This window comes from Lactuca serriola, chromosome 7 (assembly GCF_051521515.1).
Source record: "Lactuca serriola cultivar US96UC23 chromosome 7, Lser_US96UC23_V15, whole genome shotgun sequence".
NCBI lineage: Eukaryota > Viridiplantae > Streptophyta > Magnoliopsida > Asterales > Asteraceae > Lactuca > Lactuca serriola.
The window spans coordinates 48995866-49067954 of record NC_136414.1 but is presented as its reverse complement, the minus strand read 5'-3'; the positions used below and the strand labels follow the sequence as shown (position 1 = coordinate 49067954).

General features: G+C 38.1%; 2 protein-coding genes across 2 annotated transcripts; both read right to left on the bottom strand.

Moving 5' to 3' along the window:
• Positions 1-51404: 51404 nt before the first annotated feature.
• On the bottom strand, positions 51405-52504 carry LOC145062954 (uncharacterized). The gene is made up of 2 exons (XM_079010546.1): positions 51968-52504; positions 51405-51671 (listed from the first exon to the last, which is right to left on the bottom strand). The coding sequence occupies exons 1-2, from the start codon at positions 52440-52442 to the stop codon at positions 51637-51639; spliced, it is 510 nt and encodes a 169-aa protein (XP_078866672.1). The 5' UTR covers positions 52443-52504; the 3' UTR covers positions 51405-51636.
• A 15-nt stretch (positions 52505-52519) lies between these two features.
• Positions 52520-53087, bottom strand: LOC145063952 (uncharacterized). The gene is made up of 2 exons (XM_079011502.1): positions 52641-53087; positions 52520-52558 (listed from the first exon to the last, which is right to left on the bottom strand). Exons 1-2 carry the CDS (start codon positions 53085-53087, stop codon positions 52520-52522), a joined length of 486 nt encoding a protein of 161 aa, XP_078867628.1.
• Positions 53088-72089: the final 19002 nt, after the last annotated feature.

The window sequence follows — 72089 nt, the reverse complement described above, 5'->3', positions numbered from 1 at the left end:
TCTCCTACACAAACCATCCTCAAAAAGTTCTTGTCCTTGTCAAACTCCAGCACAATCCTGCACAACCCATACTTGACCATTTTACCCCTACACAAACCTTAGCTCATTCGTTGGTGCACCTGATACAACAAGAATGTCAAACTTTTGTTTCTTTACAAACTGATGCATATACTTGCATAAATGGAAAGATGTTGAACATGGGCTTCAAAAAATGCAGGAAGTGACATATGGCCTAGGAGAAGATAGATAATCATGAGAAGATATTAGGGATGGATCTGGGGTCAAAAAATTAAGATATAAAAATTGGAAGGATAGCAAACTCATATTGAATAAAAACATATACATATGAGATATTGGTTCCCAAAATTAGCACCCATTCGAATGGTCGTGATTTGTTCCTTGAATCTGACGACCTACCTGTTAGTGATTCGTCCCACGACACCTGTTAATTCTTCTAGTAAGTTCTATGATACTTCAGCAGCAATCTAATCAGGTAGTGATGCCTTTTCTGACCCAATCTTAGGTTTTTCTGCTTTGTGGTGCATAGTTGACATTCTGTTAATATGAAAAGAACTTGTCACCACCTATTCTAATAACTTTTACTACAAAGGTTTCCTAAATAACTAACACCTAAGACATCTCTCATCTATCTTATCCTTCTCCTACTAATAATTCGCTTTTTCATCCTTTGTTCCTAGGAGGTCAACATACAACTGTTGGATTTAGTGTCTAAGCCCATAACTATAATTGGCATGTACTTGACCCGAGAGTAACATGGTCCATTTGGGTTGCATGGCACCGAAAAAATCTGAATGATGGACTTTTGAGAAGAGGATATTTAAGATATATTAATATATTATAAGTTCTAATATATTAATATGAAATCGTATTATTTAACTAGTATTGATCAAGAATTAATTTGGAATTAATTTTGTGATCAAAAGAGACTAATTAAATATAAGGGGCTGATTTGGTAAATCATTCATTCTTATAAAGTGGGCTAACGATCCATAGTTCTTCATGTTGGGCTAAACCCATGTGGTGACCCATGGATGATCCATGGAGGTTTTAACACATGGAGCATGAGGGATATGGAAGGTCATTAGGGTTTACATGTGCAACCCTAGTTTGCCACACTATATAAGAGACTCTAAGGCTACCAAAATTGACGCCTAAGTGAAAAGAAAAGAAGGCTAGCCGATTTTGAGTGCAAGGATACTTCTCTCAAGTTCTTCCATTTGTTGGTGGTGTTGTGTGAAGCATTTGAGGCATCACACTTGGGGTGCTAGGCTCTTAAAGGCTTAAGGAACCAAGGTACAAGAAAAGGTTTGTTATTCTACTAGATTTTTGTATTAAATAAACTTCATGATATGCTAGTTAGGATGAAACCTTGGAAAAATGAAAGTTTGCATGTATAATAGAGAAAACATAGATCCAAAGTTTCTAGGGTTGCATGCACACATTAGTAGTGTTAGAATTCTCAAAACCCTTCAGTGGTATCAGAGCCTAGGCTTGTTTTCAATTATACTTGATGCTATTTATGTTTGAAGCTTGAAAAAATTGAATTTCTGATGTCTGGAAAGTGGACTCGCCGATTCCACTATGAGACTCACTGAGTCAGCCTTAAAAACCATCCAACTCGTCGAGTCAGTTCATGCACTCGACGAGTTGGTGCTCCTGGATGCAAATTTTCTAGTTTCAAAGTTTCAAGTTTTATATTAGTTTATATGATTCTTGAAAATTGTTGATGTGAATTATCCTTGCTTATGAGTTTTGCTAGATCATAGAAATTATTTGACACTTGCGTGTTAGTTTAATTGTTGATCTAAATGTCTTTTAATGGACTCCATAACTTGTCCTCAAGTTATGGAATTCCAAAAGTCTTTTCCTTAAAATTCATTAAAACTCATAAGTTATAGAAATGAAAGGTTTTGAATAGTTTCAAAACTTGCCCTCAAGTTTTGGAATTTGTAAAGTGTAACATACACGTTCAGTTATCGTGTTATGTAATTTTAAAAGTGAATAATATTATGAAATATTATATGAAATTTGAGTATTGAGTTCTAACAGATGGTTTTTACTATAAATGAAGTAAAACTATGTTTAGAATCAATCGGAAAATCTTGGAAGTGTTATGAGATTTCAATCAAAAGACAAATATCAAAATTTAACGAAAATATAAAATTTTCAATAAGTAAAATTTTATTATTGAAAGTTGTAAAGAATCTCGTTAGAAACATTTAGGCGAAAACCTCATCGAAATCCGAGTTATAACGAAGAAGTTATGACCAATCAAAGATCCGCGATAAAACCGGCAAGACGCCGAATGACGTAAAAAGTGAGTTTTTGTTAAACTACTTTTTAGCCTTGGTGATCTAAATGAAAGTTGTAGTAATTGTTAAACCGAGAATTTTCATAAAAAGAACATCAAAATCTGATTTCGAATGAGGAAGTTATGATTTTTCTAAGTTTTAAAATAACAGTAGACAGCTAAAAACTTGAAATAAAGATCGAGTAATTTTTAGCCGACGCAACCTTAACGAGAATCGAAGGTCTCGTAAATAGTAGTACAACGGTAAAAAGACCGACGAAAACGGACGTCGGGTAAAGAAGTTATGATTTTTTAACGGATTTTCCTGTCGCGGTCTGTTACAGATAATAATATTAAAAATGAGGTCAAAATTAGCCGACAGAGTCTAAACGAAAGTTGTAGAGCATAATTTCAGCTACGTGTGCATATAAAGAACGTAAAAAACGGAGCTCGTATGCGAGAGTTATGGATTTTTGAAGTTCGCGAAACAAAATCCGAGAAAATCCCAGGAACCGAGAAATTTCGCATGAATAGGAACTGGCCACGTGGCCTCGCTTCACTGTTGTCACGTGTCCGAATCGTGTCGCAACCCTCTCGCACCAAATTCGGGCCTAATCTGATCGCATTACCTGCCTTCTCCATGTCCGCCTACTAACCGAACCACCTGGCACCCTCGCATGCGAGCAACGTGCTCGCTTCTCCTTGCTTCGGATCCGAGGCTCGCACCTATATAAAGGGTGTGAGACCCCCCGGGTAATTTTGGAAATTTCACAGTTTTTACCCCTAAATCCAATTTTTAGCTATTTCAATTTCCCCCGAAGCCCCGGAATCACTCCCAACACCCAAAACACGTCCTGAAGTGCATGAAGAGCCCGAGAAATTTATCTTTTCGGTTTGAAGCTCAACCCTCACAGGGCCCAGTTTTCAAGAAAGCTCCCGGTTTTCATCGAAGAAAGCTAATTATAGTAACGAAGTGCTGCACAAATTACTATTTTAACCCCCGGTTAATTCACGGTGTGTTCAATATATAGGAACAATTGTATGTTATGTGTTATATGTGCTATGTGCTTTTCCGTTGTTATTATTTCTGCTATTTGTGATAGGAAAGCTATACCTTTGGCCATGTGATCAGTGAAAGGTCTTAGATTCACAGTGGTATTGGTATGTTGCCTCTGGCCATGTAGAGCATGTCTAATAAGAGAATGACTTCTATTCTATGGCATTGGCAGAAGGTTAGATAGGGTTGAAAGCCTGAAATCTACCAAAATGTTTAATCAGAAAGTGTATGTCTTCTGTGCCATTTGGGCCGAAGCTTTATTTATTTATATCAAGTATGGAAATTGTTATGTCTCATTGATTGTATATATTTGAATCAAATCATTGATTAATATGGAAAGCTTGTCACACGATTCACATATGCTTTTGGTGTTCCTTGTTCCTCTTTGCTTCTGCCATATTGAAGTATACATATGGCATAACGTTATATTGTATCTATTATTGAACTCAATAAGCGTCACCGCTTACCCTCTCAATGTTTAACAATTGCAGGAGATAAGCATCCAATATAGTCATATACTGTTAGAAGATTTTGAATAGTTAAAAGCTATTACTTTTGTATTTAGTACTCATGTATGTATAAATTATAGTATCCTAGGTAGTTGTGTAATATATAACACTTTGTAATAGTCGGTTTGTATCCTGTCGTTTGTAAACAAGTTATCAATGTAAAATATTATTTTGTGAATATGCATGTAGCATGTTTTGGAGTAACAATTGTCAAATATGAAAGTGTGGTTCTTTCAATCATGGTATCAGAGCAGTAGTTTAAGTGAACTAAATTCCACGAATTGGTATTTAGACTTAAACCGTCAAAAGTTCAATATATGAACGGATTCATTAGGAGTATATGGATGCAAACCATAGGAAAGAATTAAGGGGAGTATTAGATAATGATAAATCTTAATATTTTAAAAGTACTAAGCTAGCTACTTCAAAAATTTTAGAGCATTAGTTTAAGCGAACTAGAAATGGTAAGGATTTCTAGGCTTAAACTTAAATTACTAAGTAATGATGATACGATGTGTATCTAGTATATTTTAGGTTTAATACCTAAATGGACACAAGCACTAGAATATTTTGGAGATATGCCTTATATTATAATATGTGCTAATTGATAAATAAATATAGCATGCCTTAGGTTGCTTACCTATATTGCTATTATTTGAGAAAGTTTAAGGTCTATTACTGACCATGGTTTAGAAGAGGAAATTTTATGTATTTCAGATTCTAAGAGTTTCCGTATTAAAATTGACATGAAACTTTCAAAGTGATAAAGCGACTTACGATAGTTGACATCGATAAACAGTCAAAGGATATCGTAAAATAAAATCTATCAAGTGATATCGTAAATAGTGTATTAATACATGTAGAGTGGTATTGTACATTCAAACTATGTTTGATGAAATAATAACACCTTTGGAGGAATGTTGTGGGTTCAAAGTACATTCGGATGAGATGAATGTTTTGGTGTAATCCATGAAGTTGTTCCACCACTGACCAGATTAAACCAGTAATTGCTTATAGAGTTAGAAGAACTGAAGATGGTGATAAATACTTCAATGAAAAGTCATAACAATATGGATATTTTTGGAATCACTTTCCTTTATGCAACTCCTGAAAAGATACCTAGCATACATGCTAGAATGCATTTTTAACATTTCACATATCAACAGTCATAACAATATGGATATTTTTGGAATCACTTTCCTTTCTGAGCTCCGACTGACTGTACACATCACATTCTTTTCTGTTGATTGGATTGGATTGCGAATCGTCCATAGACATTGTGATGATGTTTGATCGATAACCTGTTTAAGATCATACTTGTAATTTATCGTTAGGGCAAGATCGACAATTAATGAGATATGCCAATTTGGAATGACGGCTCATTTAATATCAATCAATGCGGAAAAACCCTAATAACCTCTTCAACAGAAGAGATGTGTATGAATTACACAGCCTCCTGCTCTGATACCAATTGATGAGAATTAATCTCTTGATCGTTTAGATCTTTCACGGGTATATTAATAAAGAACAAACTATTCAATCAAACATGAAAAAGAACACAATATAGAATCAATATGAAGCTTATGATTCAAACGTAGTCACGCCTCAGCAGAGCTCGATAAAGAACTTCCACTGTAAAGGTGAGCTAGGGTTTACAATACTGTGATGAGAATAATAAAAGCGTTTTTAACTAAGGATGCATGCATGCACCTTAAATACTAAAACCCTAGAATAAAATAATGCACGGTTGGACAGGCCCAAACCGGCTACAAAACTGGGCTAAAAGGAACGAGCCCAAGACGCAACATCATAATCCCAACATTTTCTTTTGAATAAAGTTCTTTTTCTTTAAAAAGATTTGTTAAGATATTCAAATCATCGGTTTGAGTCTGGAACCACATGAATGTTCTTCTAATTCTCTCAAACCCGGGCTCTGATACCAACTTGTAACGTCCCACTTTTCAACCCAATTTTTTTTTCATTTTTATATATTAAAATATATCAGAGTATCATTACATTCGTGGAAAGTATGTTACGAATGTGTGTGTGTGTACAATCGAACCTTGCCATTTTCATGAATCATTGAAGTTGAAAAATATTTATATTCAACAGGGTAAGAACGAAGCTTAGAGAGATCCTCAAAATATCATATACCACAATATATATATATATATATATATATATATATATATATATATACACAATGCATACACAAAATGGTCTTCAGTATAAAGCTGGTCCGCCCTTGGTCTTCAGCATGAAGTCGGTCTTCCATTTTTTGCCTTCAACATATAGTTGGTCGCCACTTTGGCCTTTAGCATAATGCTAGTTCGCCCGAGTCTATTCTCCTTCAGAACAAAGTTGGGCCGCCCTCATCTCCCAACATAATATATCAACCTACATCCACTAGACAAATAGTTTAACACTGTAGGAAACTAACTAAACTAGTCTAATGACCTACTTGCATACTACAAGGCAACTATATCCTAACATATATAGGATACATACCGGAGCACATTATATAGTGAGAAAACTCACATAGACAATTACTCAAACGACTGACAGCTATCTGGGTGATCCTACTGGCGATCCAACTAGCGTGTAACGCGCTTAACAAGTATTAACCTATAATACTATAATTTATTAATCTTTATGGCGATATGGTATTGAAAAATAGATCTTTCACTAATCCCAATGAATACTAAGAGTTCTATCAAAGAAGGATCAACAAAATCGGACAGTTAAGAGGCAGGACCATTTCGGCATATGGCCTTTCAGAAATCTAACAACCAAGCCAACGTGACCATTCTAGACACCTCTCATATAAGTAGATCAATCATTATTATGACTGGAATTACTAATAAATCTTATTTGTACATTCATAACAACGGCTATGAATATAAATATAAGTTACACTTAAGGCGTAGTGAGTGCAGCTTGCCTTACAAAAGTTTCTAACAAATCGGGAATTGAATGGTCAGAACTTCAACCCAAAAGCTTCTAATTCCTGATCCCTCTGACGCTCCATAGTTTCATTAAACTAAAATTCTCCAGAACTCCGGAAATACTTTAAAAATTTGGATCTTTGAGAGAGATTGGTGTGAGAATGGATGGGGGAGGAAAGGAGTATCTATAGGTGAAATAAGGCAGAGTGGGTCGTGCCTACCTACCCTGAGCGCCGCGCCCAAGGGTAGGTGAGTGGGGTGGCCCCTACTCTGCCACGTGTCCGCATCTTGGCCCTCTTATTCCGGGTAAAATCATAGATCTTCTAAAAATTATATCTCTCTCATACGAACTCTGTTTTTTTACGCTCTTTATTGCCACGCGTAGCTATCGATGAGTACTACAACTTTCGTTTAGAATCTGTTGGCTAATTCGTGTCCAATCTTAAATTTAACAGTCTATGAAGATTACATTGCCAACGACCGTCTAAAATTCATAATTTCTTCATCCGGACTCCATTTTCGTCCGTCTTTATATCGACAAAATCATATTCATGAGATTTTCAACTCTCGTTTAGATTGTTTTTCCTAACAATTGACTGATCTTAATTTCGGTTTCTGTGTCACACACTGTTACGCTGAAGCTTCAAAAAATCATAATTTCCTCATACGAAGTTAGATTTGGATGTTCTCTATATGTACGCTCTCGGTTTTACAACTACTATGACTTTTCGTTTAGATCTCGAAGAAGCATAACTTCTTCATACGAAGTCGAATTCGGGCATTCTATATATCTACAAGAAATCTTATTGTCATTTGCTACATGTTTATGATAATTACATTGGGTAAAAAGTAATATATCTCTACTTCAAATTTTATAAATGGCGGTTTATATTGAATTTTACGGAAATATGAAAATGGGGTATTATACTCTCGATCATTTGTTTGTGAAATGTGAGATTACAACCAGAACTTCGAATGCCGTTTTAAATGGGTGGATATGATTCAGTCGAAGTGGAACTCAATTATAGATATTTTTCATTTGATAGATGAATTACGTTTACGTATGACTATGAATAAGAAACTTGATATGGAGGCTATCATGTTCACTATCAGTGGCGGAGCTAAATTGCAACTTAAAGGATACCGAAATTGCGAGATACGAATATAAAATTCCAAATGAAATTATGAATATTATGTCACGACTTCGAGATTCAACTTTTAAGTAGTGGTGGCTATTCTTTTTTCTAGAATTTTGAATTTCACAACTAACGAGTTGTCCAAAATACAATTAATTTATTAAATATAATATTGTAAAACGATATTTTAGTAATTATCCTAATCAAATAAAGTATGGGAAGCATTTCGACTTATCTTGGAAGTTGATGTTGAAAAGAGCAAGTTTCTAAAAGATGAAGAATATGCCGTTCTTGGAGACCACGTTCAAGGGACCCAAACTCCCTTCCAAAAAAAGACTTGTTGCTTGTTGAATGGATGTAAACAGGGACGTGAAAGATGGCAGATAGGACAATTTTGCTTGCAAACCAAGTTCAAGCGACCCATCATCAAGTCCAAAAAAAAGGCATGGTAGTTTTTACGTTCCAAACATGATACAATTAGATTAACTTAATTTGGTTAATGTAATTATTGTAAAAGTGAAATACTTGTTTAGAAAATGATAATTATTTATTTTACTTTTACAGCAAAGTAATTTTTTTAAAATAACAATATAATAATGTTTATTTCAAAACAAAATATATGGGAAGTGTAACATGTGGTCTAAATCACCGGAGTAGTGGCCTACCGGTCAAATATGTTTTATGTCCAAATTTGTGTTCATTAATGCCTCATGTTCGGATAAGTTTTGTTATTTTTGGCTTTTCATCAGGTTGTGAACAAGTAGCTAGGTAAAGTTACCTGAGGGCTTTTAATTAAATATGAGGGCTACCTGAGGGCTTTTATGGGGGAATCGACACAAACACACACCATTGTTGCTTCCACTCCCCCACCATCATCGTCTTCTCTAATTGGAATTGGGAGTGAAAAAAACCCTTCGATTTTCAAATGAAGAAAAGAAGTGGGAGGAAGACAACTTTCTGATGCCAATACCACCACCGTCAGCATCGTCTCCAACACCATCTTCAACACGCTCTCAACCATCACCACCAACCCCTCGGATGAAACCCTAGACGCCTCCATCAAAAAAAGAACTCTGACATTTTTGGCCTTGGAGATTTGAGCGATGATGATCTTCTGAGTGAGTGTCCCTATTTCTTTCTCCCTCACGCAAGTAAGAAATAAAGATGTGTTGTGTGTGTTGATTTCCCGGTGGCGGTGGACAGTGGTGGTGGCAGTGGTAAGTCTACAATGTAAAACAATATGATTCACTATTTAAATAAACCGATAGAAAAACAAAAAAAAAAAAAATCAAAAAATACTAATTGTGTGTCCGAGTCAGGTCGTGTAAGCAAAAAACTAATCATAATTTTTTACAATTGTACTCATCAAGGTCTTATATCTTGATATATTTTTCAAACCTATACCATTACTCATACTTTCAAAACACTATTTTTCAATATATGAGAAAGAAACGACCTTCAACGATTTTTTTCCTCTTTTTTCTTTTATTTATTAATGTATTCGACTATTTTTAATTGGATTATACATTGAATGGATTAGTTATTTAGATTATTGAAATATAAAATACGGACTTTAAAAATCTTAATTTGTATGTACATTTTTTTGTAAAAAGATTCAGGTAGTTCACTAAAAATAGTTAAGATAGGTCACAACTTTTATTTCTATACACATCTTATAATACTTTTTTAAAAGGTGGGTCAAGTGACCCACCTATGTGACATGTAAATTCACCTCTGGGTGGTGGTGGTAGTTTATAAGAGTTTGTTGTGATTTCAAGATGAAACTGATTTCAAAGCTGAAATATCAACCCCCCTGCCGCTACCTTTTCTCTTAATCGAGCATATTAGGGTTAGTTTCAAAAAAAATAATGGTGGAACAATGTGATAACAGTGGTGCTTTGTTAGGTTAATGGTGGTTCAGAAAAGGTGAAGGGGATGATGGTAGATCTAGATTGGATTTTTTTTATAGATGGGGTTTGTGTGTATGTCAATTTCTGTAGGTATATGTGTGTCATGTCAATTTCCTGGTGGTGGTGATTTGTGTCGATTTCTTGTGGTGGTGGCTAGCAATCACCCGTCCTCTACTCCTCTTTACATGAGGACCGCCCCTAAACAGGTGATGGATACATCACAGAATACCACAAAATTCTCAACTCTCTCTGGGTGGGTCAATACTGGGGGCTCACATAACCTTTTCCGAAGAGTCTCAAATGTCGACTGTTGCTCAGGGCCCCACCGGAAACCTACCCCCTTCCTCGTCATATGATTAAGAGGTACCACAATCTTGGAGAAGTCTTGAATGAATCTTCGACAGTACCCTGCCAAACCTAAGAACCTCCTGATCTTCGAGGGAGATTTCAGAACCTCCCACTGCATCACAGCCTTGATTTTGGTCGGATTGACCAAAATATCATCCTGATTAATGAGGTACCCAAGGAATTAGACCTCTCGTAACCAAAACTCACACTTCGATAACTTGGTATAAAGTCGTTCTTGCCTCAAAACCCCCATAAGATCTCGAAGATGCTCCTCATGTTATTCCCTGGTCTTGGAATACACCAAGCTATCATCAATAAACATAATAATCGATCGGTCGAACATCGACATGCATACCCGGTTCATCATATCCATAAAAACAGCAGGCACATTGGTGAGCCCAAATGGCATCACCATGAACGCGTAATGCCAACTGATCAAAGAGGTCATCAATCCGCAGAAGGGGATAACGGTTCTTCACCGTTAACTTGTTCAACTCCCGGTAATCAATGCAAATCCGGTGTGAACCATCCTTCTTCTTGACAAACAGTATCGACGCTCCTCATGGAGAACTGCTCGGTCTGATGAACTGCTTGCCTAGTAGCTCCTGCGGCTGAGATGACAACTCCGGCATCTCAGGAGGTGCCAAGAGGTACGATACCTTGGCAATCGGGGCCGCACCCGACACAAGGTCAATCCGAACTCAAGATGCTTCTCGGGAGGCACACCGGGTAACTCCCCCGGGAATACATCAGCAAACTCCCTAACCATTGGAACCTTTGAAACTGAAATCTGATCCCCAAATCGAGTGTCAACCACATAATCCAACTAACATGCACACTCATGCTGAATATACCGTCGAGCCCTGGCTGCCAGACAAAACCCTGAACCGACGTTGGTGCCCTCTCCATAAATAACCAGTTTTCCCCCACTTAGGGTCCGAACTACCACATGTTGGCCCTTATAATCAATCATGGCACCAAACCTGCTTAGGCAATCCATACCCCCTATCACACACATCCCCCATAGGAATATGGATAATATCAATCGGATAAGGCACCCTAAAGATCTCTAGCACACAACCCTGATATACTGCAGATGCAAAAACCCCATGTTCTTCGGCAGTAGAAACCCAAAACGGACACTCTAACTCCCCGATAGGCATATCAAACTCCCTACTCAATGATCTAGATACAAAGGACCGACTCGCACCCGAGTCAAACAACACAAGAGCAAGCAAAGAGTTCACTAGGAACGTACCTATCAGGGGCATATATATATATATATATATATATATATATATATATATATACACACACACACACACATATATATATATATATATATATATATATATATATATATAAGCATAACATAAAACATAATCAAAAAAATAATAAATAGAAACATATCTATCACAACATCTGGAGCTGTTTTGGCCTCCTTGGTAATGAGATGGAAAGCACAACCCCGAGCCCTTGGGGACTCCTTTATCCCCTGGCGCCCTTCGGTGATCCTCAAAGTAGTTGATGTCGGGGCCAGCACCGACTTGGCGGCGAGCAATGGACAACTGACCTTCACATGGTCAACCTGATCATAATGATAGCATATCTTGGAACTTGAAGCTGGGGTCAGTTGGCGGCAATCCCTCACATAGTGCCCCTCTTTTCCACATTTGTGGAACACACCTCCTGATCGACAGGCCCTTCATGAATGTAACGCCCCGTTCTAAAAGTAATTATTTATGGATTCTCGAGATCAAGAGTAAGCGCGTTTCGGTCTTTTAGGGGCAATGGGTTTCATTCGAGAAGGTTTCAAACCGGGGTGTGTTGCTAGAAGTGTAGAGCTTCTCGCCACCTTTACGTGGATATAAAGTTCGTTGGGAACGGACTTAGAATAAAGGAGTTATGACACTTTGAAGATATTGGCATTTATGGCCCTTAATGGGAAAAGTTGACGAGGAAGGCCATGCATGCAATTGGGACATGCGTGGGTACGCCCATCGTAGGCTGGGTTACGCCTAGCATAATAGACTAAATGATCATGGGTGCAAGGACGCGTACACCCAACGTACTAGAGGTATGCCCAACGTACGCTCAGAGTCAAAAAACCCTAATTTTAGGGCCAACCACTATATAAAGAACATAAGGGATCAACCCCAGCCTCCTTATCTACTCCCTTATCCTCAGAAAAACCCTAGATAGCCATTCCATCTCCATTGTTGGGTGTGTTTGGCGTTGTGGAGCTTAGTTAGGCAAACAAAAGCTTAGAAGAAGAAAGAAGAAGTTGGCAAAGAAGGAACCTTGGTGGCTGGAGCTTGTAGATCTGGGATAGCATCACCTTTTGCAACTATTTGGAGGTATAAAGTTCACAACTTTCCTTGTAGAAGCATAGATCTAGTTGTAGGGAGCTTTGGGATCTTTTTAGGACCAAAGATTGGACCTTTATGGTGTAACTTCGTCCCAAAGCTTGGGATTGCCACCCTTAGAGCTAAAAATGTCCCATGAGCAGTAAAGTCTCAATTTTGATGGTCCTATTAAGCCCATGCATGAGATCTAGTTCAGTTTATGGATGTAGAAGATCACTTTGGAAGTTTGAGTTGGTTTGAGCCATATAAAGTCACCAAGTCAATGACTTTATAGTTGAAGGCGTGAAATAAGACTTGCATCTGAGTTGGTAGCTTCTAAATCAAGGTATTCAGCTCTTAATGGAAAAAGGACTTAACAGAGGAATTACGCTGAGCGTACGTGCAGGTACGCCCAGCGTACTCACCATTTTGCCTGTACGCTTAGCGTACATGGGGGTACACCCCGCGTACTCTGTCTGTATGGATCATGAGTTTTTGGGCCATGGTTTGGGTATTTAGGCCTTAGTGGGCTATCAGAAATCATATTATATGGGCCAAGGAATATATTTTGGGCTGAGAGTGAGGCCCATTAAGGGATTGGGCCCAATATAGCAAATTGGACCATTAGTGGGTCACTAGTGGGCTTGAGAAGCTACCTAGTGCTGGGCCTTTCATTTTATGGTGTTGGGCCTTAGTCATGGGCCAGATTGGGTTAAGGGTAAAGTGGTCAATTTACCCTTAGAAGGATATTGTTTTGGGCTAAGTGTTATTGTGGCATTAATAGTTCGGGGAGCAAGAGGAGCAGCAGTACGGGGATTGTCAGATAGCAGCCAGAAGGGTACCAACAGTGTTTCAACAGTTCAAGGTGAGTTATCCTCACTATACCAAGGGTCTAAGGCATCAAGGCCGGCCCTTTGAATTGTTATCTGAGTAATTGTTGTTGTGATATGTTAGTTCGGCATTCTGCTAGAATGGATAATTATATGTTAGTATGGCTGTTTAGATCGGCATCCTGGTAGACTGGATGTGGCTATGCTTAGTGACCTGTAATTTTTCGGACTGTCTGTATGCTTGTAGGAGATTACCTGTGATATGTGCGCATGTTTGAGCAGTTGTAGAGGGTATTCCATCCCGGTAGGATGATAGGGCCCTAGTACGTAGTTTATGTGGACTATTATGTGATTATCGGGTAAGTGCACATGTTTGTTAGTATGTGGGCATTCCAACCTGATGGTTGTGGGCCAGTAGTATTCCATCCATGTAGGATGATTGGACTCATAGTATGTTGGCATTCCAACCCGATGGTTGTGGGCCAGGAGTATTCCATCCCGGTAGGATGATTGGACTCGTAGTAGGTGGGCATTCCAACCCGATGGTTGAGGGCCTGGGGTATTCCATCCCAAGGGATGATTGGACCCATAGTAGTGGTTGTTGTATGTGTAGGAGTATGGGCATTCCAACCCGATGGTTGTGGGCCGAGAGTATGCCATCCTGGTAGGATGATTGGACTCGTGGTGTGTTGGTATTCCAACCCGACGGTTGCGGGCCAGGGGTATTCCAACCTGATGGTTGACCGGACCCAATGTATGTTGTTTATTGTTGTATGTGTTTGGTTATGTGTGTATGGGTATTTTAGGGGAACTCTCTAAGATTTCAAGCTTACGGTTTCAATTTATTGTTTCAGGTACATCAGGTTATCGTGGCAAGGCAAATGCGTGATCGTACCGCTCCTCATGTTTTATGATTTTGTGATTTGGTTATGGGGATATTCTGATGTTTAAAATTGTTTTGAAAACAAGTTGTATTAACTTAATGGTTTTTGAATGGATTAAAATGTTTTAAATCGGCTTAAATTTTATAGATGTTACAAGTTGGTATCAGAGCCTTGGTTTGAGTGAATTGGAGGAACATTCGTGTGACTCCAGTTTCAAATTAAGGAAATATTTTTAAAATGGTTTTCAAATGGTTTTCAAAATAACTAAAGGAGGATGCAGAGGGTACGATCAGCCAGAGCCAGTAAGTTGACCCTAAAATACCATACAAGTTATTTGATTATGTGATATCTTAGATCAGCATGCTAGTACTAGGCTAGGGATCTTCAGGAATTGCATGATATAATTGCCTAATTATGTGAGGCCTGCTAGCCTAGGGTTTGCTTATGTGAGATACTCAGTATTCCTCCAAGAGCTAGGATTGAGCGCTTGCTATGTGTGTATATGCTTAGGGCGTTGTGGTGATACTTTAGACAAATATGGGTACATGTGGAAGGTAGTATGGGCCCAAACTACTGAAAGCACAGGACCCATACACATATCAAGGAAGTAACGACCCCCTGGGGTGTTGGTTAGAAGTTAGTTCCCGGGCTGTTATGAGGAGTATCTGAAGATCTTTTTGGTGTACTGCAGTATGGCGATTATGAGACGCTTCGGGGTAGGATCCGGTTCAGGATCGGGATCAGGAGAGGGTGATCAGGATGGATCTGTGCCACCCGAGGTCATTGGTCAGATGAGGACGGATGAGTTGGATGCTAGGATTCGTGATATACTGCATGATGAGGTTGCTGCTATGTTCTGAACTGAGTTGCCAGAGTTGTTTGGGTCGATCAAGACCGCCATCGTTGAGTACTTCGATGAGTGCTATGTAGCTCTTGCAGAGACAGCTGCCGCAGCAGCCGCAGAGGCTATAGCAGCGGCAGGAGGAGGAGCCGATCAGGCCAGTGCAGGCCCCATCACCAGCCACTTTGAGACTTACTGATGGGGGTCAGGGTCGAGCAGAGCCTCCAAAGGCACCAGGGCGTGCCTATCAGCTTGTGACCAAGGAGGTCGGGACAGTGCCAGAGGTGACAGCCGGTATGTCTTTTCTTTTATATCTTGATCATGTTATTATTATGAGATTGTTTGTTTCCTGCATGAGTTATCAGAGTATAGTAGATGCTTGTGAGAAGTTATTATTGAGAGATTATAAAGGGGTAGTTTCTGGTGATGCATTCAAGAGAAGGAAAGGTCATGATCCAGAGATTCGGAGTCATCAGCAGGAACATGGATCCCTCGAAGTCCGTTGACTCGGATCGGGACGATTGGGTGCGTACCATCTTTGTCGCCGGTAGACAATAGTTAGTGCTCTAAGTGGGGGAGAATTGGAAATTCTCAGATGGAGCGTTATTTTGAAGGATGTCGCCTGACGCAGTTTGGATGTCGGTTCGGGAGTGGTGTGATGAGGCAGTCCAGTTATGGTAAGAACCCTGCTTGTATTGTGTATCTTTGAGCGAGCAGTGGGGATATTGCTATTAGTGGGATTGTTCCTAAGTTTCGAGAATGATGAGGGGCATGCGGAAGACTCTTTATGGATTGAAAGTTATGCAATCAGTTTCTGAGTATATATACGTGTTATGGGATAGCGACGTGCTCCACAAGTGGATGATGTAGAGTGAGGTTCCAACATTTCGTCACCGACTGATGATGCGAATTCATGGTCTAGGTCTCCTTGGAAGAAGAGAAGGTGAGTAGCTCCAGATTGGAGATTTGGACAGAAGAGCTAGAGATAGCGGAATTGATAGACTCAGGAGCAGTCTAGACCGGTGCTGAGGACCGTGTGAGGATATTTCATTCGTAGGTTGTGGACCTAGAGATCACGATAGTAATGTTCCCTGTCGAGGTACGTTTGGAGTATACGTGATGACGGGATTTGGGTGAGTTGCACTCGGTTGAGTAGAATCAGAGTAGTTTAGTGGAAGCTGCAAGGTTGGATCCTTGGGCTTCAAGTATGATTATAGACTTGGGGTATGTGTGTAGTGGTATGCAAATCTAAGGTATTCCATCATGTGGATGACTGGACCCTATGATTGATTGGACCAGATGTGTTTGGTATTCCAACCCGAGGGTTGATTGGGCCAAACATGTGTGGGGATACGAGGGTATTCCATCCAGGGGATGAACGGACCCGTCGTAGGTATGCCTGGTATTCCAGCCCGTGGCTGATTGGGCCAGGTGTGAGTGTTGGTTTCTGTGAGGGTGTTGTTGTATGTATGTTTGGGTATGAGTTGAAAGAGAGCAAGTGTTGTCGGTAATAGAATATGACCGATGGTTTTGTTTTCGGGTCGGAAGCTCAGGTTCCCAAGGTTGAGTAGTCCTTTCGATAGCAATGGGAAGAGGGCATGTGATGGTTAGTTTGGGTGGCCTGTCAGGGAGACAAATCCAATCTAACATTCTAAGTAAAGGGCATTCTGGGGATGTAGGTATTTGATACTGCATGAGAATGAGTAAGTATCTCTTCGAGTTGGAGTTCCAGTGGGGTTAGCCTCCCGTGGGGATTGTCACGCTTTAGGGGCGTGAATGTGCCTTTCGGGATTTTGGGTAGCCAAATTTGGCAATTAGTAATTTCCAGGGCAAAATCAGATTTAATGCGGGAGAATTGTAACGTCCCATTCTAAAAGTAATTATTTATGGATTCCCAGGATCAAGAGTAAGGGCGTTTCGGTCTTTTATGGGCAATGGGTTTCATTCGAGAAGGTTTCGGACCGGGGTGTGTTGCTAGAAGCGTAGGGCTTCTCGCCACCTTTACATGGATGTAAATTTCGTCGGGAACGAACATAGAATAAAGGAGTTATGACACTTTGAAGATATTAACATTTATGGCCCTTAATGGGAAAAGTTGACGAGGAAGGCCATGCATGCAATTGGGACACGCGTGGGTACGCCCAACGTAATAGAGTAAATAATCGCGGGTGCAAGGACGGGTATGCCTAGCGTACTAGAGGTACGCCCAACGTACGCTCAGAGTCATTAAACCCTAATTTTAGGGCCAGACACTATATAAAGAACATAATGGATCAACCCCAGCCTCCTTATCGGCTCCCTTATCCTCAGAAAAACCCTAAATAGCCGTTCCATCTCCATTGTTGGGTGTATTTGGCCTTGTGGAGCTTAGTTTGGAAAAGAAAAGCTTAGAAGAAGAAAGAAGAGGTTGCCAAAGAAGGAACCTTGGTGGCTGGAGCTTGTAGATCTGGGATAGCATCACCTTTTTCAACTCTTTGGAGGTATAAAGTTCACAACTTTCCTTGTAGAAGCATAGATCTAGTTGTAGTGAGCTTTGGGATCTTTTTAGGACCAAAGATTGGATCTTTATGGTGTAACTTCGTCCGAAAGCTTGGGATTGCCACCCTTAGAGCTAAAAATGTCCCATGAGCAGTAAAGTCTCGATTTTGATGGTCCTATTAAGCCCATACATGAGATCTAGTTCCCTTTATGGATGTAGAAGATCACTTTGGAAGTTTGAGTTAGTTTGAGCCATATAAAGACACCAAGTCAGTGACTTTATGGTTGAAGGCGTGAAATAAGACTTGGATCTGAGTTGGTAGCTTCTGAATCAAGGTATTCAGCTCTTAATAGAAAAAGGACTTAACAGGGGAATTACGTTGAGTGTACGTGCAGGTACGCCCAGCGTACTCACCATTTTGCCTGTATGCTTAGCGTACATGGGGGTACGCCCCGCGTACTTTGTCTGTATGGATCATGAGTTTTTTGGCGGTGGTTTGGGGCATGTTTGGGTATTTGGGCCTTAATGGGCTATCAGAAATCATATTATATGGGCCAAGGAATATATTTTGGGCTGAGGGTGAGGCCCATTAAGGGATTGGGCCCAATGTAGCAAATTGGACCATTAGTGGGTCACTAGTGGGCTTGAGAAGCTTACCTAGTGTCGGGCCTTTCATTTTATTGTATTGGGCCTTAGTCATGGACCAGATTGGGTTAACGGTAAAATGGTCAATTTAACCTTATAAGGATATTGTTTTGGGCTAAGTGTTATTGTGGCATTGATAGTTCGGTGAGCTAGAGGAGCAGCAGTGTGGCGATTGTCAGATAGCAGCCAGAAGGGTACCAACAGTGTTTCAGCAGTTCAAGGTGAGTTATCCTCACTATACCAAGGGTCTAAGGCACCAAGGTCGGCCCTTTGAATTGTTTATTGAGTAATTGTTGTTGTTATATGTTAGTTCGGTATTCTGCTAGAATGGATGATTATATGTTAGTATGGCTGGTTAGATCGGCATCCTGGTAGACTGGATGTGGCTATGCTTAGTGACCTGTAGTTGGTCGGACTATCTGTATGCTAGTAGAAGATTACCTATGATATGTGCGCATGTTTGAGCAGTTGTAGAGGGTATTCCATCCCAGTAGGATGATAGGGCCCTAGTACGTAGTTTATGTGGACTATTATGTGATTATCGGGTAAGTGCACATGTTTGTTAGTATGTGGGCATTCCAACCTGATGGTTGTGGGCCAGGAGTATTCCATCCATGTAGGATGATTGGACTCATAGTATGTTGGCATTCCAACCCGATGGTTGTGGGCCAGGAGTATTCCATCCCGGTAGGATGATTGGACTCGTAGTAGGTGGGCATTCCAACCCGATGGTTGAGGGTCTGGGGTATTCCATCCCAAGGGATGATTGGACCCATAGTAGTGGTTGTTCTATGTGTAGAAGTATGGGCATTCCAACCCGATGGTTGTGGGCCGAGAGTATGCCATCCTGGTAGGATGATTGGACTCGTGGTATGTTGGTATTCCAACCCGACGGTTGAGGGCCAGGGGTATTCCAACCTGATGGTTGACTAGACCCAATGTACGTTGTTTATTATTATATGTGTTTTATTATGTGTGTATGGGTATTTTAGGGGAACGCACTAAGATTTCGAGCTTACGGTTTCAGTTTATTGTTTCAGGTACATCAGGTGATCGTGGCAAGGCAAAGGCGTGATCGTACCGCTCCTCATGTTTCATGATTTTGTGATTTGGTTATGGGGATACTCTGATGTTTAAAACTGTTTTGAAAACAAGTTGTATTAACTTAATGATTTTTGAATGGATTAAGATGTTTTAAATTGGCTCAAATTTTATGGATGTTACAATGAACCTTGTCGCACTTCCCACAAATTATGCCCCTCTGCCCTCCAGATCTAGTATCAGCGGCCCTGAACCGTTTAAGCACAGGCTGCGACTGTCTGGGGCCGGTCTCTACTCCCTCGATTGGAGCTCCATCTCAATCTCACGCCGCCTGGCGGCCTCCTGTAACTCCAGCAATGAATCATAACAATGCAGGGATACAAACTGCCTGATATCCGTCTTAAGCATGCTCATGTAACGCATCATCCGAGCTTGCTCAGAAGCAGTAAACTCAGGACAAAACATGGCCCTCTTTGTGAACATCTTGGTGACCTCCTTCAGCGACTCAGTCCCCTGTCTCAGATCAAAATACTCTTGGGCCAACCTCTCACACTCCACCAGCGGAACATACCTAGAACGAAACATCTCCAAGAACTGCTCCCAAGACACAACAACTCTGTGCTCAGAAGAATATGAGCTAGTAACAAGTCTCCGCTAATCATTCGCTCTGTCCTCAGAAGGTTCAGAGCGCACCTGACCTTCTAGTCAGCTGGGCAAGAGCAAGTGAAGAAATACCCCTCAATTTCACACAGCCACCTCATGGCTATGATCGGGTCCTGAACGCCATCAAATGTTGGGAGCTTAGTCTTGTCGAATTCCAGATACTGGAAAACTCTCCCAGCACCAACTGCAGCAGCGACAACGGCTGCAGCAGCAGCAACAACATCCTCAAACAATGCATCATAACTCTCATCAAAATAATCCACCATGGCGATCTTAATAGACTCGAACATCTCTAGCAACTATGCTCAAAAGTGAGTAACAACCTCCTCCTGGAGGATCTCCTTAATCCTGTCCTCGGACACAGCTGGCCCATCCTTGCTGCCAGCTCCCGATCCCGATCTGGATCCTGCCTCAACTCGTCACGTCATCACCATGCTGAAAATAAACCAGGGAGATATCAGATAACACATATATCATATCAGGGGAACCAACTCTGAACAAAGCCCTAGGGGTTGTGACTTCCCTGTTACGCGTACGGGTCATGTGCTTTCAGTAGTATGGGCCCATACTACCTTCCACACCTACCCATATTTGTCTCAGAGGACTATTACAACAACCCTAACAATACACACTAGCATACAAATACACTCAATTGTCACTCCCTAGAGGAAGGCTAAACATCACGAAACTAGCTGGCTAACCCTACACAACTCATCCATGAAACTTCCACCAACCCTGCAGCACTCGTGTATGCTAATCATACATAACATTGGACCCTATAGACAGCCGGATATATGATCCTACCCTAAGCCCTTCATCAAACAAGAACATGAAAGAAGGCCAAACCAAACATTCTCAGGCTATAGAACCTTAGTTATGTACAACCATGATGCATACACTAAGTAGCTACAATGATGTTGTCAATTTCATATAAGGAAGAACCCTAGGCTATCAGGCTTCATATAATCCAATATTTCTATCATGTAATTCCTGAAGATCCCTAACCTATCACTAGCATGTTGTTCTAACATATCCCAAAATCAAATAACATTGTGGTAATGTGGGGTCTACTTACTGGCTCCGGCTGATCGTGCACACCGCATCCTCTTTGATTATTTTGAAAACAATTTTAAAAATCAGTTTTTAAAATCTTTTCCTTAGTTTGAGACTGGATTCACATGAGTGTTCCTCCAATTCACTCAAACCAAAGCTTTGATACTAACTTGTAACACTCATAAAAATCATGATAAATTTAAACTTTTTAAAACCAACCAACTTTACAAATTGTTTACAAACATAGTTTTCAAAACATATTCAACATCAGAGTCTCCCAAAATCATAAGTAAAAACATGAGGATGTGTATGGTCACGCCTTTACCTTCCCGCGGTCATCCGAAGTACCTAAAACAGAACCCAAAACTGTAAGCCAACGCTTAGTGAGATCCCTAAAGTACCAACACATAACATAATCATAATACATATAACATATATATAGAGCCTTTAACCTTACTAGAATGCCCCGCCGACCTAAAGTTTATCTAGTACACTCATAGAACCTTCAGCATGACTGGTACACCTCATCAGGCCTTCAACCTATCTGGAATGTTCTCCGGGCCTTCTGCTCGACTGGTATGCCTCAACTGCCTGTAGTCTATCCAAGACGCCATGGGTCTCTTGGCTTTCAGTCTACACTGGTCGGCCTCAACCCAACCACACATAAACCATGTCGACATATACACAACAGATAAGAATACATATAACCAGTCAACACACAATCAGACATATCTTACAGATCACTAAGCATAGCATCATCCTATCTACTAGGATACAGATCTAACAGATCAATACAACATCTAACATACGATAAACCAGGATATCAATCCAATGGGCTGGCCTTGGTACCTTTGAACCAAAAGTACAATGAGGAAAACTCACCTCGCAAACTAAACAGAAGCTGATGAGGTCCCGAATCTGAATATCAACTCTCTAACCGGCACCTAATCCCACCAATGACCAATTGCATTAAAATCTGAAAATATCCAAAATACCCTCAAGGTCAAACTTGAACAAAGTCAAAGTCAACTGGTCAAACTCATTAAGTCAACTGAGTCAACCCAACTAAGTCAACTCATATGGGTTGACCCAGTACGAGTACGCGAGGCGTACTCCAGAGTTACACTGAGCGTACTCCAAATCCTCATAGTTGACCACCATCGGGGTGGTTGACCTCACACGCAGGGTGTAGAGCAAGTACGTGGGGGCATACTCTGTCATTCTTCAAAACTTAATAAGTGCTTAATAACTTAAGCACTTATGTCCATATTTCAGATCCAAGGCTCAAATACACTCTAGAGTCATAAAGTTTCAAACTTTATGACTTTACATGCCCAATAAGTGCTTAACTCAAGGTCTTAATCCATTAAGACCTTCTACAAGATGCATTGAGCAAATCTAATCATTGGGACTCCATTTTTATGACTTAGGACCCCTCCTAGGGTCTGAAAGGACAACTCAAATCGTCAAGAACATGCCATGCTCAAGATAAGACATTTGGGACCAAAAGGTATCACTAAAACACCCATTTCTAGATCTACATGATTGAATTATGAAGTTGCAAGCTTTAGACCTTTGAAAGGTTGCAAATGAAGAGTAAATCCTAGATCCAAAGTGCTTCACTCTCCAAACTTGATCTTGGCTTCCTTCCTTCTTCTTCTAAGCACACAAACACACACTTTTAGGCTAGAAATGGCTTCCCAAAGAGAACTAGGGCTTCAAACACGAATGAGAGGGTGAAGGCTGATGAGGTGAAGGGAATTGAGGCCATAAGGATGCTTAAATACCGCCAAACCCTAAAAATTAGGGTTTCCTCATTTAGTGAGTACACTCGGCGTACACTGATGTATGCCCAACATACTAGGGCGCCCCCTAGTACGCTCAATGTACACCACGTACGCATGGCGTACTCCGAAGGCTCCTTACACCAATGCCCTTTAACCCCCTTTGCATACAATTCTTCAACTTTGGGACCAAATGCAATATAAATGAATGAAAAGGGGTTTAATTTAGAAGTATCTCACATCGGGATGTTACACATAAATACATAAAAACACATATAAATACGTAATACATAAAAAATATGTAAAATACTTCAACATACATATAAATACGTAAAAAAATATGTTTATACATTTAACATACATAAAAATATTTAAACACATATATAAAAAACTTAAAAAATACATATATATATATATATATATATATATATATATATATATATATATATAAATACGTAATACATAAAAAATAACACATAAAAATACATAAAATAATATGTAAAATACTTAATATATATATATATATATATATATATATATATACATAAAAATATGTTTATACATTTAAAATACTTAAAAATACGTAAACATATACATATAAACACTTAAAAAATATACAAATACATAAAAATAGATATAAATACGTAAAAAAATATGTTTATACATTATATTCAAATTTTGACGAAATCAACACAAAAGTCCCATTATCTTGGAAAAATTAACGATTTGGTTCCATGACCTGTTAGACAAGTCAAAAAGGGCTAAAGTGAACAATTTAGTCGATTTCTTGGTCTTTTCGATTCACAAAGTTAAACAGTCATGATGTTTCTGTTCAAAAAAAAATTATAACTTTATAAAAAAATTCCAAAATATTGGGACTTGTCTCGAGATTTCCCATGTAAATAACTAAACTATATATATATATATATATATATATATATATATATATATATATATATATATATAGAGAGAGAGAGAGAGAGAGAGAGTTAGAATCATATATAACCTATAATTATTGTGTGAATGTGTGACCAAATGTGGTCCAATCATTTGATAAGGGATTTATAGCGTTGATTTAAAATCCATAACTTTAGGAATTAATCTTTATCAACCTACGTGCCATCACAATCATCGGCTGTAGCTTTCGTTTTCATCACCAGAAACGCAAAATCATACTCGAGGGGGGAAGAGTTTGTTCTTGTTTCTTCATCTTCATCATATCAATGTTCTCGTTTCTTCGTCTAAGAGATGGAATTAAAAAAAATAATGTTGTTATATTATAATAAAAGATCTAGTTTCTGGTATTTTTATGTTTATATGCAATTTACATTTTAGATAGCAGGTTCTTGATTTCATAAGCTTTTGATTTCAATGGTTAGTCTAAAATTATAGTTTTCTATTAATTGTTTGACATGATAATAAAATCTTTAAATTTATTTTGTAGTTGTTTGAAGCCAGAGTACCTATAATGCATTGATTAAAAGGAATGTGTCACACCCCAAAACGGAGAACGGCGGAAACGTTCTGGGGTGGATGACATCATGTCCAGTATCACAACATATGCAGTATAGTAATCAAAGTACAACAACCATTGCATTAATAATAATAATTTTACATAGGTTACATTTCATAGCAACATCAAGGTAAATACAGAGAATAACATAGATGTAGCTTGGTACTAGGCTGACTTCGCAAAAGCTCCCGGGATGTACCTGTCTACCGATGACCTGAGAATATAAGTTATTTCGAAAGTGAGTATCAACATTTTTATAATGCTGGTGAATTCATAAGTATTTAATGACATTAGTATAAATACACATTTTTATTCAAAATAACCTCATGAATGATGGTGGTTTAGAATCTACAGAGTATTAGAATTCTTTCCAGAAAATCCTATATTTTCTAAATAAAAGTAGTCTTCTACCAAGACCGAATTGTTTTGTGTTTAAACCAAGGAGTATCTCTATTAAAAGCAGTCTTCTACCAAGACCCGACCGTTTTATGTTTAAGGAGTAATTTCCCCAAAAGTACTATCATTATCAAAATATAGTTTTTACTTTAAAGGAGTTGTGAGAAAAGTCACAAGATAAGAAAAAGTAATAGGGGACAATAATATTTTACCTCAGCAATAAAACTGCTGGCTAAAAGTAAATAAAACCTAGACTCCAGGCGAGACGCCTTGCAAAGCTTAAAGGTGAATAAATCATAGACTTCAGGTGGGACGCGTTGCAAAGTCTAAAAGTAAGTAAAACATAGACTCCAGGAGGGTATCGAATGAACAATACGCCTGGCTCAGTCTAAAGGTATATAAGACATAGACTCCAGGAGGGTATTGAATGAACAATACGCTTGGCTCGGTCTAAAGGTGAATAAAACATAGACTCCAGGAGGGTATCGAATGAACAATACGCCTGGCTCAGTCTAAAGGAAAATAAAAGGGTTGAATGTGAACTCGTATGTAACCATGCTGGTTGACAATCGAATCCTTGATGACCCTCCAGGTCACGCGTAGAGTTAGTAACATTATGTCACCCATGGGCCTTACCGGCTCGGACTGTAGCTAGCAGTCAGGATGCGGGATTGTCTGTCCCGTATAGATCTATACACATGATGTCCGCTCTCCCTTCAGGAGACTCTGGTTACACGGCGATGGCGCTATGAAGCATCGTATCGGGAAATAGTGTGTCACATTCCATTTAAAGTATTATAATAATAGTATAGACTTCACGAATGAACTGACTCCTGAGTAATTCGTCGTACTAAAGAGAGAGAGAGAGAGAGAGAGAGAGAGAGAGTGAGAGTGAGAGTGAGAAAGAGTAAATAGAATATCCTAACTATTCCTATAATAGGTACTAGTGTTCTAGAAATATGAATAATGTAAGGATGCCTTTGCTACCCAAAGGAGATGAATTGGCTGAGGGAACTTTTATGACTATTTATGTATACATGTTGTATAACTAATGATTAAACGACCTTCGGACGGATAATCGATACCCTGAAGCCACATCCAAACAAGGAAAATGAATCAGAGCGAGTTAGCCTTCCTAAGTCCTTTAAACATTATTTATATAACTATACATATACCTGCATACATTTTATAGTATAAAAGCATAAAGGAAAATTCGGTAAAAACCTTTGGAAAACTTAAAAATAAGAATTTATGACTTGATGTCCTTTTATAAAACAAGCTTTGAAAACCTTTGGATAGTCGTTAATAATCTAAAAAGGGATATTCATACTTTAACGAGACTCGTAAGCATAATTTGAAAACCTTTAGCTGGATAAAGCAGTTTAACATGCAAAAATCTATTTTGCCATACAGTTATTAATCACATATGATTGATCTAATAACTGTATCGTTCAACTTGTATTCCCCCCTATAAAAGCATTTTAAAAATATTTAAAAGGTTGATTCAGGGGTATGAACTCACCTGACGTAGGTGATTCGGATGAACGGACGGTATAGGATGCTATGTGTCAATCGAGGACTTGAACACATACACGAATCCTATTTATCAAGTAATGATACGTTTAAGTATCCAATTAGTCATTTAATAATTAATTTTAAACAAGTAAGGATGTCCTAAAACATGAAAACACTTTGCTACAAGTGTTAGGTGTACCAAGGGTTGCATATAAAGAGTGTATGGCCTCACATTGGAGTTTACTCTTCAAATGATGGCCCTTAGGGGTGTTTACGGTTTCTGGACCATAACCCCCATGAGTTTACAGCCGTAAACTCATGGTAATGGTGCCATGGGTTGTTTAAAGGTCTTATCTCACACAAGGAATTATGCTAGACTCGAATCAAGGGCTAAGGAAGTGACTAGGGCTCAAAATGGACACTTTATGGAGTTTATGGTCCTTGGACCACTCCCTTAGGTGTTTACGGTCATAAACACATGGGTTTACGGCCGTAAACCCTTGTTTGTCCATTCCTTTCGTGTTTTGGTGGTTCTAACTCATGCATGCAAGGTTCTAGTCACTTATACAAGCATAGGAAGGTGTTAAGGGCACTTAAACACCCTTAGAAAGTGTTTACGTTTTTGAGAGATCCCCAAACCGTAAACTCATGTTTACCCCCTTCAATTCATGTTTTGGGGTTCTTAGATCATTCATGCAAGTCCTTAGGCCATTAGCTAAGCATTGGAACGGTTTTGGGGTATCAAAACCCCTTTCTAAGGTGTTTACGGTTTTGGGATGTTCCCAAACCGTAAACTCTTGTTCTTGGGGTTTTTGGATGATTAAATCACGAATTCGCAAGTATGATAAGCTAAACAACAAGCTAGGAAGGTTTACTTACTGTTGTGAAGCTTGAAAAGGGCGGTTCTTGATCAAAACCCGATTTGTCGAGAGAGAAAGTAGAGAGAGGAGGTTCCTAAAGTGTGAAAAGGTTGGGATAAAACCCACTCAACCCTTATATAGGGTTGAGTTTATGACCTGGGTGGGGGGTCTACCCAACACCAACCGCAAACGGGGTTTTTCGCGACTTCCGTTAAACACGACAAATTTTAAACTATACCTCCTTATTTTTGGTTCGCGTGACGTGTATTATTTAAAATATTCCGACGGGCTTAAATCCGGCCAAAAATATTTTGAAATAAATTTGGCTAATTTTTGGATTGCTTAATTGCGGAGACAAAACAATTGGAAATTTTGGGTTGTCACATCATCCCCCCATTAGAGGGAATTTCGTCCCGAAATTAGAGTTTAGGAAAGGAAGTAGGTATGAACAATCGAGCAGAGAGATGAGGGTACTTCCTATTCGGTTAGTCCTTGCGCTCTCAAGTGAACTCCAGTCTTCGCTTGGCGTTCCAGCGAACCTTCACTTAACGGGATGCGGATTTTGTTTCGTTCGCTTGATCGCTCGGTTCATGATTCCTACAGGTTCCTCTACGAATTTAGGGTTCCCAATGATTTCTATCACGACAAGTGGGATTTTACAAGTCACATCGGACAAACATCTTGTCCATGTTGGAGACGCGAATAGACCACTGTGGAATTTATGGAATTCCAAAAGTAGTCGTGGTCTGCCAAGGGTTGGACCAATTCTTATAACGAATCTCGGATGGTCCTAAGCTCTCGGAAAGATAGAGCTTTTCAGTACTTAGAACATAATGTACTTCTATGGTGAGATCATCACTGGCGCGATCGCCATTTTGAAGTTCCAAAAGTTCTCTCATACCGGGGGTGTAGTTCTCCGGGTTGGTTCTTAGAAGGCTCGGGTTAACTTCGGATTCGTGTCTCCTACTGATTGGCTTTCGGAGGTTTTCTGGATCATCGGATGTATTGGATATCTACTGGTATCTATTGGCTACAGGGCATCTATCTCAACCTAGTGTAAAAATGGACCTGCATTTCTGATTCTTGAGGTGTTTCTAACGGAAACTCTCAAAGTCGGTGAGATAGGGTTTTACCAGACGATTGTTTAGAGAGTTTTAGTTTTCATCATCGTCTAACAGATGCTTTTACAGTATGATTCCTAACTGGAAAGAATCATGCTCTTACTCGCTTCGCTATTCCATGGATATCAGTCTCTGACCAGGGCTAACTTAGCCCTTAGAGATTTTCTGAAGTGTTGGACTATCTCGGGAGGTGGTTCTACTATTTCTGTTGAGATAGTATTATTGGAACACCTAGTATTCCAGCGAATCTCTAAGACATGCCTCATTGTCTAAGGTGTCGGCTCCTTCTAGTTTGTGGGAAACACGTGTACTTGTTTAACCCATCAACTAACACCTAGACTGGTGTCTAGTTTACAATCTCTTTAAGATCTGGGTTATAAAGCTTAATGCAACATACCATTTTACTTTATTCAAGTATTCTGGGTTGCGGAGGTTATCTTGTGGTTCTTAGCATTCTAGTATTCACTTCGATGAATGCGGTCGATTCATCTATAGGGTGATGGTGACTTTCCTCGCATGAGGAGGGGATGAATTTCTAGGCACTACTCGTCTGTAACTGGATGGACAGAGTGCCTGAGTAGTGCGAGTATCCCTTGCAACTACTTTTCCGGTGTTTCAGAGTTTCCTCGATCTAAATTAAGTCTAGAGAGTATAGGGTTCCATCCCTCGGGACTTCTAATTTTCCTCATCCACCCCTCTCAGAGTTTAGCCTATCACAGCTTCCAGGTTTTCGGGATCTCTGCTGAGATGCTTAATTTATGGGATCAAGCGTAAATGGATGGTCGTAGTCAATGCTCGACTCTTACGACTTGAGTTACTTTTCCTAACTGAGGGTGTTAGCTATTATGTTGGCTTAACCGGGATGTCCACAAATTTTCAGATTTTGTGGGTTATTTTAGTGGCTCGACCCTCAGTGGTTCTCTTGACACCAACTCCTCTCTTACAGGGGAAGGGATGAAGGGTCGTGTCATAAGTTTCGTTGTAGAGCTCATAATCGATTTAATCACTAATACTCGGTGTATGTAAGTCGTATATAATCGAGATCGACGGGATGTTTAGTTGTGTGGCCCCACCCCAAACCCACAACCCAACGAGGAACAGGGAGTATGGAGGAAGCAAACATCTTAAATCTTTTTGATCTAAATTATATACCACTCTTATGCATATACTCAGTTAGTAGTAAGTTAATCCCATGAGTTCTTTCTCTTGATTCACGAACCTGGTTGTGCGGTGTTAATGGTCTTTCTGTGGGATCCGCTGAGTAGGTTTCGGGCAATTATTCTCTTCTAGGATACCTGTATCTATGGAGGGATTGGTTAACAGAGCACGGTACCCTTCTCCTGGATACTTCGGAAGGTTTTAGATAAGAGAGACGACTGGCGGATCGCATTAGGTTTTATCATTAGGTTCGGAAGAACCTTTATTTGACGAATTGGCTATGGTGAAAGTTCTCTTTACACAACACTAGGAATTTACACATGGTTGCACTAAGTAGAACCATCATTGATGGATGTGTTGAAGTTGACATATATCGACCTGATATGGAATGAAGATCGACAGGACCATGTGCTGAACAGGGCACATAGGTTCTCAGCGTCCTAGGTTTCATCCATGGTATCACTGCCACGGATACTTGGACCGATGGAATCGACACGAAACTCTAGGGGGTCCTGATGTTTCGGAATAAGTACTTTTCATGAATGGATTCCTCACGAGGCCTCTCTATAACCGTCTAGTATACACTAGTCATGTATAATTAAGACTAAAAGGACTGTTGACTGAGCGACTCCGCCCTAAATCCACAACCAAACAAGGAACAGGAGATGAGGCAGCATCAATCACTCGAGGTCTATCATTCTTAATTATAAATGGTCTTAACGTATATACTAAGCCATCATAGCTTTACCTGATGGGTTTTCAAGTGTTACAACAGCGCTGCGACTTTCGCCTTAACGAGTGAGTAATTACAATTAGAATTTACTTATTAAAGTTCTCATCTAGCTACATAGAATTTAGAGGCATACCAAAATTCTACCGGGTTTCTTGATGCTTCTCCCTAGGTATTAGGGTTAGACTCCTCCTGCGCCCTTGTCGTTTCTTTCAGATGGACAGTCCCTTTTGAAGTGTCCAATTTCACCACATAGGTGGCATACTGGACTGGTCCTCACATTGGTGGTTGATGTAATGAACTCAACCGGGGCTCTGCAGGTACGAGAGGTATGCCCCTTCCTGTTGCATCGGACACAAAGGAATTCTCGATAGGTACCATGATGATGGTAACTACACCTGCTGCAGCGGGGAAGGCTTCCTAGGTATGGCCTTCTAGGTGTCGGGATGGAAGGGTCTGCAGGGGTATTGGCTGCCTCAGCTCGTTGCCCTTCAGAAGGTCCTTGAGCCGAGGTACTTCCCTCTTCATTCTTGAACTTTCTTTTCGGTGGATATGGTTGAGGTTCTTGGGTGGCTGGGTGCGCAGGTGTTGGTTGCTGCTGTCCATTGCTAGGATCAAAAATCTCGATAGGGATCCTGCTAACATTGGCGTTGTTAGCATTCAGGTGAGCCATGACAGCTGCTACGGCTGCTGAGACTGCAGCTTGAAACGTAGCTTCATCGAATAGGAGAGTCGGTGTCTTGACAGTGGGTTGCTTACGTTTCTTTGGAGGCATGGTTTTTCCTACACAAAAAAGAAATACAAGCTAATGAGAGACGATGGTTAACTCTAGACGTATTTATCCTTACTATAATAGGCAGTAATTTTTCCCGCGCCTCGGATATTGGTTATCTGAGTGTCGACCTACATCCCTATGATGCAGTCTTGTTAACAAGGTAGGAGTAAGTGCATCGGAAAGCCATAAAATGAGAGTCGTTCCTACTAAGTTATCTTTATACTGGAGAGATTCACTCTCCGGCTTTGGAAAGATTTGAGGACAGTTCGGAACGAAGATCACGGAAGAAAAGGGCTCATGAAAACTTATGGCTAAACACTCTCAATCGAGGGTTTGAGATCCGATCTAATCGTATTACTTGCGACGGGAAAGGCGATCTACCTAACACATAGTGTGAGTAGTGTAATCACTAACTCACTAAATTGTATTATTTTATGGATTTATTAGCATGACGATAAGGAGGAAAAGACACTTCTCGGGTTTCATGTATTGGCTCCCTCTGTCTACCTCTTATCCCTGACTGGGACCGGCGTTGGTTTTCTTCGGGTAGTTACCTAGGGTTCTCTTCTCGTGTAGACATATTGAATTTCTACTCCGGCTTACTTCCGATTCCGACTCTGACTGGCATCACTACTTTACTTCTGATCCTGACCCTGAGTGGCATCACTACTTTACTTCTGATCCTGATCCTGAGTGGCATCACTACTTTACTTCTGATCCTGATCCTGAGTGGCATCACTACTTTACTTCTGATCCTGATCCTGAGTGGCATCACTACTTCGTGATGGATGACTGGAATCTCGGATATCCAGGCGAACTCCCCACAGATGTCCCTAAAAGGTATAGGCACATAGGGGCTTCCATAGTCTCGACCTTGTTCATTTATTTCCAAATTGGAAACCTTCTCAAGGAACCTCTTCTAGGTCTGAATCGACTCCTCTGCCGATCACTAAAGTGGATAAGGTTTTCTAAAGGGTTTCGTGCGAGAATGAAAATGTCTAAAGAATACTAAGACATTATTAAAACATTTCACTGGGTGATCCATATCGAGTCCTGCTACAATTCCACAGTGTATACAAATCATATATAACTTAGATCTGATAGGCCTTCGAATATAGGATACTACTCTATATCCACATCCAAACAAGGAAAAGGAAGTAGAGTGAAACCACACATTGTTAGCCTATGAGATCCTTACTATATATAACCTTGGAAGTATACACTTTGTAATCATAGGTATATCAATAAGGATCTTTTTAGTTTTCACGCAAGGTTATTTATGGTTCCTAAAATACCCCTATGGTATTTTAATTACTTGTTTGATTCTTAACTTATGAGCATGCTTCTGGGTTTATTGTTAGTCTTTTAGTATCCTCAAATACTCCTATAGTATTTTAAACTTTATGTTTGGCTCTAGCATTCCTATTTGGTAAGTTTCAGATTTGTTGCAACACCACCATCACTCCCAAGCACACGTTCATCGCATCTCGAATAAATATAGTTGATCAGGTTATATTTATTCCAGCTTACGATTACATAACTGCCCAGGTTTGACGGTAATGGTCAATATCCAAAGACTTTTATTCTTGTTCTTCTTGTGATACTTTGTTCGGGTGTTTAGATTCTGGATGTTCTTATACTTTTGTAAAATATGGTTATATTTTAAAGTATAATTCTTGGTTAGAGTGTTTTATCCCAATGTATTTATAGATTGTATATCTTTTATGATTAGATATACTGAGATCACTATAAACAATGCTCTGATACCAATCTGTCACACCCCAAAACCGAGAACGGCGGAAATGTTCTGGGGTGGATGACGTCATGTCCAATATCACAACATATGCAGTATAGTAATCAAAGTACAACAACCATTGCAATAATAGTAATAATTTTACATAGGTTACATTTCATAGCAACATCAAGGTAAATATAGAGAATAACATAGATGCACCTTGGTACTAGGCTGACTTCGCAAAAGCTCCCGGGATGTACCTGTCTACCGATGACCTGAGAATATAAGTTATTTCGAAAGCGAGTATCAACATTTTTATAATGCTGGTGAATTCATAAGTATTTAATGACATTAGTATAAATACACATTTTTATTCAAAATAACCTCATGAATGATGGTGGTTTAGAATCTATAGAGTATTAGAATTCTTTCCAGAAAATCCTATATTTTCTAAATAAAAGTAGTCTTCTACCAAGACCGAATTGTTTTGTGTTTAAACCAAGGAGTATCTCTATTAAAAGCATTCTTCTACCAAGACCCGACCGTTTTATGTTTAAGGAGTAATTTCCCCAAAAGTACTATCATTATCAAAATATAGTTTTTACTTTAAAGGAGTTGTGAGAAAAGTCACAAGATAAGAAAAAGTAATAGGGGACAATAATATTTTACCTCAGCAATAAAACTGCTGGCTAAAAGTAAATAAAACCTAGACTCCAGGCGAGACGCCTTGCAAAGCTTAAAGGTGAATAAATCATAGACTTCAGGTGGGACGCGTTGCAAAGTCTAAAAGTAAGTAAAACATAGACTCCAGGAGGGTATCGAATGAACAATACGCCTGGCTCAGTCTAAAGGTATATAAGACATAGACTCCAGGAGGGTATTGAATGAACAATACGCTTGGCTCGGTCTAAAGGTGAATAAAACATAGACTCCAGGAGGGTATCGAATGAACAATACGCCTGGCTCAGTCTAAAGGAAAATAAAAGGGTTGAATGTGAACTCGTATGTAACCATGCTGGTTGACGATCGAATCCTCGATGACCCTCCAGGTCACGCATAGAGTTAGTAACATTATGTCACCCATGGGCCTTACCGGCTCGGACTGTAGCTAGCAGTCAGGATGCGGGATTGTCTGTCCCGTATAGATCTATACACATGATGTCCGCTCTCCCTTCAGGAGACTCTGGTTACACGGCGATGGCGCTATGAAGCATCGCATCGGGAAATAGTGTGTCACATTCCATTTAAAGTATTATAATAATAGTATAGACTTCACGAATGAACTGACTCCTGAGTAATTCGTCATACTAGAGAGAGAGAGAGAGAGAGAGAGTGAGAGTGAGAAAGAGTAAATAGAATATCCTAACTATTCCTATAATAGGTACTAGTGTTCTAGAAATATGAATAATGTAAGGATGCCTTTGCTACCCAAAGGAGATGAATTGGCTGAGGGAACTTTTATGACTATTTATGTATACATGTTGTATAACTAATGATTAAACGACCTTCGGACGGATAATCGATACCCTGAAGCCACATCCAAACAAGGAAAATGAATCAGAGGAGTTAGCCTTCCTAAGTCCTTTAAACATTACTTATATAACTATACATATACCGGCATGCATTTTATAGTATAAAAGCATAAAGGAAAATTTGGTAAAAACCTTTGGAAAACTTAAAAATAAGAATTTATGACTTGATGTCCTTTTATAAAACAAGCTTTGAAAACCTTTGGATAGTCGTTAATAATCTAAAAAAGGATATTCATATTTTAACGAGACTCGTAAGCATAATTTGAAAACCTTTAGCTGGATAAAGCAGTTTAACATGCAAAAATCTATTTTGCCATACAGTTATTAATCACATATGATTGATCTAATAACTGTATAGTTCAACTTGTATTCCCCCTATAAAATCATTTTAAAAATATTTAAAAGGTTGATTCAGGGGTATGAACTCACCTGACGTGGGTGATTCGGATGAACGGACGGTATAGGATGCTATGTGTCAATCGAGGACTTGAACACATACACGGATCCTATTTATCAAGTAATGATACGTTTAAGTATCCAATTAGTCATTTAATAACTAATTTTAAACAAGTAAGGATGTCCTAAAACATGAAAACACTTTGCTACAAGTGTTAGGTGTACCAAGGGTTGCATATAAAGAGTGTATGGCCTCACATTGGAGTTTACTCTTCAAATGATGGCCCTTAGGGGTGTTTACGGTTTCTGGACCATAACCCCCATGAGTTTACAGCCGTAAACTCATGGTAATGGTGCCATGGGTTGTTTAAAGGTCTTATCTCACACAAGGAATTATGCTAGACTCGAATCAAGGGCTAAGGAAGTGACTAGGGCTCAAAATGGACACTTTATGGAGTTTATGGTCCTTGGACCACTCCCTTAGGTGTTTACGGTCATAAACACATGGGTTTACGGCCGTAAACCCTTGTTTGTCCATTCCTTTCGTGTTTTGGTGGTTCTAACTCATGCATGCAAGGTTCTAGTCACTTATACAAGCATAGGAAGGTGTTAAGGGCACTTAAACACCCTTAGAAAGTGTTTACGTTTTTGAGAGATCCCCAAACCGTAAACTCATGTTTACCCCCTTCAATTCATGTTTTGGGGTTCTTAGATCATTCATGCAAGTCCTTAGGCCATTAGCTAAGCATTGGAACGGTTTTGGGGTATCAAAACCCCTTTCTAAGGTGTTTACGGTTTTGGGATGTTCCCAAACCGTAAACTCTTGTTCTTGGGGTTTTTGGATGATTAAATCACGAATTCGCAAGTATGATAAGCTAAACAACAAGCTAGGAAGGTTTACTTACTGTTGTGAAGCTTGAAAAGGGCGATTCTTGATCAAAACCTGATTTGTCGAGAGAGAAAGTAGAGAGAGGAGGTTCTTAAAGTGTGAAAAGGTTGGGATAAAACCCACTCAACCCTTATATAGGGTTGAGTTTACGACCTGGGTGGGGGGTCCACCCAACACCAACCGCAAACGGGGTTTTTCGCGACTTCCGTTAAACACGACAAATTTTAAACTATACCTCATTATTTTTGGGTCGCATGACGTATATTATTTAAAATATTCCAACGGGCTTAAATCCGGTCAAAAATATTTTGAAATAAATTTGGCTAATTTTTGGATTGCTTAATTGCAGAGAGAAAACAATTAGACATTCCAGGTTGTCACAGAAGGGCTATTATTATATTCTTTTAGAATACATACTTTGATAATCTTTAAGAATGAATACTGCATTTTTGCGATAAATAATAAAGTGATGTGGTTACCGATGAATAATGAAAATTTTTATTTCTAAATATTCTTGGAGAATTTTTTTTAATTTTTGTTTCAAAGTAGCCATGATTCTTAAAGAATATATAACATTGATGAGATTCTTAAACATTGCAAGAATATGTGCATTGGACATAGATTTTCGTATTCTTTATAAACCAATGTATTATGTATGAAAAGAGTATTATTTAATAATGAAAAACTAAAACCTCGGTGTATTCTTAAAATTGAAAGGCTTCAACAAAAAAAGGACCGATTTTAAAAAATGTTGCAAGTATTAAAATAAAGACATGGAAAAACCATTGAAGGAAAGGCATCGGAAATAAATACAAAGGCATGGAAAAACCATAAAAAACAAAGACAATTTCTTCACGAATGATGACAGATTTTTTAAGAATATATTATATATTATAATTTTTTGTATTTTTTTCAAAAAGGATGACATATTCTTAAAGAATGTAGAGTTGAAGTTTTGTATATTCTTTAAAATGTTGTATATATTATTGTTTTATGTTACAAAAATAGTTTTTATTTTTTAATATATATTATTGATTGTATCTCAATATATATTTTTGAAGAATAATATTTTATTGTCTTATAAATAAGATTTATTATTTAAGAATGTTACTTCTCAAAAAAAAAATATATTTTTTAAGATGGAAAGAATAAAAACACCACTAAATAAAAACATATTCTTTAAGAATGAAAGAATCAAAAAATGTGTTCATATGATTCGAATAAATATGTATTCTCAAAAAATATGATTTAGTTTAAATATATTGAAACAAATATGATATTTGATTTGATTTTTATTAATTAATTTTAATTAGTTACCTAAAATATAGATAATTCTTATTTCTCTCTCTATTTATAAAATGTCATATTTGCTCTTATAATTAATAATTGTAGTTATATAATACATGCTACTTCATGTTAATAGCATGTATCCTTAGATTACTTCTCTTTATTATTCTGAATGTAATTGTCAGAATTTGGTCACACCTTCTTATAATACTTATGATCACATTTGATCCTGACTATATATATATATATATATATATATATATATATATATATATATATATATATATATATATTCCATTGAGATTATAAAAAAAGAGATTTTGAGATTCAACATCAACTACATATTTCTCAAATACCATTTTAAAAAAGTTATTTTATATTCATTAAAATAATTATGTCCTTATTTTTTTTCTAAGATATGATATATCGCACACACATTTTTTTTTTCTCTATCTCTCTACTCTCTTTCTCTCTCTCATATCTTGAAGTTGGATTATGAACCACCATCATGATTACTAGATCACTGTCGGAAGCACAATAACTCCATTGTCGTGACCACCAAATCGATACATCTTCTATCTCTCCAGATCTGCTTGTTTTCCATCTCGCTCCGCTTTCCACCGTTATAAACCACCTCCTACACGTTTTCACTTGCCGCCTCACTATTCGCCAGATTGTTACCTCTTCATTCTCCCTAAATCTACTTGTTCACCACCTCTCGCCATTGAAAAACACTTTCATTTGTTCATCTTTACGAACTATCACTAGATCTTGTTACAACGGCCACCGGCATCGGATCTCATTACACCGGCCACCGCCACCAGATCTCGTTTTAATGGCCATAACATCTCGTTTCACCGGATCTGAAGTAGAATCCATCAAATTTCGTCGCATCTTTCATTCTAACCTTTTACAGCTACATAAATCGAGAATGCGATCTACTCTTTGTTTCTTCCTTCTACCTTGCGATGACGGTTTGATGATGGTCTTCCGACAATGGAGCTCCGACGATGGTGGTAGCCGGCTGAAGATGACGATGAGGATGATCATCAGGTCGGTGAACCAGCCATTGGTGGATTTTGATGAGGTATATATAAAAAAATTTCATCTTCGGTAGCTAATTAGTGTCTGTATGTATGTATGTGTACTGTGTGTATACGATTATGAGCAGTAGGACTTTAATTTTTTTTTGTAATTTATTCATTAGTTTATTTGTATTTGCACTTTATGCACCTCGATTGGGAAGATGAATTAATTTCGGGAAAATGACTTATTAAGGTATTAACTTTTCGGTATGTTCACATCTGGTAACTATCTTTTTTTTTGTACACATTTAGGTAACAAACTTGTTGAAAGTGTTCACATATGACCATTATGACCTGCTATAGCAGGTTAAATCCTAAATGTGAATGCTTTTAACACGTTCGTTACCTAAATGTGTACAAAAAAATAGTTACACAAATATGAACAAAACGAAAAATAAAAGTAAATTACACGAATGGTCCCTGTGGTTTGGGGGAATTTGTGTTTTTGGTCCCTAACTTATTTTTTTTTTAACTCGGACGGTCCCTACTGTGTATTTTTGTTACGCGTTTGGTCGTTGTCTTACCTAAAAAGACTATTTTGCCCTTATTAATTAATTTTCTTATTTATGTATTTATTTTTTACATATTAAAAAAAATTAATAGACCCCACATATTTGTATCTCCTCGGATGATCCATACTGTTTATCTTTTAATTAATTTATTTTTTTTAACTCGGATGATCCCTACTGTTTAATTTTGTTACGAGTTTGGTCTCTGTCTTACCTAAAAAGACTATTGTGCACTTATTAATTTTGTTACGTCTTCATCATCCCTTCTTTTTTCGGTCCTTCAACTCCATCGAATCAACACCACAACCCACTAAAGATGAAGAGACAGTAAGTTATGGTGTTGGTTCGCCAGAGTTGAAGTACAAAAAAAAAAGGATGGTGAAGACGTCGATGTTACTAAAGATGGAAAGGAAATAGAAGTTGGGGAGAATGAGAGATGAGATGGTGACCGGTAAGACCCAAATTAAATTTCTCAAATGTGGTTTCAGGTTTACGGTGAGAAGATACAGATATGTGGGGTCTATTAATTTTTTTAAATATATAAAAAATAAATACATAAATAAGAAAATTAATTAAAAATAAATTAATAATGACACAATAGTATTTTTAGGTAAGACAAGGACCAAATGCGCAACAAAAATAAACAATATGGACCATCCAATGTGGTTTGAGGTTTATGGTGAGGAGATACAGATATGTGGGGTCTATTAGGTTTTTTTTAATTTATAAAAAATAAATACATAAATAAGAAAATTAATTAAAAAATAAATTAATAAGGGCAAAATAGTCTTTTTAGGTAAGACAACGACCAAACGCGTAACAAAAATACACAGTAGGGACCATCCGAGTTAAAAAAAATAAGTTAGGGACCAAAAACACAAATTACCCCAAACCACATGGACCATTCGTGTAATTTCCTTTTATTTTTCGTTTTATTCATATTTGGGTAACTATTTTTTTTGGACATATCTTGGTAACGAACTTGTTAAAAGCGTTCACATCTAGGATTAACCTGCTATAGCAGGTCATAATGGTCATATGTGAACACTTTCAACAAGTTTGTTACCTAAATGTGTACAAAAAAAAAGATAATTACCCAGATGTGAACATAATGAAAAGTTAATTACCTTAATAAGTCATTTTCCCATTAATATTTTATTGTTAACTTTATTCGTATATCCCAATAAATTAAAGTTCCCCTCCTAATCATGTTTGCAAATTCAAATATGGATTCTCATAGATAATGAAAACCTAACTTTAAAATATTATTGATTTAATGCCAACGTTTATAATTTTATAGCTTATAATATGAAAATATTGATTATTCAATTAATAATTTATAACATATGAATATATAATTTATATTTAGAGTACAAGACTAGTCACATTAGGAGGAGTGTGAAGATGTATAATGTGAAAACTTTTCTGATATCTCTATTTTCTTATACTCTGTAGGGAAATGGACTTAATAAGGTAATTAACTTTTCTCTTTGTTTACATATGGGTAACTATTTTTTTTTAACACATTTAGGTAACAAACGTTTTGGAAATATTCACATATGACCATTATGACCGGCTGTAGCAGGTTACATACGGTCATAACCGGTCATAATGGTCACATGTGAACACTTCCAAAACGTTTGTTGTCTAGATGTGTACAAAAAAAGATAGTTACTAAGATGTGTTCACATTACCCAAACTATAGGGACCATGCATGTAATTTACTTTTACCTTTTCGGTGTGTTCACATCTGAGTAACAATCTTTTTCTTGTACACATCTAGGTAACAAACTTTTTCGAAGTGTTCACATATGACTATTATGACCGGATGTAACATGCTACAGCCGGTCATAATGGTTATATGAGAACACTTCTAAAAAGTTTGTTACCTAGACGTGTACAAAAAAACATAGTTACCTAAATGTGAACAAACAAAAAAATTAATTACCTTATTAAGTCAATTTCCCTACTTTGTGAGTAGATTAAATAAATGGAAAAAATTATTTAATAAGAACGTGAAATTTTTTTCCACATAAATCATATGTGATTTAATAGATATAATCATATATTATTAAATATATGAGACCAATTATTAAATAAAAAATGCAAAAATGAATCATGTGCATATAAATTATATGTGATTAAATATATATAATTATATGTGATTAAATGCACGAGACGGGTTATTGAATAAAGAATGTGAAAATAAATATTGACAATATAAACAATATATGATTAAATACAGATAATCACATGATTATATGTATCTAATCACATATGATTTATGTGGTCAAGATTCATTTTCGCGTTCTCGATTCAATAATTGTTATTTCTCCACTTTAATCATATGTGATTAAATATATTTAATCACCCATGATTATATATATATATATATATATATATATATATATAAAACTTATGATTTATATGAAAAAAAGAATATTGTTTATATAATTCATATATGATTAAATACATATAATCATATGTGATTATATACACAAGAACAACTATTAAGTCAAGGACGTGAAAACAAATTTTGTTCACATAAATTATATGTGATCAAATACATATAATCATGTGTGATTAAATATACGAGACTAATTATTGAAATGAAACCACGAAAATAAATATTGTCCACATAAATCATATTTGATTAAATACATATAATCATATGTGATTATATGTATCCAATTATATACGATTTATGTGGACAATATTCATTATCCCGAACTCGATTCAATAATTGTTTTTTGTCAACTTTAATCATATATGATTAAATACACCTAATCATATGTGATTATATGTATCAAATCTTACATGATTTATATGGATGAAAAAGAATTTTTTCTATATAAATCATATGTTAATAAATACAAATAATCAAGTATGATTATATACAAGAGAACAACCATTAAATCGAAAACACGAAAACAAATCTTTGTGCATATTAATCATATGTTATTAAATACATATAATATATGAGAAAATTTTTTGAATGGAAAACATGAAAATGAATCTTGTATATATAAATCATATAAGATTATATACATAAAATCATGTGTGATTTTATGTATTTAATCACATGTGAGTTATGTGGTTAAATATATATAATCACACATGATTTATTTGATTATATACATTTAATCACATATGGTGTTGACGGTTGTAGGTAGTGGGTGGTGGAGGCAGGTAGTGGTAGCATGTGGTGGTGGCGGGTGGAGGAGGTGGGTAGTGGTGGCGGGTGGTGGTGATAGGTAGTGGAGGCGGTGGTGATGGTTGGTGGTGGTGGTCGGTGATGATTGGTAGTAGGGGTGGTGGTGATGGTGGCGGGTGGTAGGGTAGGGTTGGGTGGTGGTGGAAATGGTGGGGGTGGTAGTGGCGGGAGGTGGTGGGTGGTGGTTTTGGTGGGGGTGGTGGTGGTAACGGGTGGTGGAAATGAGTAGTAGTGCATGGAGGGTTATGGTGTTGGGTAGTAGTGACCGGTTGTAGTGGTGGGTGGTGAGTGATGGGCGTCGTGGGGGATAATTGGTTTGTGGTGGTGATAGGTGGTGGGTGGTGAATGGTCACGACGCATGTTTTTATGAGAGGAGAGTGATTGTGTGAGAGGAGGAATTGTTGGTTTTCTCAAAAAGAGAGCAGCAAGGGTTTTTAGAGGAAGTGACGGAAATGCTAGATATATGGGAAGGTTGGCTAGATTCGAGAGATATTTGCCGAGTTAGGGGGAAATCAGGTATACGTAGTGGATTAAAGGGGCTAGGTCAAACGATTGAAAGGGATCGGTCAAACAAATTAAGCAATATCATTTTCCTTTGACTTTTTCAAACTGTTGACCAAAAAAGATTCAATGCATAAATCGATTGTAAATAGCATAATCAGGATTGTACCTCTTAAAATTCAGTAGTCGACGCTATATATATATATATATATATATATATATATATATATATATATATATATATATATATATATAAATTTTTGGTAACCAGTACTCAGATAAATAGTTTATATTATAAACTTTTAAAAGAGAAATACGTTATATTTGAAAATAAACATATGATAAAAATTATATATTTTGTACAAAGAAATACGATAATAAATTTATTGAGTTCATCATACAATCTATAAAATAATGATATAATATGTTCATCCTTGCTGAGCACGCTCAGTATCTATTTAATAATTAGTCCGAAACACTTCAAAAGAATCATGCAATACGTCATCCGTTCCGCCGTTCTATATATATACATAAACTCATTGCCGGATTAATATAGAAACAAATTAATCTAGAAATAATTACATATTCTTTCTACTCTATCTTTAGGCTTGAGAGTTGAGATTTACATACACAAAGCTATGGCTAGCTTCTTCTCTACTGTTTTTTGCTGCATTTCCTCACCACGAGTTTCCGAGGAAGAAGCTCCGAAGAAAGGTGCAAAACAAGTAGTTTCAAAAGCACGTGGAGCTCCGATCCTAGTCTCTTACTTTCCTGTTGGCTCAAATCTCTCCCGCTTATGATGGTTGATTCTTCAAATTCACTTGTCTACTCACTTGATATGATTTTTCTGGACCAAGTTTGGCTAAAAACGGTGGTCGCGTTAGATTATATATTTATATGTTGTGATGCCGGGAATACAAGAGTGATGTGGTTTAGAAGTCAAAGAAAATGCAGATGCGAGCTTAATGGTTTAGAGCTTGTATAACCTTTCATATATTGTATTTCTCAGTCTAAGTCATACAACATCCTCTCTCTCTCTCTCTCTCTCTCTCTCTCTCTCTCTCTCTTGTATTTCTCATTCTAAGTCATACAACATCCTCTCTCTCTCTCTCTCTCTCTCTCTCTCTCTCTCTCTCTCTCTCTCTCTCTCTCTCTCTCTCTCACATAATCTTTACTCTAGACTAGACTGGTTTGGGTGCAAAAAATTTTCTCTTTACTCTAGACTGGTTCGGGGTGCAAAAATTTAAAGCATTAAAAACATCCATTTTTTTCATTCAACATATACTAGTAGTTGCATATAAATTTTTAGTGGTTACACCTTAATACAAAAAAACTTATTTGTTTTACAAATTTTTACACTTGTAGGTTGAAATTGAGTAGTCGGTTAGACCTCGGGAACTCCCCCTATCCGGTTATGCTACTGCCAAAATCAAAGAGTATATCATTAGTGTAACATTATAGTTGAACATAATAATAGACTAATAGTTCATTCATGTGTACTTGTAAATCATAGAAGCTGAAGCAAACACACCAAACAATAACATAAAATATCGAGTGATGTGATTTTTAGAAGTGGTTTTACTTTATACCAATTTGAAAATGCATTTATAGTAAATTTGATGTTTATGGTGCAAATATGATTATAGATATCAAATAACTTTTGTTTGTATCCATCTTCGTATTCATTAAATCAACTCAATTGTCAAAATCAAACAATAATATTAATAGTATAATTAATGGATTTCATGTGTCATTATTTTATTTGCATGTATTTAGCTGACATGTTGATTATTGGTACAGACCAAAACCAAAATCAAGTAAACAAAACTTAGAAGTTTTTGTAATAAACATTTCCACATAAGACATGGTGAGAGAGATGCAATCCTTGGTACACCTATTCAATGGGTAAAGAAAGGAACTATTATTGCACAATCACGATGTATTAATAAAATTCTCACTAAATTATGTTATATTGATTACACTCTCATGAGCACTCCCATTATTCATTGTGTGAAATAGAAACCCAATACGTATAAGGTCAAAACAAAACTAGAATGTTCTCCATCTATTAGTTGCTTCATGTGTGTCATGAAAAGGAACATGACATATATTGCTTATGTCATGGAGAGGTTGGGTAGGTAAACAAGCCATCCTAATACTTAATACTGGTAAGTAATTTAAAAAGTATTTAAGTATATAAAAAGGACCATGAAATATGGTTAGAGTTATCTTAGGTTTCATTTCATGTTTTAGAAGTTTATATTTAGATGAAAGTTGCATATCCACTATAGAATATCATTCTTCGATAAATGGTTGGAATTTCTTTCTTGGAGGTTCTACCATTTTTTAGCATTTGAGAAGCAAACTTGCATCACAAACTAAAAACTAGAATCTGATATTTTATACAACCCTATGAAAAAATTGGTGAAATTCTTAAGAAAAATCCTTATCCCTTATTCTAATAAAACAATACATCTACTGCCATGTGGCAACTCTTTAGCCCTCCCACATCTTATTTTCCCGCCTATATTGTCAAAGTGAAGTTTCTATTATACCCTTGTCCTCTTATAAACTTACAAAGTTCGTGCCCATTAAAGTCGGCTGGAATAACGAGGAGGGTTGCCAAAGAAATCAATAAACAGCTATCAAATCGCATGAAATTAGGAAGCAATATCATTTTCAAATTTGAATTCCATTTGCTAAACTTAATAACGAGGGTTGCTTGAAAAATCAATAAAACATCTATTAAATCGCATGAAATCCTGAAGCAATATCATTTTCAAATTTGAATTGCATTTGCTAAGATTAACTGGCTCTTACCTCTAATAAAACAACTATCAAATCAGACTTACCTCAGTCGCTTCTATTCTAATAAAAACAACTATCAAATAGCAAGAAATCAGGAAGCAAGATCTTTTTCATATTTTAATTGCATTTCCTAAGCTTCAATCGACTCTTACCTCAATCGTTTCTACTCTTGGTCTCTCTCAAAACAGATATCTCGCTATGGAAGAACAGAGAATCAAAATTGATGATCATCTTCTCCGACAACTTCTGGTAAACCTAAGTTTCTTCCCTCCACGCTACTCTTTTTTGGTTGTATTTCCTCATATTTCGATAATTTTTATCCAGGTGTCTTTTGTTTACAACTTGCTACATCAATCTCCTCTCAGATATGTTATTCTTAAATAGTTTTTTTTTTTAATGTTTTACTATGAAACTTTCATTTTTTACCGATTATAATATTTAATATGTTATTCTTAAATTTTTTTTTTTTTTTTTGAGATTTGTGGTTTGTTCCTGGATATTTTAGTGAAAGAAAAGAAGAACATGGAAGATTTCACCATTCGTTTTAACAATGATCATTTTGTAAAACTTTAAAGGTTTTGGAGGTGTTTGATCCAAGATTTGGAAAATGAAAGTTGAGAACGCAAATCATACAGCCAATAATTGATGTCTTAATTCTAGGGGTGTTCGTTTGGATAGATCGGTTTGATCCGATCCAATCAAGTAAATCCAAATTGATTTCGGTTTTCAAAACATGGATCCGAATTGTCTAAACTAAATTCAAATCTGATCCGATCCAATCCAATTACAATTCGGTTGGATCGGTTTTCAAAACAGAAACACTTTAAAACGACATATAATTATAATATTACTCAACTTTACACAAGAAGCAAAAACAAATAATTTTGTTTTGATTTGAAATTTATAAACAACTAATAAAAAGATATATTCTAGTTAAATATTTTATAGATTTAAAACTTTTGAAAGAAAATGCATATTAATGTTTTTTTATCGGGTGAAACGTTTTGCACCTATTTGAAAAAATAAATTACAAAATTAATAAATAACTATAGATATATATTATAAATAGATAAAGAATAAATGTTTATTCGGTTTTTTTGGACTATTCGGTTCTTATTTTATAAACCAAAACCAATCCGAAATCCAAAATAATAATTCGGTTTCGTTGAAAACCAATCCAAAAATCCGAATATCCGAACTAAATAGTCCAATCCAAATTGTCCAATTAGATAATTCAGTTTTATCCGAATAGTGAACGACCCTACTTAATTCAACTGATGGGTTGAAATGTCTCAATGAATGAAGCTCTGACACAAGTTATCTAGAGGTTTGCAAGCACCCTTTTCATTATCCCGTGTGTATTTCGAGCATGCCACTACAAGACTTATTAATCAAGATTTTGTTATTGGAATGAATATGAAAGTCTGTCATGTAATATAATTTTTCTTGAGGGTCATTTTGTTCTTACCGTATCGATTTTAATCAAACCACTTATAACTTTCTGGATATAGAACCTATAATTTGTTAGAAACTTTGGTGAAAGCCCATAGATTTTCTTCAAACATATCTGAACTACAATAAAGATAGATTTTCCTCAAACATATATGAACTACAATAAAGATAGTTATTTATTTATTTATTTGATTAACAATTTTTCATCTTTATGCAGCACTAAGAATATATGATTCCTAGAATCTACTGTGTGGACGTAAATTCAGAAAAAATTAAACCATTAATTAAATTAATAAGGGTAATTTGGTAATTTCATATTAAAATAAAATAATTTCTATAATTATTCTCCTATAATCATGGTAATGTAATTGACTACTTCTACCGCTAATTTTCTCCCCACTTTTTAAATTGCAACTAAAACACATCTTTATATACATCTCAAGAATCCAATGTCGCCTTACCTTTGACCGATTCCTACACCACCATTGCGATTCTATCTCCAGCGCTTCTATCTCCACTGTCTTGCCACCATTCATTTTATGCTTCCACCTTATCCACATTGAGGGTTTTGTTGGCTAGTAAAGCTTTAACTGAGTTAATCCAAACAAAATTTCTAATCTCTCTTATGGGTTTTATTAAGGTAACGATTTCACTCGCATTTCATTTTCATCATTAAAACTAAGGGGAGACCCATGTTTCACATGGGTCAAAAGGTTGCTTTTTTTTCCAGGAAATTGTTTTTTTTTTTTTTTTTTCAAGAAAGCTTTTTCAGTTTAATTGTAATATATGTTTCTCCTTTTTAACAAGGGGGAAAATGACTCTTGAGGGTAATTAACTTTTGCGTTTGTACTCATTTGGTCCTTTTTCTTTTTTTTGTATTCAATATACCATCGAACTTGTTGTCGGTGTTTACCATAGCCCTTTTGACCGGCTTTTGACCTGTGATAGCCGGTCAAAGGGTTATGGTGAACACAGACAACAAGTTCGATGGTATATTGAGTACAAAAAAAAAAGAAAAGGGACCAAATGAGAACAAACGCAACAGTTGGTTACCCTTCTGATTCATTTTCCCTATACTCATTTACAACAAATCCCACATCATCTCCTACTGATATTAATAACTTTTATGAGATTCATTCTTGCTTCTCTTCAAAACATAACCTACGAAAGGACATTATTCATACATGTACAACTTTGTAATGCACTTGAATATTTATTAGGGGAATCTTGACTAAGCAGGCGCATTTCATGACTACATTTACATTTCAATCAAATGATTTATCGTATCATGGATTCTAGACAAGTCTACAAACGAGTGGAATCATAAGTGCTATGATTTTTGAGTTTACTTAGCTTTAAGATCGAACTCATGGGATAAGATACAACATCAATATGTACAATACACCATAATATTGTACATATTGATATTGTATCTTATCCCATGAGTTCGATCTTAAAGCTAAATAAACTCAAAAATCATAGCAATTGTGATTCCACTCGTTTGTAGACTTGTTTAGAATCCATGATATGATAAATCATTTGATTGGATATGTAAATGTAGTCATGAAATGCGCTCGCTTAGTCAAGATTCCCCTAATAAATCTTCAAGTGCATTACAAAGTTATACATGTATGAATAATGTCCTTTCGTAGGTTATGTTTTGAAGAGAAGCAAGAATAAATCTCATAAAAGTCATTAATATCAGTAGGAGATGATATGGGATTTGTTGTAAATGAGTAAAGGGAAAATAAATCAGGAGGGTAACCAACTGTTGCGTTTGTTCTCATTTGGTCCCTTTTCTTTTTTTTGTACTCAATATACCATCGAACTTGTTGTCTGTGTTCACCATAACCCTTTGACCGGCTATCACAGGTCAAAAGCCGGTCAAAAGGGCTATGGTAAACACCAACAACAAGTTCGATGGTATATTGAATACAAAAAAAAGAAAAGGGACCAAATGAGTACAAACGCAAAAGTTAATTACCCTCAAGAGTCATTTTCCCTTAACAAGGTGTCTCTTTGGAGAAATAAGGAGTGGTTACCGATTAAATGTACACAAAACTTCTATGTTTGTAAATTAATAAAAATTTTACAAATATTTGATTAGTCATCATGATTTCAAATTATGAATAATGTTTTTTTTTCAACCATGGTTTCCACGGGTTTTAACCAAGTAATATATAAGATCTTATTATGGACAAAACCAATTGTATCAATCTCTATTTATTGTGATAGTGATTCCACATTGCCTAAGTAATAAAGCCAAGTTCAAAGGTCTAGAAACTTAGGTGTTGACATTATAAAATATATACAGAGGAAGAAAATAAGAGATCCGGTCTTCAAGGCTAAGAAAGGAAACACAATAAAGGATTAAAAAAAAATACGTGAATAAGAAAAGGAAAGAATCAATAATTGGAATAATCCAAAACTCACCCTCAAGTTGGAGCATGAAGGTTGCAAATGCCCAACTTGTTAAGTAGGGATTGAAGATGTTTAGTTCCCAAAGCTATGGTAAACAAATCCGCAACTTGAGACTTAGTGTCGATGTGTAACGGTTTCACTTCTTTCGACTCGACGCGTTCACGGACAAAATAACAATCCATTTCAACGTGCTTGGTACGCTCGTGAAATACCGGATTGTTTGCAATGTGTTTCACAGCCATGTTGTCACACAATAGTTGAGTAGGATCACTTTGTTCTAGACCTAACTCTTTTAGAAGCCATCGAAGCCAAATGACTTCACTAACCGTAGTTGCCATTGCTCGATATTCAGCTTCCGCGAAAGAGCGAGACACAACAGACTGCCTTTTCGGTTTCCATGATATCGGGGCTCCCCCCAGAAGTAATAAGTAACCGGTCCTCGATCTTCTCGTATCTGGACACCCAAGCCAATCTGAATCGGTATGGGCAATTAAGTTTGCATCACCCTCCTTTGGAAGTAGAATCCCCTGTGCCGGTGTAGCTTTTAAGTATCTCAACACCCTCATAGCAACATTCATGTGGCTTTCACGAGGATCCGTCACAAACTGGCTTAAAATGTTGACCGAGTAGGTAATGTCGGGCCTGGTTGCTTGTAAGTATAGCAATCTTCCTACAAGTCTTCTATATTTATTTGCATCCACTCGCTTATCTTCATCATTCTTTTGGAGTTTAGCATTTTGCTCCATGGGAAAAGCGCTAGGCCGACACCCCATCATTCCACTATCCTCCAGGATATCAAGAATATACTTCCTTTGATTGAGCACAATTCCGTCTCGAGTACGAGTCACTTCGATACCTAAGAAGTATTTCAAGGGGCCTAGATCCTTAATGCTAAACTTCTCATTCAAGAATGTTTTCGTTTCTTTGATCTTTTTCACATCGTTTCCCACAATTATTACATCATCTACATATATGAGTGCCGCCACGAATGAGTTTTCCGTTTTAAAGATGAATAACGAGTGGTCCGCTTGAGATTGTCTGAAACCGATCATACGTAACGATGAAGTAAATTTTTGATACCAATTCCTTGAAGCCTGCTTGAGACCGTAAAGGGATTTTCTGAGACGACATACTTTGTTTTCCTTTCCTTTCTCGAAACCTTGTGGGATTTTCATATAGACCTCTTCGTGTAATTCTCCGTGTAAGAAGGCATTGTTTATGTCAAGTTGATTGATAATCCAATTTTTCTTGACCGCCACTGCTAAAAGGGTCCGAACGGTGACGAGTTTGGCTACCGGGGCGAACGTGTCATGAAAGTCAATGCCTTCCATTTGAGTGAAACCCTTTGCTACTAGTCTCGCCTTGTATCTTTCGATCTCGCCGTTCGGTTTGTATTTTATTTTATATATCCATTTTGAATAAATCGCACGCTTCCCTTTCAGCAATTCTTCAAGAGTCCATGTACCGTTTTGTTCAAGGGCTCGTATCTCCTTCTTCATGGCTTCTCTCCAATTTACATTTTTTACGGCTTGGCTGAAACTCTTTGGCTCATTATTGGTGCTGATTCCCGCTAGGAATGCTCTGTGAAAATGAGTGCAATTTTTGTAAGAAATAAAATTGGCTAAAGAATGTACCGTAGAGGAGTCTCGATTGGTGACGGGTGTTGCTTGGTCTATGGATGATGGCAAGTTAACAATGTAGTCATCGAGGTAGGCCGGCCGCGACCTATTCCTTCTTTCTCTAGTGAGTGGAGGATTTTCAACATTAATTTCAACCGAATCTTCTTCATGCGTGTGTGAGGTATTTGACTCCATGTGCATGCCATTTGAATTTACATTCATGCTATCAACGTTGTCTTGCATGGGAAAATCATCTTCATGCATATTTTGTGGAGCATTAACTTCTTCATGGCCCACCGGTACACTTTGATCATCTTCTTTATTAGTGACGGTATATTCATCGGTAAAGGTTTTATGATGCCATGTGGGTGCTTCAAATATATCGCCTTCTTCATTTTCAATTTGTATTTTTTCCTTACCATGGGGAAACATATTCTCAACAAATTTTACGTCTCTTGACACCACCATTTTCTTGTTCTTTATATCAAAAATCTTATATCCCTTTGTGCCATGCGGGTAACCCAAGAAAATTCCCGGTCTCCCCCTTTCCTCGAACTTATCTCGTCTCGTTTCTGTGTTGCGATAATATGCAAGACAACCAAAAACTTTCATGTGGTCATAACTTGGTTTTTGGTTGTAGACAATTTCGTATGGGGTTTTGTTGTCAATCGTCTTGGAAGGGAGACGATTTATGATGTAAGCCGCCGTTAAGATGTACTCGCCCCAAAAGGTAGAAGGTAACTTTGCTTCAAATCGTAGAGCTCTTGCTGTCTCGAGTAGATGTCAATGTTTTCGCTCAACAACCCCATTTTGTTGAGGGGTATGGGGACAAGTGGTTTCGAGAAGAATTCCTTGTTCCGTGTAAAAGTTCACCATGCGATTCGAGGTGAACTCCCCCCCATTATCACACCGGACCCTTTTTACACATTTATTAAATTGAGTTTTGATCATTTTATAGAAACCAATCAAACAATCACTTGCATCAGATTTATGTCGTAAAAGAAAAACCCATACTGATCGACTAAAATCATCAACAATCGTAAGAAAATAATTTGCATGCGTAAGTGAAGGCATTCGGTGTTTTCCCCATATATCGCAATGTAAAAGTTCAAAACACTCTGTTGATTTGATAGAACTAACAGGAAAGGGAAATCTAGTAAACTTTGCCCTTGCACAAGAGTCACAAGCCATATTGTTCGAGCTTAAAGAAAAAAAATCAAAATGTGAAAGTTTGCTATGTGAGGCATGTCCCAAGCGTTTGTGTCATACTTCACCTGTTGTTGCTAAGGCTTCTCTTTTATTTTCTTTGACTTTCATCCGGTATAGACCTCGTTGGCAACTACCCGTCCCAATCAATCTCCTCGAACTCAAGTCCTGCATAACAAAAAAATCCGGGAAGAATGTTACGGCACATTTAAGTCCTTTTGTTAACCGGCTAACAGATAACAAGTTACACGTGAAGTCCGGAACATATAAAACATCTCGGATTTCACTCCCGTTAGGTAAAGTACAAGTTCCTTTTCCCTTTACAGGAATAGAGTCGCCATTTGGTATTGTCACAGGTAATTCATGTGATGGTTCAACATTATTGTGAAGGGAATCAAGAATGTGGGTTATGTGCTCGGTACAACCTGAGTCTACAACCCAATCGTTACCTTCATCAAATTTACCTGCCATGTTGGCTGCCGGTTGAGTAACATCAATATTCTGAGAATTTTTCGCTGTGAACAGATTGACAAATTGCCTATACTGTTCGCTGCTTAGTCCAGCTATAGTAATCTTTTCATCACCATGCTTATCATTCATTGAGTCCCGTTCTGTTTCAACAAAAGCTGCTTTCGCTTTTCCTTTTTCTGGTTTCCCTTTGCCGGGCCACCATTCCGGGTAACCGATCCGCTTGAAACAACCTTCGCGAGTGTGTCCGTCTTTCCCGCAAAAATCACAATGTTCAACTTTATCATTTCCTCCTCTTTTTCCATTTCTTGGACCCATTTTTCTTTGTGACCAAACATCAGCATCATGTTTTATGTGAGCTTGAAACACAGCTGTTTCACTATTGGTCCTTTTTCTAGTTGAGATTGCCCATTGCTGCTCGTCTTCTGCCACATGGTGGTATGCCTCACCTAAAGTAGGAATAGGCTTCATTGCTAATATTTGGGTTCTGATCGTGGATAACTCACTGTCGAGTCCAAGTAAGAACTCGTATAATCTCTCCTTGTCTCTTAGTTTAGTGAGTCTTTTACTGATCCCACATTTGCAACCTGCACAAGAACATTTGGGTATATTAAAAACTGAACTTATCTCGTCCCAAAGTGCCCTTAGCTTGGTGTAATATGCAGAAACAGAAGCCCCGTCTTGCTTAGTTGTTGTGAGAAGTTGTTTTAGTTCATACGCCCTAGGTGCTCTTTCCTTCCCGAAGCGTTCACAGAGGTCGTTCCAGATTTCTTCGGCAGTGCTAGCATATTTGACACTAGATCTGATCTCCCTTTCCATGGCTGTAGTCAGCCACCCTTTAATCATGGCATCGCATCGAAGCCACCCCATGTGATTAGCGTGTGTCTTCTCTGGTTTCTGAAGGGTTCCGTCAACGAACCCTATTTTATTTTTCGCAAACAGAAAATTCTCCATTTCTTGAACCCAATCAATATAGTTGTTGTCGTTTAATGTTTCATTCACATGGATTTGCCTCGGATAGTCTGACGGGTGAAGATAGTAAGGAGAGCCATGGTCGGATGTTTCGTTGTCAGTCTTGTTTGATGAGCCGCTGCCATTGTCATCTTCCCCAGCCATGTTGAATGGAGATTGTTATTTTAGGGTTTTGTTCAAGCGGTATGTAACCCGCTCTGATACCATATAAAATATTCTTCTATTTGTTCATGCCTTCATTACAGGGAAAATACACAATATATACAGAGGAAGAAAATAAGAGATCCGGTCTTCAAGGCTAAGAAAGGAAACACAATAAAGGATTAAAAAAAAATACGTAAATAAGAAAAGGAAAGAATCAATAATTGGAATAATCCAAAAGACATAACATGATTAGAAAACTAGTCATGAATGGTGCAATATCAATTTAAGTTTTAAGAACATAATAGAAATTGGAAGACTATTTGACTAAAGGTTTAACCAAGACTCACTACATATGGTCATGCTTAGGATGAGATTGAATTCCATCTAGATATTTATTAGTGTCACACCTAATTCCCTTCTAATATGAAACTTGAAGTTGAATTAATGCATAAATCTCATACTTAAATAATGAAACATGGTATGAACATTCTATATATGTGTGCATACATGTAGTGGGTATAAGTGAAGTTGTCTATTTTAGTAATATGTTTCATAAAATATATTGCAGGTACACGATGTAAAGTAGAGATGACCAATTATTACCAAATCTGAATCACATACTGGTACTGAACAATAACAAATTTAAAGATATGAGATGCTACTCGGTACTCTAAAATCACGAAATTTGGGATTCGCTCCCACAATTGGTGGCAACTTCTCAAATTGTCCAAGCTATTTGATCAGTCATGAATATTAACTTAACTTTATTATGTTTAACCTAGGGCTTCCTCCATTCCTTAGATCTATCTACGCCTCGATTAGTCAAGTTTCGATCTCCTAGTTTTAACTAAATAGTTGATCAAGATACATAATTTGAACCTAATCATAAATCATGCACTCAGTTACATAAACATAACAACATCAATATCAATATATATGGATCTCTAATTGAGCATTAACATAACAAATTAAACAATTATAAAAAAATCTTTCAATGAATTAAACCATAGTTTTGGATCATATACATCTAATGAAGTGTATTGGGACTTAGCCATAATCCAAACTAAATAACTAATAAGAACTAGAAATTTGAACATAATGCAAACCAAAAATCTTTTTGTTCGATTATGCTGCTCCTCTTTTGGGTTCTTCCTTCTCTTATGATATCACATATCTCTTAAGCGAAATTAATGCTCTATTTATAGGATTTAGGAACCGACTTATTTTGCAGCGCAATTTAATTGTCACGGCTCGAATTGCGAATATCAACAATTATCTTTGAAATCTTCTATTTTTCTGGAATTATCTTTCATTAACTCTTTAGAATTATTCTTAGTCTTTAAAGCTACAACAATTGTTCCAAAATATCACCTTAAACCTTTAGTTGGGGTAGGGGTGCCATACCATACAAAACTAGGCCGAACAAATAACCCGGCTTACCAGCCCAAGACACAAGTGCATACCTAATTGTCGAGCACTAGAGCAAGAATCACCCTATCATCGTACACATCCTATAAAGCGTCTCCAGGAAACATGGAAAAAGCAAGACTATTTTAATAGAAAAGAAGGCTCGCCATCACAACCTAAAGATTAATGCAAAACCCAGAAGAAGAAGAAGAAGAAGAAGAAGAAGCTAAGAACTGGTCCAAACCTCTACTATTAAAACGAGCCTTCATTGAGAGGTAAGACCATGCAACCATCTAGCAACTTACATACATTTCAGGCACCAAATATGACTCCTAACTTTGGCATCGGAGATCAATATTGGTGGTCCGCCCTTAGTGCAAATTTCTAACCTATATTTGTCACATACTATGCAACGTGTTACCTGGACTGCTCATTGGAAGAAGCTCTAAGAGGGACGCCAATAAGCATCCGAGTCACCACATAACAACATTGGCACCATCCGTACATAACCATGAAATAAAAAGCACAATCATCTCATCCAACCAACGAAACACCATTTAACCCACTCAATTTAATCCATATCTTTACACCAACCACATTAACATCCAAGGTCGTTGAACAACAAATTCATACCACACTTTCACCCCAGCCAAACACACTTCATGAGGCAGAAACAAGTGAATGAGCGGCAGGGCGAGCAAAGAAAGCTAGACAGGAAAACTCAGTCACAATGGAAACAGTTAGTGGTTCGAGTATAGTATGAGCAAGCACTCCAAGAGAACTAGCTAAACATACAACGAAAAATAAAGAAACGACAACACAATCGTTTCCACCTTTTTTACAACAACGCCTAGCAGGAAGCTTGATGGTCAACCACAATATACAACCATACACGCCATTACCACCACCTTTCCCATTCACACATTACCAAGCTTGTTGGCCGCCTCAATACCAATAATCATACACCCTGCAACTCTCCCGAGAAGGAAAACCAACACCTCAACAACCACCGAACACACAGATTGAGCGACACAGAAACAATGGCACTATTACCAGACGAGTCTTATGATCAGACAATTCACCATTAGTGGAAGCATAAGCGAATATTAATTACCAATTCGAGCCAACATACTGAAAATCACAAAGTACGAAGGGAACGGGGACCCCGTCGATCATATAGAGAACCATAAGTGGACGATGGACGCTTATTACCTTGATGAAAAATATTGGTGTATTTTCTTCCCAACTACCTTATCGGGGGAAGCACGACTATGGTACATAAGCTTTCCAGCAGAAAGCATACACGATTTCAATCAATTACGAGAAGAATTCATTGGCCATTTCGTGTAACAAAGGAGGTACACAACAGAGACACAAGCTATCTTAGGATGTAGACAGAGAGAAGATGAATCTATCAGTGCCTTCGCCCGTCGATTTAACAAAGCCACACTCAATACCCCAGAGAAATCAAACATCATGGTAGTCACCACTTTTACATATGGTTTAAGACTAAGATTTTTGTTTAAAAAAAACTAGTAGGAAAACAACCATGTTCAAGGAAAGAAATGATGGAAAGGGTTCACCGGTACACAAAGCAAGTAGACGTAGCATTCGAGAAGATAAAAACTGATCACAGAGAAAGAGGATCCCAAGCGCCTCATGCTAGAGGGAACACATCAGAGCATGCAAAAAGCCAGACCGGCCACAAGATAAACTGCTTCCATCGTTTCCCGCAATTGAATTGCAATACACCACCACACCAACATAGTCCTCTAAATGAATTTATTGCAGTAAGAGAAAGCAAAAAGAACACGACATAAAAAAGTAGGGAGAATATGAAATCCAAAGATCAAGGGCGACATTGTGAATTCCATGAATCTACACGACACGACACCGTCGAATGCACTATGTTGCGATAAGAATTGGAAAAAAAATGCAATCAGGACAGCTTAATGACCTTATCAAAGGCCTCTAGTTTAAATACCTAGAAAGCATCCCACCAGTAGAACTGAAAATAAAAAACGCAAGGAAAAACAAAATCTTTATGCTACAATACAGTGACCAGCAAGAGTCAAACACAAAATGGGAAGATTGCACATTCACGTTCGACGAATGGGATTACAGTCATGAGTTCCATAGGGGAGACAAACCAATCGTAATCAGTAGCCTCATAGGGAGAAGCCATGCAACAATATCCACATAGATAGTGGAAGCTCTACAGATGTTATTTGCAATCACTTATTCAAACAGCTACCTAGGCACGTGCGAGCAAAGGTAAGTCTACCAGAGAGTCACCTGATCAGCTTCGTCAGCCACAACGTGTGGCCGGAAGGGATAATCACCTTACCACTAAACCTTATCGATTATCCTCATGGAAGAAATATCACTCAATTAACATGTTTCATTATCATTAATGCATCTTCACCATATGACGTCATCTTTGAACGCACGACGATGCAAAAATTCAAGGCTATTGCATCAACAATTCATGGAGCTATCAAATTTAAGACAAAGTCAAGTGTCGGGAGAATATACACCAAAAGAAGGTCAGGACAAGGAATGACGTCCAATGATGAGCATCATATAGACAATGTCCCGAGTCAATTCAAAAACCAAAAAAATTACCTAACAATCAATCAATGGGGTAGAAAGAGTACCACTCCACGAATACCACGCGATAGGCAAGGGTCATTAGATGAACGGGCAGAAGACAATGAATGCCTTAAATAAGCATTACAGCTACTCGCGAGTAGGGCATCATGGAAAATCACCGAAAGTAGTACATCAATAACTATTAAATGACAAAAGTGGACAATAAGCATCATGTCGGCCATGACACCGGGCATTAAACAGGAACCGAGAAGGCAACAAGAAGAAGTAGGAAAAATTCAAGATGAAACAAGAACATGCACAAGAAGAATGTATAAGGATGCACAAGGGAGAAAACTTGGGATGAAATAAGGGCAAGAATGACCCAGAAGTATAGGATCACCAGCACGAAAGAAAGTGGTCGGAAACGCAAAGCCACAAAATGGTTAACAAACATATATAACTCAAGCCAAAAATGGATGTACAACCCCTGTCAAAAACCAAAGGGAGGAAGTGATCACCAACCATGATACTGACATGGAGAGTCAAGAAAGCAAGAACAATACAAATGGAAGTAGCAATGCCCATGATGGGCCACAAAAGTAAGTAGGAAGGTGCATGATAGATGTGCCCATTCACAATCAAGTGGCACCAACCTACTAAAAGCATGTTGTAGGACAAGCGGTTAAGGTCGTTATGTGTATTTCATGATGAATAAAACCAAGGGTCGCATTTCAACTCTCTGACCAGGCTACCTGCTTAGCCTAGGAATATCTTTATTCTATTTAAATTGTGTAGCTGGTCAGCCGAATACAATCTCATAAAGGTCGAAGGTTAACGCTCCGACCCAGGCTACCAACTTAGCCTAAGAATATGTGTATTCTATTTAAATTTAATAGCTCGATCAACCAAATACAATCTCATAAAGGTTGAAGTTCAACGTTTCGACCTAAGCTACCTACTTAGCCTAAAAATATCTTTATTCTATTTAAAATTTGTAGCTCGGTCAGCCGACTACAATCTCATAAAGGTCAAAGTTCAACGCTCCGAACCATGCTGCCTGCTTAGCCTAAGAATATCTTTATTTTATTTGCATTTTCTAGCTTGGTCATCCGAATACAATCTCATAAAGGTCGATGTTCAATGCTCTGACCCAGGCTACCTGCTTAGCCTAAGAATATCTTTATCTTATTTAAAATTTGTAGATCGGTTAGTCGACTACAATCTCATAAAGGTCAAAGTCAAACACTCTGACCCAGACTACTTGCTTAGCCTAAGAATATCTTTATTTTATTTAAATTCTGTAGCTCGGTCAGTCGACTACAATCTCATAAAGGTCAAAGTTCAACACTCCAATCCAGGTTACCTGCTTAGCCCTAGAATATATTCTTTAACTCGGACAACCGGTTACATCTCTTTGAAGGCTAAAATTCAATACTCCAATTTCAACTAGTCGTTCGGCTTAAGCATGTTTTGCTCTTGGCAAACTCTGTAGCTTGGTTAGCCAACCACAATTTTCTAGAAGACCAAATGATATGTTTTTTTTGGAACGAAAAACATAATCTACTCCTACACTACTCCTAAATTTTCACCTACGTCTCTCACGAGACTTGAACCCTCAACCTCAAGGAGGGAGGGAAACACCTATATTTCATGCATTATTTTAATACTTCTTGCTATATTTATGCTCATTATAGAGCAAAAGGTACTTAATTTGTTTAAAATATGTTTTGTAGCATCAAAGACATGTTTGGGATCAAAAGTAAGCTATTGTGGAGCTGGAAGCGAGAAAATGGATAAAAACTAATGAAGACTTAAAGCTAGAAGACCATGTCACGATAATTTGATCACGACGTGGTGATTTGAGAAATCCTGATGGAATAGTAAATTGTCGATTACGTGTTTTTAAAGAAGACCACGTCGTGGTGGCGGTTAACCACAATGTTATGGGTTTGATTCCAGAATTATGAATATTATGACTATTTTCTCAAACTAGAGGAATGCTTGGAGTATAATTTGACTTTTGGTGATCATAGAAGTATTGGAACTCAGAAAAAGCTCAGATTTCGATTAAGGTTTAGCTATTGAAGAGATTTGAGGCAATATTACTTTTTAGAACTTAGTTATTCATTATGATTTTCATTGTGAACTTCATTTTTAAGATTTTGTTTCCAGAAATCAGGGGCTAAAAACCTAACTTCTACTTAGATAGATGATCATTATGACCATGTGTTGATTTATTGGATTTTGGATTGTTGATAGTTGCTTATTTGTTATCATAGCTTGTTAAGATCCTTTTGTGTTAATGATAAATGTTTTTTATGTTTATTGCTGAGTTTTTCTGAATTGGATGATCATTCTTATTTGGTAAACTGGAATCTTATGAATTTGTGACCACCAAAGTTATAAGACTAATGTTTTTATCATAAACCTAGGGTTAAATAGAAGAATAGGTAAATTAATGTGGAAACTAATATGTGATGATCATTCATATATTGACTTGATGTCATTATGCAATAATGTTAATCATAGTTCAAGTCTAGCATAAATCAAATTGAATACTAGTAATCTTATGTGTTTGTTCACCTTATCAATGCATGAATAAATTCTTTTTACTAAAGGATTATTATTTTGATCATAAAGTTTAGTCAACTTAAGAATCTATAAGCAATAATCAACATAATCCATTGCACTTATCCAAGAAATCAACCATAGGAGTATTGTAAATCGAATCTAAACAGAAGTCTCTTTAATATCTTGTTTTAGGTCTTAATTTGTATTGCTTTTGTTAGTTTAATTATTTTTGGTAATAGTAATTTTAAGCTTTTAGACTTGCAGAACTAAAAAAAGATACCCTTCCTTTAATTGACTGTTTGAATTAGTTAACGTTTAGTAATATTTTAGGCGATATTTCCCTTCCATGTGTTCGATACCAGCTTACCTGAACTATCCTGCTATTCGATTAGGTCTACTACATATTGTGTATTAGATAATCTAGACTAGTAGGTTTATTACTTAGTACATAAAAATACACATCAAGTTTTTTGCACCGCTGTCGGGGCATTATTTAAATTTTAGTTCATTATTATCTGCTATTTGTTTTCGATCCTGTAACGTCCCAACTTGTAACGTCCCAAAAAATTGATTCTTAATTTAATAAAATCAGGATTCCAAAAACATCATCGATACAACCCAAATAAAATAAGTGTATCAAACATCATCTCAAATCAGAGTAAATCATAAAAGCGGAACTGTGTGGTGTGTGCAATGCAATCATCCCGAGCTCTTCCCTTTGGAACCAGAAGTACCTGAAACATAAACTAAAAACCGCAAGCACAAAGCTTTGTGAGTTCCTCAAACTACCCCATACCATACATAATAAATCACATATTGGGTTCCCGCCTGACATCGAGCCCCACTTAGTATACATATATGTTACTCTTAGGCCCTGACTGACATCGGGCCCCGCCCACTATACATATATATATATATATATATATATATATATATATATATATATATATATATATACACACACACACACACAGATATATATATATATATATATATATATCACATAATCATGCTAACACATACAATGATCATAAAACAATAGCATACGATTCGGTCATTGGGCCTCGCCCAATATCGAGCCTCGCCCGTTATTCATAGGAGCACATAACACATGCAAGGGTCATGTAGACTCCTACTATCCTAACATAAACAATAAGGGCCGACATTGGTGCCCTAGACCCGCTAAATCAAGTAAGGAAACTCACCTCAATCAACAGATAAAAGATCCTACACTTGCTGTTGTTGCGAACTGACGAATCCCCAAGCTATCAATACCAAATAACATCCAATTAATAATTGGATTCGAATCCATAGATATCAGCCCATAATTAGGGTAAAAACACCATTTTACACCTGACCTAGTTTGGACCAAGACTTAGGCCCAAACCTATAATCCAAAAGGCCCAAAATCCAACTAACTGTTCAAGGCCCATACTTGGCCCAATTTTCCAAATTGGGCCTAAACCCTTACATGGGCCTTACCCTAAAGCCCACCCATTCTCATAGTAAAAAACACTTGCACTTAGATATACCAACAAGAACCCAATCATTTAAGCCCAAAAGAAAGGCCCAACCTCGAAGCCCAAAACATAAAACCCAACAGACTGGGTACGCAATGCGTAGTCAGCTGTACGCTAAGCGTACACGCTAAATTGCTTGTATGTCGTGCGTACAGACTTGTACGCCCATTGTACTCACCCATTAAGCCAAAACCTACTTTAAGCACTTAATGTTTAAGACCAGAAGTCCAAACCACAAATCTAATCCATAATAAGCGTCTAGAACCATAAAGTCACTGACTTGGTGACTTTGCATGCCCCAAAAGGACACAACTTCAAGATATAGCACATTACTTTCATAAATGGACATAATCTCATGCATGGGTGATTCTAAACCCTAAAGTTGCCAACTTTATGAAATTTGAACCTCAGAAACACCAAGAGTGGCAACTCATAGATCCTAGACTGGTGTCAAACCACTAGATCTTATTCATGGGGCCAAAAAGGGTCCAAAACTCATATAAACTAGATCTAAGGTTCTAATGAAAAAGATCATAGATTTTTACCTCAAACAAGTTGGAAATGGAGTAGAGAATAAGGATCCACAAGCTCTTCGATGATCAACAACCTTGCACCAAACTCCTACTTCTTGATAATGAACCAGAACACACAAAGAAGCACACAATGAGCTGAAAAACACAAAGGAAAGGTCTAGGGTTTCGAAATGAAGCTATAAGGTCAGAGGATGCTGAGAAATGAGGGTAATATGTGCCATAAGTGTGCTTATATAGTGTCCAACCCCATAAATTAGGGTTTCACTAAATGACATGTATTCCCCATGTACATATGTGTACGCCCCACGTACGTGTCCAAAGTCCTGATCCCATCTCGCATCAGTACGCTAAGCATACCATGTGGTACGCACCGCGTACTCACTTTATAGCTTGTACGCTAATCGTAGCATGTGGTACGCCCTGCGTATGTGTCCAGAGTCCTGATCCCAGCTCGCATCAGTACGCTAAGCATACCATGTGGTACGCCCCGCGTACTCGCTTCATAGCTTCTACGCTACTTGTAGCATGTGGTACGCCTTACGTACTACACAAGGATCAAAAATGCAACTTTTAAAATAACAAAGGGAAATAATGAAACACACCAAGATTCAAGTGTTACAATTCTCCCCCACTAGAATCAGACTTCGTCCTCGAAGTCCGATGCCCCAAATAACTATGGATAGTGCTCTCTCATCTCATCCTCGGGCTCCCAAGTCCATTTTGATCCCTTGCAGTGCTGCCATTGCACCTTCAACAACTTAACAACCTTGTTCCTCATGGTTTTCGCCTTCCGATCCAAACTTGCCACCGTTCTCTCAATATAATTCAAGCGGTCATCCACCTGAGTATCCTCCAATAGTACCACTGCAGACTCATCCACCAAGCACTTCCGCAGCTAAGAGACATGGAACATGCTATGAATCTGATTGAGCTCATCTGGAAGATCCAAGCGATAAGCAACCCGGACCACCCAAGCCAGAACCCTAAAAGGACCAATATACATGGGGCCCATCTTGCTCCGCTTACTGAACCAGATGACACCTTCAGGAGAACCATATCTCCCACCTAGAACTCTAAGTCTGACCAACGCCTATCGACATAACTCTTCTACCGACTCTGAGCTGTCTGGAGCCTACTCAGAACCTGCTGAATCAACTCAGTGGTCCTGAGTACCACCTCGGTACTCCCCATAACCCACTGACCGACCTCGCCCCAACAAATCGGGGTCCTATACTTCCTCCCGTAGAGCATATCAAAAGGAGATCGATCAATGCTAGCGTGATAACTGTTGCTATACGAAAATTATGCTAACGGAAGTTACATATTCCAACTCCCTCCAAAGTCCAACATGCACGCTCGCAAGATATCCTCAAGGTTTTGTATAGTCTGCTCACTCTGACCATCAGTCTGCGGATGGAATGTTGTGCTAAAGTGGAAACGAGTGCCCAACTTGTCATGAAACTTCTTCCAAAACCTGGAAATAAACCATACATATATGTCAGAAATCACCAATACCGACACCCCATAACGTGCACAACCTCCCTGATATAAACCTCAAGCCAACTTCTCTATATAAATACTCTCCTGAACCGGAATAAAATGTGTGCTTTTGGTCAAACGAACCACGATGAACCATATCGATTACGCTCCGCACGTAGTTCTGGGAAGCTTCGTGATAAAATCCATGGTGATATTCTCCTATTTCCATACAGGAATCTCCAAGGGTCGCATCTTGTTGTGAGGTCGCTGATGTTTATCCTTGACCTTCCTGCAGGTCAAGCATCGCTCCACAAACCATGCAACATCGCGCCTTATGCAGGACCACTAGTAATTAGGACGAAGATCCCTATACATCTTCGTCACCCAGAGATGAATGGAAAACCTCGACTTGAGAGCTTCCTCCATCAGAATCTCACCCCAATACGGAACCTAAACTCGCCGATGCAGAGTCAACAATCCACAACTATCATAATCGAAGGAAGCCACCTGACCCACAGTTCACTCACTCTTTCAATGCTCTTCCTTCATAGCCTCACCCTATGCCTCAGGAATCCGCTCCAACAATGGAGTAATCACAGTCATCCTCAAACATATGTCTCTGATTAGAGCTGCAACCACCTTGCGGCTGATAGCATCCGCCTCCACATTAGCCTTCCCCCGGTCATAAAGGATCTCGCAATCATAATCCTTAACCACATTCAAGCATCAAAGCTGCCTCATACTCAGATTCATCTAGTCCATCAAATACTTCAAGCTCTTGTGATCCATGTAAATAGTACAACGAACCCCATAGAGGTAATGCCACCAAATCTTGAGGGCAAAAACCATGGCCCCTAAATCAAATTCATGCGTCAGATAATTTGCTTCATGAGGCTTCAACTGCCTCGAAACGTAAGAGATCATGCGACCCATCTGCATCAGCACTGCCCCCAAACATGTGATCGAAGCATCACAATAAACCACGAAATCATCAACACCCTCTGGCAGGGTCAGAATTGCCGCCTCGTACAACCGCTGTCTCAATGTCTCGAAAGCTGTTGTTGCTTAGGCTTAACTGTCTTCTTTGTCAATCGGGTCAATGGAACAGCTATCATGGAGAAATCATGCATGAAACTTGAATAATAACCCGCTAAACCAAGAAAACTCTGAATCTTAGATGGAGACCTCGGAACCTCACACTGCATCACGGCCTCAACTTTGGTTGGATCGACCAAAATACCATTCTGGTTGACAGGGTGCCCCAGAAACTACAGGTCGTGCAACCAGAACTCGCACTTGGAGAGCTTTGCAAAAATTCTCTCCCTCTTCAAAGTCTCCAACACTTCCCTCAAGTGCTCCTCATGCTGCTCCCAAGTCTTTGAATAAACCAAGATATCATCGATGAATACAATCACATACCAATCCAACATTGGTCTGCACACGCAGTTGATGAGATCCATGAATGCGGCTGGAGAATTAGTGAGCCCAAAAGGAATCACCATGAACTCGTAATGACAATAACGAGTCCAGAAAGTTGTCTTCTGCACATCCTCATCCCTGACCTGCATCTGATGATAACCCGATCGCAAATCAATCTTGGAAAACCAAGATGCACCCTAAAGTTGGTCAAAAAGATCATCAATCCTTGGGACTGGATAACGGTTCCTCATCGTTACCTTATCCAGCTCCTGATAGTCGATGCACATATGATGAGACCCATCCTTCTTCTCCGCAAACAAGATCAGTGCTCCCCAGAGTGAACTGTTCGGTCGAATAAACCCTTTGTCTAACAGCTTCTGCAACCGTGTAGACAAATCCTACATCTCGGGAGGAGCCAACCGATATGGTGCTTTAGCTATCAGAGACGCACCTAGAACCAGATCAATCTTGAACTCCACCTGCCTTTTCATAGGCACCCAAGGAAAATCCTCCGGAAACACATTTGGGTAATCTCGCACAATCGACACACCATCCACGGTCGTCTTACCCTTATCCCGGGTATCCATAACATAGGCAACATAACCGGAATAACCTTACTGAAAATAGGGTCTGACCCTCACCGTTGAACACAAAATCGGCACACGCTGAGACCTCTCCCCATGAACTACTAACTCTCCCCCACTCGGATTCCGAACCCGTACCAACTGCTACTCATAATCGATCACTGCCCCATTAGGGGTCAACCAATCCATGCCCACGATAACCTTGTTCCCACGGAACGAAATGGGAACCAAATCCACCAAATACTGCTCACTGAACAACTGAAGAGTACAACCCCGTTGAACTCTCGTAACCCGAACAGACCTATCATCAACAATCTCAACATCAAGAGGATAATCCAGCTCCCCGGGAGCTCCAAAAAATCTCTTGCTAAGAGGAAGCGATACAAGGATCGGGTAGCCCTCGAATCAAACAATACCAATGCATAAATATTGTTCACAAGGAACGATGCTAAAATAAAACACATAAACATAAGCAAGCAATTCAATATAAATAAGTAGATAAGTAGAAGATAGATACACATCACCACATTGGGAGTTGGACGTGCCTCCTCGGCCGTCAATTGGAAAGCCTTGCTCTTCACTACAGCGCGTCTACCTGGCCTTGGCGGCCATCAGTAACCCGAAGAGTTGCAGGAGCGGGTGCTGACAACAGTCCTGCGATAGCCAAACTCGTACAATGGGCCTTCTTGTGGCTCCTCTAATTGCAATGAACTCAAATCAGATTAGATCCTTGGGTGGTGGTAGCAATACAATCTCTGCTATAATGACTCGTCCGACCGCACTTGAACCAGCCAGAACCACCAAACCTACACGGTCCCTCATGTGCCTTGCCACACTTGCCACACTTGCCACAATGGCTCTGGCCCTGGTGGCCTCTTGATCTAGACTCAGATACCTTGGGCCTCTTGCCCGAATCCTCAACATTTGGCACAAAATCTGGCTTCCTCTTCTTCTCCATCTCCAGATCAATCTCCCTCTCCCTAGCCCGTGCTATCATATCCTCTAATGTCTTGTAGCTGGATCGGCTCATAAACTGTCGAATATCACTCCTCAACATCTCATGATATTGGACCTTCTTCATTTCCTCATCAGCCACATACTACGGAACCAGAAACGCCCTCTCCCGAAACATCATGGTGTAACGCCCGTAGATTCGGGCTAGTCAATTTAGAGATAATAGGGATCGAAAACGACTTTTCGACAAAAGATTATTTAGAATAAATAATTTTAACCAAGTTGTAGCATATGTCTCAGGGGTTCCGTACATATAAAGAACGCCAAAATCTGAGTTATAACGAAGAAGTTATGGCTCGTTGAAGTTTTACGGCAAAACCGGCACGACACCAGAAGACGTAAATAATGAATTTAAGGTAGAGGACTTTTTAGCCTTAATTATCTCAACAAAAGTTGTAAAATACGTTAAATCGAGAGCGTCCATAAAGAGAATGCCCGAATCTGACTTCGTATGAAGAAGTTATCATTTTTTGAAGTTTCGGTGTGGCAGTGTACAACCCAACGTTCGAATATTAGATCGAGCGATTTTGATCTGACACAACCTAAACGAGAATCGAAGATCTCGTTATTTCTAGCGTAATGATAAAAAGACAGACGAAAACGGACGTCGGATGAAGAAGTTATGGATTTTTAACGGATCAATCCTGTCCCGGCCTGTTAATAATCTAAAATTTTAAAATACAGTCAAAATTAGCCGACAAAGTCTAAACGAAAGTTGTAGAGTACGTTCCTGCCTTCGCGTGGATAACGTCGAAAATGGAGCTCGTACGCGAAAGTTATGAAATTTTAAAGTTTGCACTCGAATTTGCGAAGCCTGATGCGATGGTGATGACGTGGCCGCATCTCAGCTGTTCCTTCCTGACCATGGACTCGCTTCAGATGGGTGACAGCTGGCTCGCTACGCAGCGTGTACAGGAAGAACGCATCGCATCCGAGGAACGCCTCGCGTCCGAAGGGAACGCTGTGCGTACTTCGTATCCTTCATGCGGTCCGAGGAGTCCCACGTTGCCCCAGCAGCTCCGCGACACGTGTGGTACGACCGAAGCTACGCCCCGCGTAGACGAAAGGAACGCAGTGCGTACCTACGAGGCCTCACACCTATAAATAGAGGTGCGAGGGCAGCCTCCATTTTCACCCGAAAACTCACTCTCTCTCTAATTACTTTCTCTCTCTAGCCTATCCTAACCCTCCTAAACCCTAGGGAACCCCCCTAGCATCCGAAGGAAGCCCCGAGGCTCCCGAAGTCCCGAGAAAAAGGGTCTTTTGGTTTCGAAACGCTGCTCCGAGCAAAGCCCGGTTTTCTTTAAAACCCGTTGTAAGTGAAATATGCCTACGCTATTTTTAATATAGCTTTTATTTAATTATAGTAACGTTATTAGGAACTCTTAATAATTACTTGGGCTAATATTATGGGTTATATAAGTACTGTTTAACGCTTATATAATAGTAATAATAGCTAGACTATTAATTAGTCTCAGTGAATGATAGACTAAACCCTAGTGGTAATGATACTAGGTTTTGACGAAGGAAATTGCTTCACGAGTAACGAAGCGTTGTCTAAGTTCGGGATCACCACCGTAACAAGTGAGTGCATGGTCCCTTTCATCTTACACATAGATATGAAGTATTTTATATAAATTACGTGCGATGTGTGCATATTATCTGTATACTTGCTATCTATGCTGGATGAACGATTTTATACAAGTTTTATATGATTTAAACTGTATATATGTATTTATATCTACATAATATGTTGAGTAAAACATGGGTAGATGAAATATGAGTTGGATGATGAATTGAGATGTGAAATAGACCATGAGGTGAGGGTGAGAGGTGGATGATGTGAGAAGCCTTTTACTTAAATGTTGGCCCCATCATCTAGCAGAGTATGGATGACAACCACAGACTATTCTAGACAGTCTAGTGGAACACTAGCAGGCTCGCAACCTATAGGTGTTATTAACGATGTGTTCACCGGTGTACCAAAAAAAACCCATTGACATGTATTGCGAGTGGACTCTTGAAAATGATATTGTCAATAAAACCCTGGCAGATGCGCCTAAAGGACTCTACCGGCAGAAGCGCCTAATAGAGAACCTCATAACCCCGGCAAATGCGCCTTATAGAGAATGTCACAATTCTGGAAGTTGAGCCTGAGTGATAGAACTAGCAGATGTGCTTGACAGCTATGTCATAGGCAACGATGGACTTCGTACCTATTCCTTAGGAAAATCCTTAGGAATGAATGAACGAGAAATAGCTGATTCTTAAAGTAGACCCTTAAGAATAAAGAAGATAATGGGGATGGGTAATTGGGTTGATTGCTTGATTGTTTAAACATAATAATTATATTATTGTGGGCTGAAAACCCTAAGTACTCACCAGGTTTCCCAACCTGACCCACTCAGTTTATGTATATCACAGGTGTTGATATGAAGTCACATTACATTGAGAGATTAAGGAGACATAAATTAGTAGTGATAATGAATGTAAGTTCTTTTTATGCTTATGTTTCTGTATTGACGATGACATCCCAATGTTTTAAAAAGAATAAAATACATTTCTTCGGAAATGCTTTGATAACATATTTATCGTATTTTTCTGGGAACAAATTCCGCAACTTTTTATTAAAAGAGGTACTCTGATTTTCAAACAAGCATAAACAAAATCGGTCTTTTCTGGCCGTGAAAATGGGGATGTCACACATGGTGATCTCAACCACCATCTTCGTAGTTTGGCGGAGATCCTAAAACTCTCGCACCAACTGTTTCACCTCAATCACCGGTGCAAACTTAGCTTGGAACCTAGTCGAGAAATCATCCCATGTCATCAAATTAACAACATCATCACCAACTAAACGTCCTACCTCCTCCTACCAGTCTTGTTACCTGTCCTTCAAAAGGCAGGAAGCTCGTCTGACCTTTGCCTCCTTGGGGCAACGACCGGTGCGGAAGGCGTTAGCAACATCCGCTAACCACCACTGGCTCGATATTAGGTCATTCTCCCCATGGTAATCCGGAGCTCCAAATGCCCGTAACTCCCTGAAAGTCAATGAATGCACCCCAAGGAAGGCTACCATCTCAGATCGAAAGGCGCTCAACTGCTCCTCCAAAACCTCCATAATACCCTCCTTGACTGTGCCAAAGATCATAGGAGTCTGCTCAAGAATACTGCATGTAATGTCAAACGAGATGAAGTCCCTCGTCTGCTCATCTAGTTTCCCCCGCTCCAGAACCTGAGCCCAAGCCCTCTCCAGCACCAGAAATGCCAGCAACTCTGCCTCGTAATGTTACCATACTAAAAATAAACCATCAAAATACGCCTCGTAATATCTCCATACTGAAAATAAGTTATATAAACCATCAGAATACACCTTGATATATATATATATATATATATATATATATATATATATATATGTGTGTGTGTGTGTGTGTGTATACATCGGAGAATCACAAACTCCACAAGATCCCTGGTTTCATTGCAACTCTCCTTGAATCGTGTACGGATCCTCTGCTTCTAGTAGTACGGGACCATACCACCTTCCACATCTATCCATACTTTCTTCAAGAATCGCTTTGACTCAACCAAGTTACTTTATATCCATACAACTTTCCCTCACCGATAAGGATCCCAACACTGGATCTCATCCTAGGTTTTCCTAGGGCAAACTCTATACCACTCTCTGCCATCAGCTGCAGAAGGAGCTCCTGCTACTAGCTCACGAATACAATTAAATATCACTAAAACCAAATAATTCTTCGAATGAAAGGTTTCACACTTCAACGGTTGGTCTCAAACTAGAGCTGCGCAATAGAGTTAAAACCTAACCTTCTAAAATTATTTAGTTCCCATAATATGTAACTTAGCATATTCTCTTACTAGTTAGCTGAAGTTGGTAAGAACTTCTAAAAGCACAAAGCAAGCAGCATTCAAGCATCAAGTAACAAGAATCATGCATCACCTAATCAGGCCATCCTATTACTGACTAATCAGTACTAGTATGCAATTCTACAAGCTCATACAACAGGCATACAAAGGCATGTCTCCTAGCATTCTATCATGAAAAACTGAGCAGATCTTTAGCCCTAACTAGCATGCGATTCATAGATTCACATATCAAATCATATCAAATAACATGTATGGGTAATTTGGGAAAACTTACTTCAGCTCGGTTGATATGAGCATATTTAGTTATAAAATTCATGCATTATCTTAACACTTTATGTTGTTTTTTTCTCAAATATTGAACAATAGGTACTTAATTAGTTTAAAATCTCATTTCAGCAACAAAGACATGCTCGGAAGGAAAAAGAAGCTGATTTAGCGATTGGAAGCTTGGAATTTGGATTTTGAAGAAAGAAGGCAAAATTAAAGAAGAACTCAGCGAGTTTATCCTAAAACTCGACGAGTTGAAATGAAGAATCCCGAAAAATTAGTGTCTTTTTGTACACATGATTTTAGTGAAAAACACGGCGAGTTTGGGTCTTCCAACTTGACGTGTTGCGTCGTTTTTTAGAATCTATATATTTAGATCGTTTCTATTCGAAACCCTAATGTTGGTGGTGGCTTTTATCGACTTTTTGAGGCCAAAGACATTCTCAAGAAGCTTTGGAACTCAGAATTCAACTAGAGGTTAATTTTGAAGAGATCAAAGGCAATTTATCATTACTTTTCTCTTAATTCTTTGTATGAATCATGTTTACAACATTAGATTTCGAGTTTATGTTTTTATTTGCTGAAGTTATGGGCTAAAACACCATACTTTCGTTTAGAATAGATGATCTTATGATGATGGTTTAATTAGTGGCTTTGGATTATATTGATTTGGTTATTTATCTTGTTAAGCTTGTTAAAAGATCCTTATGTGGTAATGACAATTATTTTCTGTTAATGACAAAGTATAGTGAGTTTTATGAACATCTGCTTGATTACTTGTGATAAGTATAAAACTTGAATGATCGAATAGATTCAAACAGGTAAAGAATCAAAATCATAGAATGAAGATCAAGTTATGTCGTATGATTAATATGCATAACCTTAGAAGCTCGATGAAGAACTGCTGTTGTAAGGCTGTGTAGGGTTTATAAGATTGACAATTAGAAGATTACAAGATACGGTGCATGCATGAACTTTAAATAGTAAAACCCTAATAATAAATAAACGGGTGGACAGGCCCAACCTGTTATACAAAAACGGACTAATCAATAAATCAACAATGACACAACATCTAATACCAAACAATCTCCCCCTTTACGTCAATTGAGGCAAGAGACCTTCACTGTGGAGTTCGCTTCTGAACTTCAAAAAGTTTCAAAATAATGCTCAACAAGGCCTTACGAACCTGGATATACCAAAGAATCATATCGGAGAAAAACTTCTTATCCCCTTTACTGTTCGTTTTGCATTTACCCATAAACTCCAAGATGTATTGCAAGCAAAAAGTGGAGTAAAGATGCTTATCAGCAAGATATAAACAAACTTTGTGGAAATCAGCATCTGTTCGCTCTTTGAGTTAAAAAGCCATGCACTATCCTTCCTTTTGTATCTTCCCCATCTTCATATTGTGAAAGTCTTCTGGAACTTCCCGGGGGAAAATAGTCGTCCTCTTTCGTAGAACAGTTGCAATCTCAGCATCCATTTTTCCAATCTCTTGGATGTACGAAACTAACATTCGCTTGATATGAGAAACAACAGGTTCATACTTAAGCAACATATTTAGCAGTAGAATCCAATCGTACAGGTTCGGCCAAGGTAGATCAGCAAGTGTAAATTCGCATACATGACTCGTAGAACCTCTAGCAACCTTAAAACAAGCATTTGGGAAGCTATCGGTTTCAATCAGACCTAAAACCTTCACAACAATTATCTTTTTCGCACTCC

Excerpts from the sequence above, each read along its gene's own strand:
- LOC145062954 (XM_079010546.1), bottom strand. The coding sequence starts at position 52,442 with ATGAAGCCTATTCCTACTTTAGGTGAGGCATACCACCATGTGGCAGAA. Across the intron at positions 51,672-51,967 it reads ACCGGCAGCCAACATGGCAG|GACTTGAGTTCGAGGAGATT; the intron begins GTAAATTTGATG and ends TTTGTTATGCAG.
- LOC145063952 (XM_079011502.1), bottom strand. The coding sequence starts at position 53,087 with ATGGCTGGGGAAGATGACAATGGCAGCGGCTCATCAAACAAGACTGAC. Across the intron at positions 52,559-52,640 it reads CTAAGCAAGACGGGGCTTCT|GTTGCAAATGTGGGATCAGT; the intron begins GTTTCTGCATAT and ends GTTCTTGTGCAG.